We start from the raw sequence: 72,089 nt of genomic DNA, 5'->3' as shown, positions 1-72,089 counted from the left end.
TGTTGGATGAAGCGGCCCAAACCAACCTTACATGACCACATTCATGAGACCGGTTCCACCGACAGACATGCAACTAGTTTTGCATAAAGGTGGCTGGTGGGTGTCTGTTTTCCTACTTTAGTGGAATCGAATTTGACTGCGGCCGGCCCTTGTTGAAGGTTAAAACAACAAACTTGATAAATCACCGTTGTGGTTTTGATACGTAGGTAAGAACGGTTCTTGCTAGAAGCCTGTAGCAGCCACGTAAAACTTGCAACAACAAAGTAGAGGACATCTAACTTGTTTTTGTAGGGCATATTGTGATGTGATATGGTCAAGACATGATGTGACATACGTTATTGTATGAGATGATCATGTTTTGTAAAAGTTATCGGCAACCAGAAGGAGCCTTATGGTTGTCTCTTTATTTTATGAAATGCAAACACCATGTAATTGCTTTACTTTATCACTATACGATAGCGATAGTTGTAGAAGCAATAGTTGGCGAGATGACCATGACGCAACGATGGAGATCAAGGTGTCGAGGCGGTGACAATGGAGATCATGAAGATGCTTTGGAGATGGATATCAAAAGTAGAAGATCATGATGGCCATATAATGTCACATATTTTGATTGCATGTGATATTTATCTTTTATGCAGCTTATTTTGCTTAGTATGGTGGTAGCATTATAAGATGATCCCTTAACTAAAATTTCAAGGTATAAGTGTTCTCCCTGAGTATGCACCATTGCAACAGTTCGTCATGTTAAGACACCACGTGATGATCGGGTGTGATAGACTCTACGTTCACATTAAACGGGTGCAAGATAGTTTTGCACATGCGGAATACTCGGGTTAAACTTGACGAGCCTAGCATGTACAGATATGGCCTCGGAACACTAGAGACCGAAAGGTCGAACGTGAATCATATAGTAGATATGATCAACATAGAGATGTTCACCATTGATGACTACTCCATCTCACGTGATGATCAGACATGGTTTAGTTGATTTGGATCATGTATCATTTAAATGACTTGAGGGATTTCTATGTAAGTGGGAGTTCTTAAGTAATTTGATTAATTGAACTTAATTTATCATGAACTTAGTCCTAATAGTATTTGCAAATTATGTTGTAGATCAATAGCTCGCGATGTAGCTCACCATTTATTTTTTGATATGTTCCTAGAGAAAACTAAGTTGAAAGATGGTAGTAGCAATGATGCGGACTAGGTCCGTGATCTGAGGATTATCCTCATTGTTGCACAGAAGAATTATGTCCTTGATGCACCGCTAGGTGACAGACCTATTGCAAGAGCAGATGCAGACGTTATGAACGTTTTGCTAGCTCGATATGATGACTACTTAATAGTTTAGTGCGCCATGATTTACGGCTTAGAACCAGGACTTCTAAAACCGTTTTAAACACCATAGAGCATATGAGATGTTCCAAGAGCTGAAATCAGCATTTCAGACTCATGCACGTGTCGAGAGGTATAAGACCTCTGGCAAGTACTTTGCCTACAAGATGGAGGTGAATAGCTCAACTAGTAAGCATGTGCTCAGAATGTCTGGGTACTACAACCGCTTGAATCAAGTGGGAGTTAATCTTCCAGATAAGATAGTGATTGACAAAGTTCTCTAGTCACTATCACCAAGCTACTAGAACTTCGTGATGAACTATAATATGCAAGGGATGACTGATACGTCCATTTTGCATCATGTTTTCCTACTGTTATTTATGGCATTTTATGCATAATAATGATTTTTGGAGTAATTCTAATGCCTTTTCTCCCATAATATGCAAGGTACACACAAATAGGGAGAATTCTGGCAGCTGAAAATCTGGGCCTGGAAAAGCTACGTCAGGCCACCTATTCTGCACAACTCCAAACAAGCTGAAACTTTACTGAGATTTTTTATTTAATATTTGAGGAATATTGTAGCCAATAAGTACTAGAGGGGCCCCACTAGGTGGGCACAAGCCACCTGGGCGTGCTAGGGAGCCCAGGCGCGCCCTTGTGGGTTGTGCTCACCCAGGACCACCTCTGGTGCCCATCTTCTGGTATATAAGTCATTCTGACCTAGAAAAAAAAATAAGGAGAGGACTTTTGGGATGGAGCGCCACCATCTCGAGGTGGAACTTGGGCAGGGACACTTTTGCCCTCCGGCGGAGCGATTCTGCCAGGGGGACTTCCCTCCCGGAGGGGGAAATCATCGTCATCATCATCACCAACAACTCTCCCATCTTGGGGAGGGCAATCTCCATCAACATCTTCAACAACACCATCTCCTCTCAAACACTAGTTCATCTCTTGTGTTCAATCTTTGCCTAGAACTATAGATTGGTGCTTGCGGGTGACTAGTAGTGTTGATTACATCTTGTAGTTGATTACTATATGGTCTATTTGGTGGAAGATTATATGTTCAGATCCAATATGCTATTTAAGACCCCTCTGATCTTGAGCATGATTATCATTTGTGAGCAGTTACTTTTGTTCTTGAGGTCACGGGAGAAATCATGTTGCAAGTAATCGTGTGAACTTGATATGTGTTTGATATTTTGATAGTATGTATGTTGTGATTCCCTTAGTGGTGTCATGTGAACGTGGACTACATGACACTTCACCATATTTGGGCCTAAGGGAATCCATATTGGAGTAGTTATTAGATGATGGGTTGCAAGAGTGATAGAAGCTTAAACCCTAGTTTATGCGCTATTCTGTAAGGGACCGATTGGATCCAAAAGTTTAATGGTATGGTTAGAATTTATTCTTAATACTTTCCTCGTAGTTGCGGATGCTTGTGAGGGGGTTAATCATAAGTAGGAGGTTTGTTAAAGTAAGAACAACACCTAAGCACCAATCCACCCACATATCAAATTATCAAAGTAGCAAACACAAATCGAATCAACATGGTGAAAGTGACTAGATGAAATTCCCGTGTACCCTCAAGAACGCTTTGCTTACCATAAGAGACTGTTTTGGCCTGTCCTTTGCCTCAAAAGGATTGGGATACCTTGCTGCACTTTTGCTACTACTATCATTACTTGCCCGTCACAAATTATCTGGCTATCAAACTACTCTGTTACTTACAATTTCAGCACTTGCAGACATTACCTTGCTGAAAGCTACTTGTCATTCTTACTTATCGAAAAGGGCTACAATTGATCCCCTATACTTGTGGGTCATCAATGACGAAAATGATTCTCGAGCTCTTTGCGATGCTGAAATCAGCGAAGGTTGAAATCAAGAAAGAGCATCAAGTGTTGATGGTTAACAAGACCACTAGTTTCAAGAAAAAGGGCAAGGGAAAGAAAGGGAACTTCAAGAAGAATGGCAAGCAAGTTTCCACTCCCGTGAAGAAGCCCAAAGCTGGATGTCAGACTGAAACTTAGTGCTTCTACTGCAAAGGGAAGGGTCACCGGAAGCGGAACTGCCCCAAATACTTGGCGGATAAGAAGGATGGCAAAGTGAACAAAGGTATATTTGATATACATGTTATTGATGTGTAATTTACTAGTGTTCATAGTAACCCCTGGGTATTTGATACCGGTTCAGTTGCTAAGATTAGTAACTAGAAATAGGAGTTGCAGAATAAACAAAGAGTAGTTAAGGGCGAGGTGAGGATGTGTGTTGGAAGTGATTCCAAGGTTGATACGATCACCATCACACACTCCCTCTACCTTCAGGATTAGTGTCGAACCTAAATAAATAAATGTTATTTGGTGTTTGCATTGAGCATGAATATGATTAGATCATGTTTATTGCAATACCGTTATTCATTTAAGTCAGAGAATAATTGTTGTTCTGTTTAAATGAATAAAACCTTGTATGGTCATACACCCAATGTGGATGGTTTATTGAATCTCGATCATAGTGATATACATATTCATAATATTGATGCCAAAAGATGCAAAGTTAATAATGATAGTGCAAAATATTTGTGGCACTACCGTTTAGGTCATATTGGTGTAAAGCGCATGAAGAAACTCCATGTGGATGGGGTTTTGGAATCACTTGATTATGAATCATTTGATACTTGCAAACCATGCCTCATGGGCAAGATGACTAAAACTCCATTCTCTGGAACAATGGAGGGGGATAATAACTTATTGGAAATAATACATATAGATGTATGCGGTCCGATGACTGTTGAGGTACGCGGTGGGTATCATTATCTTCTGACCTTCACAGATGATTTGAGTAGGTATGGTTATATCTACTTAATGAAACACAAGTATGAAACATTTGAAAAGTTCAAGGAATTTTAGAGTGAAGTGGAGAATCATCGTAACATGAAAATAAAGTGTTGGGGAAAACAGACAGGGGTATATATTTTCCCCTAACTCGTGCACGGACAGGACCATGCCATGCCAGAGTACAGGAGATCAAGATCTTTGAAGGACTAACATGCAGATCAAGAGGACCAAAGTCAAGCTGGAGAAGCAAGATACTACCAAGAGAAAAGCCTCCCTTGCCGGGCAGACGAGCTCGGCAAGGGCAGGGTCGCCCCCAGAAGAAAACGTCCAAGATGTCCCGGCAGGGCATGCCCGGACTCACAGAAGCAAAAACCACCTCACCCAACCACTCCATCACGACCCACGTCGCCAATCTGTGCGGTGTTAAGCCGCAAAGTGATTAAGTGGAAGACACTCGCCACATGGCAGCCTCTTTCTATGATAAATGCCTACGAACGAGACTCGTCCTGCGACGTGTCAAGTGAGCGGGCGTGATGCTGGCAAAACAGCCCGACAAGGCTTGCCGGGTGTTGGGGATATAACTACTGAGTGTAAACTGCCCAGGAGGGGCCGGTTCACGCTCAACTATATTGAAGCCCATGAAGACAAAGAAGATGGCGCTTTACTGATGAAGCTAGAGGCCCAGAGCCCATAGGCGGATTAGGGCCCATAATGGTAAACCGCCATAGTTGTATAACTTGTATTGTAAGTTATGGAAAAGGGAGAGACTGAGCCGGACACTTGTATGAGCCAGCCTCGGGACTCTGTAGACCGGACGGGCGTCAACCTGTGTATATATAGGGACGACCCGGCGGCGGTTCAGGGACAAGAAACAACAACTCGAGACCCAGGCAAAGCGTATCCGCTCCCTAGTCATCGAAACCCAAGCAATTCCATCACAACTAGACGTAGGCCTTTACCTTCATCGTAAGGGGCCGAACTAGTATAAAACTCTTATGTCCCTTGTCCGGTTTAACCCCTTCAAGCTAATCCCGTTGCGATGGCTCCACGACTAAGTCCTTCCGTTAGGACATCTGACGTGATATTTCCACGACAGTTGGCGCCCACTGTGGGGCTATTGCACGATGGTTTCGAGTTCTTGAAGGGCAGCTTTGAAGGACTCAAAGGGTATGCGGTTGGCCGGATGACCAAGAGTCGTCGCGGCAAGCTCTACATCGACGATGCAGGATAGGGCCCCGAGGCCGGATCAATCGAGTACGGGTAGTGGGTCCGCTTTGGCGGAATTCATGTTTTCATCGGCAAGATGGGCGAACCGGGCCCTGAGTCGGACATCTCCACCGACCCCGTCGAAACGGCTCAGCGTGCGAGTCCTGCCTGGGTTCATCCTGCCATGAAGCATGCGTTCGTATGATTCATCCATGGTGCGATATCTGAACCGGTGTCCCATGGTGAGATGGCCATCTAGTCAGATGGCGAGTCGTCCACTGGTGAAACCGAGTCGCTGTACCAACTGCAGGACGACCGGATTGGGGGTAATTCTGATGGCAACAGTATTCCAGACCCCTTTGAACCACCAAATCGGGTTGCAGTCTTCATGGCCAGAACACATCCCACCTTGCAGTCTTCATCCACAGCAGCAATGACGTCCGGGTCAGCAGCTGCGGCAGGAGGCCCTGCACGCCGACCGGCTCAAGTTCTTTCCGGTTTGTAGATGCCTGGGCAACCTTGTTAACCACGACAGTCACTCCAGAGACACGTGATCGACATAATGCAGAGGTTACCAAGTTAAAGGACTAGATAACACAGGCCAAAGAGGACCCACAGCTGAAGAAGCCAGGATGGCTGAAGAACGGGCCGCTTTAGATGCCCAATCACAACAGATCTAGGCGCAGAATTACCGGCTTATGTTGGATCAGAATGCGTGAAACGAAGTGCTGCAAAGGAAGTATCGGTCTCGTCTGCCACCGGTCTATGAAGGACTGAATCTCTTCAATACGCCGGGAGCCGGGCCAAGTAATCCAGCAGCGGTAAACCTGACTGTGGCACCTGGGGCAGCTCCGGATCAACCACGGATAACGGACCCACCTCGATGAATGGACAACCCGCCGCAATATGTGTCAACACCCCCGGGTCATTTTTCTAGCCCTTTGGATAACATGATTGCTGCGGCATCTCGCCTGGCAGCTATTCCAATGGAGGGTGATTCACTGGCGGCGTTTGAGACGCGACGGGCCAGGGATCTTCTTCAAACCGCTGTTGTACAGTAGCATGCTTATTCCTATAGCCGAGACAGAATCCATTCAACCCCCCCGTCCAAGCAAAAGCTATAGCAGGCACATGGACGAACCGGAGGTGTCAAGTAGTGCGTGGTGCCGTAATGCCCCTCAAGGGCCCAATTCGGCGCACGGTGGGGCAATTGCTCAGGACGTGGTGGATAATGGCAGAGCATGAAGGGAGGCTGCATTAGCAACGCAATACGCGGGTCATCATCAACCCGCCCCGGTTCAGCCAGCGGCGTCAGTGGAGCGAGGTACCGGGCTTGCCTTCAGTTCCTGGGGAGTGCCGTGTCTCATTCCGGCTCTCCGTAATGTGCGACTGCCCAAGGATTTCAAGGGTCCGCGTAAGGTGCCTAATTATACCGCCGATCAACCTCCCGAGGCGTGGGTTGAAAGTTATGAGATGGCAATGGAGATGCTAGATGTGGATGAAGCGGCATGTGCAAAATACTTCACTATGATGTTGGAAGGAACAGCCCGCACTTGGTTAAAGAACCTGCCCGCTAACTCCATTGGATCATGGGACCAATTGAAGGCCCGGTTTATAGCGAACTTCAAAGATACCTGCAAACAACCTATGTCCATCGTGGATCTAGATGCTTCTGTTCAGGGAGAAAACGAGTCAACAACTCATTGGGTGTGTCGTGTTTCAGAAGTCTTGCATTCATCGGACCGCATTAATGCTCGCTCGGCGATCATAACATTGGAGCATAATTGCCGGTTTAAGTCACTGAAGATGAAGTTGGGACGGCTCAAGTGCCACTGCAATGATAGGGGAACACTTATGGCAGCCTTAGTTAAGTATGCCGATTTTGACAATACCAAGGATCCCGATTCTGATGAGGAGAAACCAGAGAAGGGAAAGAAGAACGACGGTGCAAAGGGACAACAACACAACCAAGGGATCCATGGGAATAATGGTAAGCGCAAAGCAGATAATTCGGATTTTGTGGCTAACACCAATATGCAGCGTCGTAAGGGTAAACCGCCGCAGCGCGGTGGAGGTATGAATCTAGAGCGTCTGTTAAACCAGCCCTGCCCAAAGCACGGGACTAAGGAGGTTCCAGCAACACATCTCTGGAAGGATTGTTTCATTATGAAGGAGTTCATAAACTCTGATCTCTTCCGGTATGATCAGGGTCCGTCGGGCGGTTTAGGTCCAAGTTTTCATGGTGGCGGCGGTTCAAACTCTGGATTTCAGAATAATCAGGGCAACCAGAACAACCAAGGTGGTAACAACCAACAGAATAATCAGGGGAATCAGTAGCAATCAGGTTTTCAGAGTCACCCAAAGCAGTTGAATGGCGGGCAGTATCATGTTTTCACCACTAGGTTGTGTAAGCGTGATCAGAAGCTTCACAAGAGGGCAGTTAATGCTATTGAACCGGCAGTACCCCATTACTTACGTTGGTCCGAGCAGCCCATTGTGTGGAGCAGAGAGGATCATCCACCCCGGGTTGACAATCCAGGTCATCTGGCTTTAGTGGTGGCGCCTCAGTTGGGAGGTTATAAATTCACAAAGGTGCTCATGGATGGAGGGAGCAGCATCAACATCCTGTATTATGAAACCTTCCGCCGCATGGGGTTGACGGATAAGAATCTTAAACCGTTGAACACTGTTTTCCACGGTGTAGTACCAGGTAAATCGGCATATCCTGTTGGCAAGATAGCTTTGGAGGTTGTGTTTGGTGATGAACATGATTCCAGGTCTGAGATATTGACCTTTGAAGTGGTAAAGATCTAGAGCCCATATCATGCCCTGTTTGGACGGCCGGTTTACGCAAAGTTCATGCGAGGCCCTATTATATTTACTTGCAGCTCAAAATGCCATGTCATAAGGGGACCATCACGGTGCACGGAAGTCGCAAGATTGCTTTGGAATGTGAAGAGGGTGATGCGGCTTATGCTGAGTCGGTTTGTGCAACAGAGGAGTTGAAGTTCTACAAAGACAATGTTGATCCGGCAGACATGACCCCACTGAAGAAACCTACCACTAAGCATGACCCAACCCTGAAGTTCAAACTGGCTGATGAGACTAAACTTGTTGATTTCGTTCCTGGCGATTCATCCAAACAATTTAGTATCAGCACTACTCTGGATCTGAAATAGGAAAGCGCACTGATCGAGTTCATCCGTGAGAACCGGGACATTTTTGCATGGAATCCTTCTGACATGCCAGGTGTACCGAGAGAACTCGCTGAGCACACTCTCAATGTTGATCCCAAGTTTAAACCGGTCAAGCAGTTTCTTCGCCGCTTCAACGAGGAAAGACGCAAGGCCATTGGAGAGGAGGTAGCCCGGCTGTTGGCTGCTGGATTCATCGTCGAAGTGTTTCACCCTGAGTGGTTGGCTAATCCGGTGCTAGTTCTTAAGAAAAATGGCACTTGGCACATGTGTGTGGACTACACAGACTTAAACAAAGCTTGTCCAGCAGATCCTTTTGCTCTCCCACATATTGATCAGATCATTGATGCGACGGCGGGTTGCGAGCGTTTGAGTTTTTTGGATGCTTATTCTGGTTATCATCAGATCAAAATGGCAGTTAAGTACCAGGAGAAGACAACTTTCATCACTCCCTTTGGAGCCTTCTGCTATGTTTCTATGCCCTTTGGGCTCAAGAGTGCCCAGGCGAATTATCAGCATTGTGTGCAGAATTGTCTTCATACTCAGATTGGGCGCAATGTTCATGCCTATTTGGATGACATTGTAGTAAAATCAAGGAAGAAGGAGACATTGATAGACGATCTCAAGGAGACCTTTGATAACCTTCGGGTTTATAAGATGATGCTCAATCCGGACAAGTGTGTTTTTGGTGTTCCGGTAGGCAAGCTCTTAGGATTTCTGGTGTCAAACAGAGGCATTGAGGCTAATCCGGAAAAGATCAAAGCGATCACATCCTTGGCTAAACCGGCGTGTATCAATGATGTCCAGCGCCTAGCGGGTCGAATTGCAGCCTTAAGCCGGTTTATCAGCCGCTTGGGAGAGAAGGCGATCCCTCTGTATCAGATGTTGAAGAAGATATACACTTTTGTCTGGAGTGACGCAGCTAATGCGGCATTTGAGGGTTTGAAGAGACAGTTGGTTGAACCGCCGGTTCTTGCTGCTCCGGTTGATAAGGAGCCGCTGTTATTGTACGTGGCTGCTAATGCTCGGGCTGTCAGCGTAGCCATTGTGGTGGAACGCAAGGAGGCTGGGAAGGAATATCTGGTTCAAAGGCCGGTGTATTACATCAGTGAGGTGCTAATCGAGTCAAAGCAAAGATATCCGCATTGGCAAAAGCTAGTGTATGGGGTTTTCATGGCAAGTCGGAAGCTTAAACAGTACTTTCAGGGCCATCCCATCACAGTGGTCAGTTCTGCTCCTTTGGAGGATATAATCCAGAACAGGGAGGCAACTGGCCGGGTTGCTAAGTGGGCTATTGAGTTTGGACCACACGGTTTGAAATATATGCCTCGCACAGCCATCAAGTATCAGGCTCTTGTGGATTTCATCAATGATTGGACAGGGTTGCAGGCACCAGAAGACAAACCGGACATCACATACTAGACTATCCACTTTGATGGGTCCAAACAGTTAGAGGGCTCGGGGGCTGGAGTTGTCCTTACTTCCCGTCGAGGTGATAAAATTTGTTATGTTCTCCGCTTAATGTTTCCTTGTACTAACGATGCAGCTGAGTACGAGGCCTTACTTCACGGTCTCCATGTGGCCAAGGAAATGAACTTAAGCCGGGTTCGATGCTTTGGAGATTCTGATTTGGTGGCTCAGCAAGTTTCTAGCACTTGGGACTCTAAGGACCCCCTCATGGCGGCTTACATGCGAGAGGTGGATGTTGTGGCTGGTCACTTCAAAGGTTATCAGGTTGAACACATTGATTGGCGTAAAAACGAAGCAACAGATGCTTTAAGCCGGCTGGGGTCTCAACGTAAACCGGTACCGCCCAATACCTTTCTGGATATCCTGCATAACCCATCTGTAAAGTTACCCATAGAGGAGGATTTGGCTCTTCCTAATCCGGAGGCACAGTTGGTTGCCACTTTACATATAATTCCGGATTAGACGGTTCCTTACTTGGCGTATATGAACCGAGGCGAGTTACCAGACGATGAAATCCTGGCCAGACAGATAGTCCGGTGATCAAAGTCCATGGTTATTCACAATGGCAAGTTACACCACTACAATGTTTCAGGCGTATTCCAACGTTGTGTTTCTCCTGAGGAGGGCCAAGAAATCTTGCGTGAAATCCATGAAGGCGATTGTGGTCACCATGCCGGTTCAAAATCCCTGGTTAGTAAGGCTTTTCATCATGGTTTTTACTGGTTGATGGCTCATGCCGATGCTGAGAACCTGGTGAAGCGGTGCGATGCTTGTCAGAAGTTTTCACGCCGAGCTCATGTTCCGGCTCAAGAGCTACAGATGATTCCAATCACTTCGCCGTTTGCTACTTGGGGGCTTGATATGGTGGGTCCTTTTAAGCGGTCCAAGGATAAGAAGACTCACCTGTTGGTGGAGGTTGACAAATTTACTAAGTGGGTTGAAGCGGAGCCAGTAAGCAAATGTGACGCAACCACGGCGGTTCAATTCATCAAAAAGGTGATCTTCCGTTTTGGTTTTCCACACAACATCATCACAGATAATGGCACGCACCTTTCCAAAGGTGAGATGGAGGAATTTTGTCAATGAGAGCACATCCGGCTTGATGTAGCATCCGTGGCCCACCCTCAGTCTAATGGTCAAGCCGAGAGAGCTAATCAAGAAATCTTGAAGGGTATCAAGCCCCGGCTTATGGTTCCTTTGAAACGAACGCCCGATTGTTGGGTGGATGAATTACCATCTGTGTTATGGAGCATAAACACCACCCCAAACCGATCTACAGGTTATACACCTTTCTTCATGGTTTACGGGGCAGAGGAAGTCCTCCCAAGTGATATTCATCATGACTCGCCCCAGGTTGCCAATTATGTTGAAGCGGACAATGAGCAAGCACGCCAGGAGGCATTGGACCTGTTAGAGGAGAAGCGGGACATGGCTTTGGCTCGTTCGGCGGTTTATCAGTAAGACCTGTGGCGTTATCACAGCCACCGGGTTAAAACAAGAACCTTCAAGAAGGCGACTTAGTGCTCCGGCTCATCCTGGATCAAACCGATATGCACAAGTTATCCCCACCTTGGGAAGGGCCTTTTGTGGTCAGCAAGAATCTGCACAACGGATCATACTACCTCATTGACGTTCGAGAGCACAAAGACTCACGCAATTCTGAGGAGGAGACCCGACGGCCGTGGAACATAGCTCTCCTTCGACCTTACTACACCTGAGCTATAGGCTCCTCTTATGTACATATTTCAATAATGTATATATTATGATCAATATAATAAACCGACATCCTTGCTATAAGCAGGGCCTCTGCCGTTTTTTCCAATATCTTCTTGATTACATGGGGGCTTCAGCTGACAAAGCGGAGTTCTGCCTGTTAAAACGGCTATCATGCCACAATACAACTTGGGAGCTTCACACCCAAGGGGCCAAAGAGGTTCTGGATGCTATGCACAACTCAAACATTTAGGCACCCATTGAGCACAGCTCACAAAGTTACTTGGGGGCTCTTTGTGCACTACAACAAAGAGTTTGAAAGGACCCTTGTAATATGCTATCAAGCACGGCATGGAAGCTTGGTGTATTCACCTAAAACCCCGGGTTAACCTGCCTTCATCAAGTAAGCCACTCCTATCCAAGTAATCCTGGCATGACCCGCCGAACGTTTGACAAGTCAATCTCATACAGACCCTGAACTTGTCAAAGTTAAAATGACGATTGGTTAGTTGGAGGTCCATCTTAAAAGGCTTTGCAAAATGGTTTAAATCAGCAGCCTGGCAGCCCATGAAAAGCCTCGAATTTGGGCCTGGCAGCCCTTGAAAAGCTTCGACTACGTGGTTTTATTTGCTTTTGTCAAGTTTTTTATCCTTTGACAACATTTTAAGTTGAACTGGTGTTTATTAACCCGGCATGACTATCAGTCATCCTAATAAACTGGTGTTTGTTAACCCGGCTTGGTTTTCAGCTATAAGTTGTCAGACCATATTCATTATTAAACTGGTGTTCCATAACCCGGTCTGGCTTTGACTACATGTCGCCAGTATGATCATCCAATGTTCATCGTAATCCGGTATGACTTATTACACACCAGCACTGCATGGTGGGAGTTATCAAACTCAAAGAGTTGGGTTTTCACCCTTACTACAATCAAGTTGGTAAACCAACAACATAATTTCATATCACAGGTATGACCTATTTTTGATATTCTTACAACCTTGGTTATCTACCAGGTTTTGTATTGGGCATTATGACCCGTCCGGTGGTAAACCGCCAGGACAGATCTTTTTTATGCAGACACAAGGATTGCATGAAATTATCAACATATATAAGCAAGCACAACAAATATCATGGCGGATCAAACAAAGTCATGTATCAGTGCACGATGGCAGCAGATCAAAGTATTTCAACTGGCCTATTACAAGGCGCTTTGAGGCCCAAAATAATGATTGTTCTTTACACAAAACACAGTCTGTGAAAATTAACCCGGTTGCCGGATTAAGACTCATCGCCAGGTTGACGTGAGGTTGATGGATCTTCTAGCGTCGGTTTAACCTCCTCCTCCCCACCCAGTGGCTGGAAGTCAACGGTGGCCCAGTCAATCCGGGTTAAAGCCTGAAAGACAGCCTCTTCACTTATAAGATTGGACGGTTCAACGTCAGGGGCATAAGTGTGCTTACGGATTAGCGGGATAAGATTCTGCACTTCTTTCACAGCAGTGTCAACCCGTTGATTGTTTGCATCATAGAAGGACCGATGAACAGACAAGTTAACCTCTTCAGCCAACTGGCTTGCCAGCGGATGCATCTCCTTTGTGAGGCTTTGAGGGCTTCATTATCAAATGCTGACCTGTTTTCTTGTTCACCCAGATAGCCCTTGGCGATATCAACTGGATCCAGGTCAGCTATCCACGATTTGGCCCGAGTCAGTGCTAACAAAGCGCCAGCCCTGGTAGCAGATCACTTCATTTCTTCTATCTGCGCTGGTGCAATCGACAATTTGGCCAGTGTATCCTTGATCAACGTTGGTGCTGGTTTGTTGTATGTGCCCGCACAGATAACTCGTTGTGCATCGGTATACAGTTGCTCTATCAATGTATATACTGCCTTTAGCTTCATCCGCATGTTCGAGCCCAGATGAGCAATACGGGTACCTGTAATGGTTTAAGAATTTGTTGTTAACCCGCCAATGTTGAAGATGGTTATTCAAGATCTTTACACAAAGTACTTACCAAATATCGTAGAGGTCATGGAATTTACTTGATGCTTTAACCCAGTTAGCTCTTCCGCCACCGGTTTAAGAGCTGCCTCGACGTCTTTAGCCCGCTTCAACAAAGCTGCCTTTTCAGTTTCCCAGTTGGCACGTTCATTCTTGAACCCTTCCTTCAGTTGTTCCATGGCTGTCAAAGCGCCTTTTAGTTCATCTTTGGCCTTGGAAGTCTCTGATTGCTGGGACTTGATATTCTCTTAAAGATCGACAATTTGGGATTCTTTGTTGTTTATCTCAACCTGCAACAGTCAGATGATGAAGATGTTAATATTTTTCTCAAAGTCCCCAACATATAACCAGTTATACACTTGGCACTTGGGGGCTAATGCGGATTGCTTCTTTCCTGCTGATTGTTTAAAAGTCCCAAGGCTCAATACAAGTATTAATCTTGGCACTTGGGGGCTAATGTGTATTTGATCCAATCTCGGAGGGGCTCTCACCCCTCCCGTGCCATGGAGACCATGGACCAGAGGGGAAACCCTTCTCCTATCTAGGGAGAAGGTAAAGGAATAATAAGAAGAAGGGGGGCTCTCCCCCCTTGCTTCCGGTGGCACTGGAACGCCGCTAGGGGCCATCATCATCACCGCGATCTACACCAACACCTCCGCCATCTTCACCAACATCTCCATCACCTTCCCCCTCCTATACTCAGCGGTCCACTCTCCCACAACCCGCTGTACCCTCTACTTGAACATGGTGCTTTATGCTTCATATTATTATCCAATTATGTGTTGCCATCCTATGATGTCTGAGTAGATTTTTGTTGTCCTACCAGTGATTGGTGAATTGCTATGATTGGTTTAATTTTCTTGTGGTTATGTTGCTGTCCTATTGTGCCCTCCCCGTCGTGCAAGCATGAGGGATTCCCACTGTTGATTGTTGCAATATGTTCATGATTCTCTTATAGTGGGTTGCTTGAGTGACAGAAGCATAAACCCAAGTAAGGGGGTTGTGGCGTATGGGAATAAAGAGGATTGATACTTTAATGCTATGGTTGGGTTTTACATTAATGATCTTTAGTAGTTGCGGATGCTTGCTAGTGTTCTAATCAGAAGTGCATATGATCTAAGAAGAGAAAGTATGTTAGCTTATGCCTCTCCCACATAAAACTTGCTATCAGTCTAGTAAAGTAGTCAATTGCTTAGGGACAATTTCACAACTCCTACCACCACTTTTCCACACTCGCTATATTTACTTTATTGCTTATTTATCTAAACAGCCCCTACTTTTTATTTAGGTGTTCTTTATTATCTTGCAAACCTATCCTATCACACCTACAAAGTCCTTCTAGTTTCATACTTGTTCTAGGTAAAGCGAACGTCAAGCGTGCATAGAGTTGTATCGGTGGTCGATAGAACTTGAGGGAATATTTGTTCTACCTTTAGCTCCTCGTTGGGTTCGACACTCTTACTTATCAAAAGAGGCTACAATTGATCCCCTATACTTGTGGGTTATCAAGACCTTTTTCTGGCGCCGTTGCTGGGGAGTCATAGTGTGGGGTGAATATTCTCCTGTGTGCTTGTTTGCTTTATCACTAGTAGATTTTATTTGCTGTTCTAAGTTGTTCTCTATCTTTAGTTATGGATATGGAACACGAAATACCAAAAAAATTAGGTGTACTTGTTACTCATGGAGATGGGGAACCTCCTAAAACCCTCGATGCTGGCTATGTGAAAAATATTATGTACTACTTTAATAATCCTGAGAAAACCCCATTCAATTATGTAATGGGAGACACGTTGTATCAACGTGAATACTTTAGGGATTATCGCTTGACTCAAAAGGGAAATTATTATGGGATCAAATTCATATGTTGCATTGGTATGCTCGGGAACTATGCTTGAGATATGATTATACTTGTTTCTCTAGGATGAAGGCTCCACACCTTCCCTTTTCATGCAAATTTAATGATGGTGAAACCTGGGCATCTTATGCTAATGGTATATATGATTTGTATGATGTGGAACAAATAGAAGAATTCGTTGCTTTTATGGGTGCTTATGAAATTGAATCTTTGTTTAAAGCGTGTGAAAATCTTGATGATGCTGTTTACACACCTGAAAATTTTGCTATACTTAAATATTGCTATGAGAATTATGAATACAATTCCTATATTGATGCCTTTATTGAGAAATTCTCCGCTGTCCAAGAAGAGACTAATATTTTGCAGGAGTCTATGGAAGAAGGAATTGATGAAACTATGAGCTCGTTGGATGAAAAAGATGATGAGGAGAGCGAAGAACAAAAGGAGGAAGAGCGGATTAGCTACCCGTGCCCACCTTCTAATGAGAGTAACTCTTCAACTCATACATTGTTTAATTTCCCTTCATGCTTACCGAAGGATGATTGCTATGATGATTGTTATGATACCGTTGATTCTCTTGAAATATCCCTTTTTGATGATGCTTGCTATGCTTGTGGCCAAGATGCCAATATGAATTATGCTTATGGAGATGAACTTGCTATAGTTCCTTATGTTAAACATGAAATTGTTGCTATTGCACCCACGCATGATAGTCCTATTATCTTTTTGAATTCTCCAAACTACACTATATCGGAGAAGTTTGTGCTTATTAAGGATTATATTGATGGGTTGCCTTTTACCATTGCACATGATAATTTTGATAGATATAATATGCATGTGCTTGCTGCTCCTACTTGCAATTATTATGAGAGAGTAACTATATCTCCACCTCTCTATGTTTCCAATATGATAGAATTGCAAGGAACTGCTTATACTATGCATTGGCCTTTACTATGTGGGCATGAATTGTTCTTTTATGACATGACGATGCATAGGAAGAGAGTTAGACTTCTTTGTTGCTTGATATATGTTACTTTGTGCTCACTACTAAATTACAAATCATTGTTAATTAAAATTGGCTTTGATATACCTTGGGATCCGGGTGGATTCATTACTTGAGCACTATATGCCTAGCTGAATGGCTTTAAAGAAAGTGTTGCCAGGGAGACAACCCGGAAGTTTTGGAGAGTCATTTATTTCTGTTATGTGCTTTCATATAGTCATAAAACAAAAAAATAAAGAGCGGAACCCAAAACTTTTCAAAAAGTAAAGCGAAAGTGAGAAAGACGAGCATTGTTAAAGTGGGAGCTAGCCTTGAACTTTGTTTCATGCTCACGGAAACTTTGTGAATCTTAATTACAGAATTTTTTTATCAAAAATAATTATTACCTTGTACAATTCCATTGTATTATAAAAATAATGTGCCAAGGTTTGCCTTTTGGATGTTTACAATGCCTGTTGGTTTGTGCGGTGCAGGACAGAAACTTTGGCTGTAGTGCATGATTTTACATTTTTTACTGGAATGTCAAACGGTTAGGACTATTTTTGCACTGCCTTGATATAAAATTTTTGTACTTTTCCTAATTTTTGTATAATTTTTGGGATACCATAAGTATGGTGAATGTTTAGATTGCTACAGACTGTTCTGTTTTTGACAAATTCTGTTTTTGATGCATAGTTTGCTTGTTTTGATGAAACTATCAATTTCTATCAGTGGATTAAGCCAGGTAAAAGTTATATTACAGTTGACACAATGCAAAAACAAAATATTAATTGGTTTGCAACAGTACTTAGAGTAGTGATTTGCTTTATTATACTAACGGATCTTACTGAGTTTTCTGTTGAAGTTTTGTGTGGATGAAGTGTTTGATCGAGGAAGTCTCGATATGAGGAAAAGGAAGAGAGGAAAGAGCTCAATCTTGGGGATTCCCAAGGCACCCCAAGTAAATATTAAAGGAGACTCAAGCGTCTAAGCTTAGGTATGCCCCGGGAGGCATCCCCTCTTTCTTCAACAAGTATCGGTATGTTTTCGGATTCGTTTCGTTCATACGATATGTGCAAGTCTTGGAGCATCTTTTGCATTTAGTTTCACTTTTATTTTATGCACCACTCTGGTATGAGAGAGTCCTTGGTTAATTTATAGAATGCTCATTGCACTTCACTTATATCTTTTGAGTGTGGCTTTATGGAATGCTACATGTGCTTCACTTATATCATTTGAAGTTTGGATTGCCTGTTTCTCTTCACATAGAAAACCGCCATTTGTAGAATGCTCTTTTGCTTCACTTATATTTGTTAGAGCATGGGCATATCTTTTGTAGAAAGAATTAAACTCTCTTGCTCCACTTATATATATTTAGAGAGATGATAGGAATTGGTCATTCACATGGTTAGTCATAAAATCCTACATAAACTTGTAGATCGCTGTATATGATATGTTTGATTCCTTGCAATAGTTTTGCGATATAGAGATGATAATATGTGGGAGGTTCTAGTAGATGGTTGTGTTTAGTAAGGATATTGGTGTTAAGGTTTGTGATTCCCGAAGCATGCACGTATGGTCTCCTAACTATGTAACCAAATTGGCACGTATTGTATTTTGATTGTTTATCTTTGTGTGAAGGTCGGGCGCGCATGATGGTTAACTCCTACCAACCTCCCCCCTAGGAGCATGCGTAGTAGTACTTTGCTTCGAGGGCTAATAAACTTTTGCAATAAGTATATGAGTTCTTTTTGACTAATGTGAGTCCATGGATTATACGCACTCTTACCCTTCCATCATTGGTAGCCTCTTCGGTACTGTGCATTGCCCTTTCTCACCTCGAGAATTGGTGCAAACTTTGCCGGTGCATCCAAACCCTGTGATACGATACGCTCTATCACACATAAACCTCCTTATATCTTCCTCAAAACAGCCACCATACCTACCTAGTATGGCATTTCCATAGCCATTCCGAGATATACTGCCATGCAACTTCCATCATCATCATATACATGACTTGAGCATTCATTGTCATATTGCTTTGCATGATCGTAAGATAGCTAGCATGATGTTTTCAAGGTCTGTCCGTTTTTTTGATGTCATTTCTACGCTAGATCATTGCACACCCCGACACACAGCCGGAGGCATTCATATAGAGTCATATATTTAGCTCTAGTATCGAGTTGCAATATTGAGTTTTAAGTAAATAAAAGTGTGATGATCATCATTATTAGAGCATTGCCCCAGTGAGGAAAGGATGATGGAGACTATGATTCCCCCACAAGCCGGGATGAGACTCTGGACTTTATGAAAAATAAAAGAGGCCAAAGTGAAGGAAATATGCCCTAGAAGCAATAATAAAGTTATTATTTATTTCCTTATTTCATGATAAATGTTTATTATTCATGCTAGAATTGTATTAACCGGAAACATAATACATGTGTGAATACATAGACAAACATAGTGTCACTAGTATGCCTCTACTTGACTAGCTCGTTAATCAAAGATGGTGAAGTTTCCTAACCATAGACATGAGTTGTCATTTGATTAACGGGATAACGTCATTAGGAGAATGATGTGATTGACTTGACCCTTTTCGTTAGCTTAGCACTTGATCGTTTAGTATGTTGCTATTGCTTTCTTCATGACTTATACATGTTCCTGTAACTATGAGATTATGCAACTCCCGTTTACCATAGGAACACTTTGTGTGCTACCAAACATCACAACGCAACTGGGTGATTATAAAGGTGCTCTACAGGTGTCTCCGAAGGTACTTGTTGGGTTGGCGTATTTCGAGATTATGATTTGTCACTCAGATTGTCGGAGAGGTATCTCTGGGCCCACTCGGTAATGCACATCACTATAAGCCTTGCAAGCATTGTAACTAATGAGTTAGTTACATGATGATGTATTATGGAACGAGTAAAGAGACTTGCCGGAAACGAGATAGAACTAGGTATTGAGATACCGACGATCGAATCTCGGGCAAGTAACATACCGATGACAAAGCGAACAAACATATGTTGTTATGCGGTTTGACCGATAAAGATCTTCGTAGAATATGTGGGAGCCAATATGAGCATCCAGATTCCGCTATTGGCTATTGACCGGAGACGTCTCTCGGTCATGTCTACATAGTTCTCGAACCCGTATGGTCCGCACACTTAAAGTTAGATGACGGTTATATTATGAGTTTATGTGTGTTGATGTACCGAAGTTAGTTCGGAGTCCCGGATGTGATCACGGACATGACGAGGAGTCCCGAAATGGTCGAGACATGAAGATTGATATATTGGACGACTATATTCGGACACCAGAATGGTTCCGGGGGTTATCGGATATATACCGGAGTACCGGGGGTTACCGGAACCCCCCGGAGGTTAATGGGCCTCATGGGCCCAAGTGGAGGAAGCGGAGAGGCGCCCATGGGGCAGCCGTGCGCCTCTCCCCCCAAGTCCGAATTGGACATGGAGGGGGGGGGGGGCGGCGCCCCCCCTTTTCTTTCCCCCTCTCTCTCCTTCCCTCTCCTCTCCTACTCCAATAAGGAAGGGGGAGTCCTACTCCCGGTGGGAGTAGGACTCCTTATGGGGCACGCCAAGGGTGGCCGCCCCCTCCCCCTCCTCCACTCCTTTATATACGGGGAGGGCGGCACCCCCTTGAGACATAAAAATTGATCCCTTGGATCTCTTAGCTGTGTGCGGTGCCCCCCTCCATGGTAATCCACCTCGATAATATTGTAGCGTTGTTAGGCGAAGCCCTGCGTCGGTAGAACATCATCATCGTCACCATGCCGTCGTGCTGACGGAACTCTCCCTCAAAGCTCGGCTGGATCGGAGTTCGAGGGACGTCATCGAGTTGAACGTGTGAAGAACTCGGAGGTGCCGTGCGTTCGGTACTTGATCGGTTGGATCGTGAAGACGTACGACTACATCAACCACGTTGTGCTAATGCTTCCACTTTCGGTGTACGAGGATATGTGGACACACTCTCCCCTCTCATTGCTATGCATCACCATGATCTTGCGTGTGCGTAGGAAAATATTTGAAATTACTACGTTCCCCAACAGTGGTATCAGAGCCTCGTTTTATGCGTAGATGTTATATGCACGAGTAGAACACAAGTGAGTTCTGGGCGATACAAGTCATACTGCTTACCAGCATGTCATACTTTGGTTCGGCGGTATTGTTGGATGAAGCGGCCCGAACCGAGATTACGCGTACGCTTACACGAAACTGGTTCTACCGACGTGCTTTGCACATAGGTGGCTGGCGGGTGTCAGTGTATCCAACTTTAGTTGAACCGAGTGTGGCTATGCCCGGTCCTTGAGAAGGTTAAAACAACACTAACTTGACGAACTATCATTGTGGTTTTGATGCGTAGGTAAGAACAGTTCTTGCTCAGCCCGTAGCATCCACGTAAAACTTGCAACAACAAAGTAGAGGACGTCTAACTTGTTTTTGCAGGGCATGTTGTGATGTGATATGGTCAAGACATGATGCTAAATTTTATTGTATGAGATGATCAAGTTTTGTAACTGAGTTATCGGCAACTGGCAGGAGCCATATGGTTGTCGCTTTATTGTATGCAATGCAATCGCCCTGTAATTGCTTTACTTTATCACTAAGTGGTAGCGATAGTCGTAGAAGCAATAGTTGGCGAGACGACAACGATGCTATGATGGAGATCAAGGTGTCGCGCCGGTGACGATGGTGATCATGACGGTGCTTCGGAGATGGAGATCACAAGCACAAGATGATGATGGCCATATCATATCACTTATATTGATTGCATGTGATGTTTATCTTTTATGCATCTTATCTTGCTTTGATTGACGGTGGCATTATAAGATGATCTCTCACTAAATTTCAAGATAAAGTGTTCTCCCTGAGTATGCACCGTTGCCAAAGTTCGTCGTGCCCAGACACCATGTGATGATCGGGTGTGATAAGCTCTACGTCCATCTACAACGGGTGCAAGCCAGTTATGCACGTGCAAAATACTCAGGTTAAACCTTACGAGCCTAGCATATGCAGATATGGCCTCGGAACACTGAGACCGAAAGGTCGAGCGTGAATCATATAGTAGATATGATCAACATAGTGATGTTCACCATTGAAAACTACTCCATTTTATGTGATGATCGGTTATGGTTTAGTTGATTTGGATCACGTGATCACTTAGATGATTAGAGGGATGTCTATCTAAGTGGGAGTTCTTAAGTAATATGATTAATTGAACTTAAATTTATCATGAACTTAGTCCTGGTAGTATTTTGCAAATTATGTTGTAGATCAATAGCTCGCATTGTTGCTTTCATATGTTAATTTTGATATGTTCCTAGAGAAAACTGTGTTGAAAGATGTTAGTAGCAATAATGCGGATTGGATCCGTGATCTGAGGATTGTCCTCATTGCTGCACAAAAGAATTATGTCCTTGATGCACCGCTAGGTGACAGACCTATTGCAGGAGCAGATGCAGACGTTATGAACATTTGCCTAGCTCAATATGATGACTATTTGATAGTTTAGTGCACCATGCTTAACGGCTTAGAATCGAGACTCCAAAGACATTTTGAACGTCATGGGCCATATGATATGTTCCAGGAGTTGAAGTTAATATTTCAAGCAAATACCCGAGTTGAGAGATATGAAGTCTCCAACAAGTTCTATAGCTAAAAGATGGAGGATAATTGCTCAACTAGTGAGCATGTGCTTAGATTGTCTGGGTACTACAATCGCTTGAATCAAGTGGGAGTTAATGTTCCAGATAAGATAGTGATTGACAGAGTTCTCTAGTCACCATCAACAAGTTAGTAGAACTTCGTGACGAACTATAGTATGCAAAGGATGATGAAAACCATTCCCGAGCTCTTCGCGATGTTGAAATCAACGAAGGTAGAAATCAAGAAAGAGCATCAAGTGTTGATGATTGACAAGACCACTAGTTTCAAGAAAAGGGCAAAGGGAAAGAAAGGGAACTTCAAGTAGAATGACAAGCAAGTTGTCACTCCCGCGAAGAAGCCCAAAGCTGGACCAAAGCCTGAAACTGAGTGCTTACACTACAAAGGAAATGGTCACTAGAAACGGAAATGCCCTGAATATTTGGTGGATAAGAAGGATGGCAAAGTGAACAAGGGTATATTTGATATACAAGTTATTTATGTGTGCCTTGCTTGTGTTTATAGTAGCCCCTGAGTATTTGATACTTGTTCGGTTGCTAATATTAGTAACTCGAAATAGGAGTTACAAAATAAACATAGACTAGTTGAGGGGGAAGTGCTGATGAGTGTTGGAAGTAGTTCCAAAATTGATATGATCATCATCACACACTCCCTATACTTTTGGGATTAGTGTTAAACCTAAATAAATGTTATTTGGCATTTACGTTGAGCGTGAATATGATCTGATCATGTTTATTGCAATACAGTTATTTATTTAAAGTCAGAGAATAATTGTTGTTCTATTTACATGAATAAAACCTTCAATGGTCATACACCCAATGAAAATAGTTTGTTGGATCTCGATCGTAGTGATACACATATTCATAATATTGATGCCAAAATATGCAAAGTTAATAATGATAGTGCAACTTATTTGTGGCACTGCCGTTTGTGTCATATCGGTGTAAAGCGCATGAAGAAACTCCATTAAGATGGACTTTTGGAATCACTAGGTTATGAATCATTTGATGCTTACGAACCATGCCTTTTGGGCAAGATGACTAAAACTCCGTTCTCCAGAACAATGGAACGAGCTACTGACTTGATTAAAATAATACATACCAATGTATGCGGTCCAATGAGTGTTGATGCTCGTGGCAAGTATCGTTATTTTCTGACCTTCATAGATGATTCGAGCAGATATGGGTATATCTACTTAATGAAACACAAGTTTGAAACATCTGAAAAGTTCAAAGAATTTCAGAGTGAAGTGGAGAATCATCGTAACAAGAAAATAAAGTTTCTACGATCTGATTGTGGAGGAGAATATTCGATTTACGGGTTTGGCCTTCATATAAAACAATGTGGAATAGTTTCACAGCTCACGCCACATGGAACACCACAGCGTAATGGTGTGTCCGAATGTCATAACGCACTTTATTGGATATGGTGCGATCAATGATGTCTCTTACCGATATACCAATATCGTTTCGGGGTTATGCATTAGAGATAGCTGCATTCACGTTAAATAGGGAACAATCTAAATCCATTGAGACGACACCGTATGAACTATGGTTTAGCAATAAACCTAAGATGTCATTTCTTAAAGTTTGGAGTTGCGATGCTTATGTAAAAAAGTTTCAACCTGATAAGCTCGAACCCAAATCGGAGAAATGTATCTTCATAGGATACCCAAAGGAAACTGTTGGGTACACCTTCTATCACATATCCGAAGGCAAGACATTCGTTGCCAAGAATGGATCCTTTCTAGAGAAGGAGTTTCTCTCGAAAGAAGTGAGTGGGAGGAAAGTAGAACTTGATGAGGTAACTGTACCTGCTCCTTTATTGGAAAATAGTTCATCACAGAAACCGGTTCCTCTGACGACTACACCAATAAGTGAGGAAGCTAATGATGTTGATCATGAAACTTGAGATCAAGTTACTACCGAACCTCGTAGGTCAACCAGAGTAAGATCCGCACCAGAGTGGTACCGTAATCCTATTCTGGAGGTCATGTTACTTGACCATGGCGAACCTACGGACTATGAGGAAGCGATGATGAGCCCAGATTCTGCGAAATGGCTGGAGGCCATTGTCGGTGTCAAGACTGGCGGATCTCGGGTAGGGGGTCCTGATCTGTGCGTCTAAGGCTAATGGTAACAGGAGGCAAGGGACACAATGTTTACCCAGGTTCGGGCCCTCTCGATGGAGGTAAAACCCTACTTCCTGCTTGATTGATATTGATGATATGGGTGTTACAAGAGTTGATCTACCACGAGATCATAGAGGCTAAACCCTAGAAGCTAGCCTATGATGATTATGATTCTGTCTCTAAGGACTAAACTCTCCAGTTTATATAGACACTGGAGAGGGCTAGGGTTTACATGGAGTAGGTTACAAAGAAGGAAATATAATATCCAGATCGCCAAGCTTGTCTTCCACGCAAAGGAGGGTCCCATCCGGACACGGGACGGAGTCTTGAGTCTTGCATCTTCACGGTCCAACAGTCCGACCAAAGTATATAGTTCGGTTGTCCGGATACCCCCTAATCTAGGACTCCCTCAGTAGCCCCTGAACCAGGCTTCAATGACGATGAGTCCGACGCGCAGTTTGTCTTCGGCATTGCAAGGCGGGTTCCATCTCTGAATACTCCAAAGTAATTATCGAACACTTAAACCGTGTCCGGATCTGCAGGATGATCTTCACATACCATCATAGAGAGAATGATATTTCACAAATGTAATCTGTTGACAACTTTAGACAACGTGACACAACACTAGGTCGGGTCATTATTCGAACCGTTTTCCCACAACCAGCCATAGCGCATATTGCGAGGCGGTTTCCTCGGCACGTCTTGTCAAAGTAGAGATCATGTCCCCTTATCACGGGATTCCCATCAATACGGGTATGGGTAACCCAACCGCACCATCAATCGCGGCGCTTGGGAAATTAGCGACCCTCAACGGGAAAATGGGGAGGCGCTCCGTCTTCGACGCCTCTATAAAGGGATAAGGATTTCCCCATTTTTACCCACGCCCTCTTACTCTTTTGCTAATCCATTCTTGCCTCCTTGAGCTCCAGCGCCCTAGTCCATGCCTTCTCCGCACAGCCAAACATGTCCGGAGCAGGAGGTAAGTGGGTGGCCTCCACCGCGAAGGAGGTGCATATTGCGAAGCTCCGGACGGCCGGATACTTGGCCGCAGACATTGCGCACCGGCTACCGGACGCAGGGCAGATCATTCCAACTCAGGAACCCCACGAGAGGGTCGTGTTTCTCGCCCACTTCGTCCGTGGACTGGGATTTCCACTTCATCCCTTTGTCCGCAGGCTCATGTTCTACTACAGGCTAGATTTCCATGATCTAGCCCCAAATTTCGTCCTTAACATCTCGGTGTTTATCATCGTGTGCGAGGCCTTCCTCCGCATCAAGCCTCACTTAGGCTTGTGGCTACAAACCTTCTGCGTGAAGCTGAAAATCGTGAGCAGCCAGCAAGCGGAGTGCGGAGGTGCCATGGTGGGTAAGATGCCCAACGTCACCTGGCTTGACAACTCCTTCGCGGAGACCGTGAAAGGGTGGCAATCGGGGTGGTTCTACATCACCGAGCCGCGGGACACCAACTGGGCGGCGGCCCCCGAATTCCGATCCGGAATTCCCATGCGGCTCACCTCCTGGGAAAAGAAGGGCCTGGCCTGGGGCGAGCCTGTGGAGCTAACCGGACTTCAGAACTGTATCAAGAATATGATTGACAAGAACATCAAGCTCGTCAACGTAGTCCAGGTCATGCTCGTCCGCCGAATTCTTCCGTGCCAAAGACGGGCTTTTAATCTGTGGGAGTTCATCTCGGCCGAACACTGGACACTTCAAGAGCTCTACGACATGACACTCGAGGATGCATGGAAGGTCCTATTCAAGGGCTCCGAAACACCTCCTCCCACGTCCGAGGACTACGGACTCCACGCCATGCGGTCCCCCCGTCCGGTGAGTTTTCTAACCATCACCAGGTGTAGTTTTCCCAGCATACTCATGGGAGGATATTAAGTTATTGTGTGTAGTTAATCAGGAGTACATGGAGATGGCGAAGCGGATCGACTGTCCGGCTCCGCTGCCAGAAGGTCTGGTGACCGCTCTCCTGACGGAGATGCTGGTCCCGGCGCCCTATAAGGTGCCGCGGAAGAAGGCTAAAAAGAAGGCCCCAGAGACCAGGAAGGGTCTCCGGCGCAAGGCCGTATAGGACGCCTCGTCCGAAGACAATGAGGCACACTCCTCCCATGAAGGGGAGGATGAGAAGGAAAAGGAAAGGGCCGCCCCATCTGGTGAGGCCGAAGGATCTAAGAGGGCAGCCCAGGGGACCAGGAAAGGTCCCCGGCGCACGACCGTCATAGGCTCGTTGTCCGAGGACGACGAGGCAGATTCGTCCCGCGGAGGCGTGGAGGATCGTGAAGAAATGCCACCTCCCTGCACTGGGGAGGAGAAGAAAAGGAAAGCCGCCCCAGAGGGGGAGGCTAGTACACCAAAGAAGGGAAAGATGTCCCTTCCGGATTATTCCACCACGGCTGCCTACAACGAGGAGTTGTGGCTGCCCAGGGGAAAGCCCCTAGTAAGATAGTAAGTATCCGTGTTGTTTTTTAGTGTGACTTTGCTTCATAGTTTGTTATAATGCCGAACACGCATATGCAGTCCGGCCAGGGCCCATCCCGAGGTATCCTCTTCAGATGGGTCTTTGAGCGATTCGGTGATGAATTTGCTTCCAACGACCACTTCCCCTCGGCCTACAGATGACACCGAGGTGTTATCCCAAAGGCTCCCTGAGCCAGGGGAGGCGACTCTGGAGACACCCCAAGGGGAAAACCCTAGACGCCGGGCACACGGGGTGCGAGATCCCCGCAGATTGTGCCGACGGGAGCCGCAGCAAGTCGGGTTCCCAGCCGGACACTGTACCGGAACCTCCAAAAGCTCTGGATTCGGGCAGGCAGCCCCTCGCTAAGGAGGGCGGGCCATCTGTGCCACTGACTTCCGTTACGCCGGAGACGCCGGATGGTCTGCTAGAAGCGTTTCGTAGCGCTTCCATAGATGAAGAGCACCGTACTTTTATGAGTGCGGTGATTCAGAAGGTTCGGTCCGCCAAAAGCGGATTGACCGAAGCCTGCACCAGCCTCTTGATAGGCTTTGAGGTAAGTAATCGAAAGTGTGCGAAATTATCACCCGATAGACAGTAGCCCCTAACACTCTGTTTGGTGTTCGGAAAGAAAAGCCAAACAGAGGGTCAATTTTAATTCGCAGGAGTCTAATATTAGTTGTCTATGTGAATAAACAGGCGGTGCTGCTTGCCGCTGCTGCCCGCACTGCGGAAGTTTCTGGACTCAAGCGGGACCTGGAGCAGGCCCAGGGAGAGCTCAGCCTCACAAAGAGGCAGCTCGAAGAGAACAAAGGTGAGTGATACCCCGTTCACATATCATAAAGAATAAAAATTAGCGACGCTAAAAAACATCGTGATTTTGCAATAGGGGCCATGACCGAAGTGGCGTCCCTGAAGAAAGTGCTATCCGAGGCCGAAAACAAGGCGGCCGCGGAGCGCATTGTGTGTGAAAAGCAAAATGCTAGGGTGGGCGAGGTACAACAAGAGCTCCAGGAGCTCGGCAAGAAGTTCAAGTCCTTGGAGCGTGACTTCAAGACGAAGGAGTCTGAGCTTGCAAAGGCCCTTTTGAGCAGGAAAGACGCCAAGGCCGAAGCCGAAAAGGCCCAACAGGAAATCCAGGCTGCCAAGAAGATAGCGGCGGGTAAGACATTTCTTATGCAAAGCAAGCATGTGGAGGAGGCGTTTCTTTTACTTACCAGAATTCAGAGCTCCCCAGGGGCATTCACAGATCTACCACACAGCATATCGGATGCCATGGAGTTCTACCATGCCGAAGAGGGGCGATCAACAGGAAAGCTGTTCTGGTCCTAGTATGCGGGAGCCGAACACTCGACGCCTCTGAGTGACCAATTAAAGCAACTGGTTGAACTCCACAGGGCGGCCAAAGTGGCTATGAAGAATTTCATAGTCCAGATGTGGCCTGGTGAGCCCTTGCCTGCCAGCTACTTTGGCCTGATAAAGTGGATGGTGAATGCCTGTCCGCGCCTGGAAGTGATCAAGCGATTTGTTTGCATTGAGGGTACCCGCCGAGCCTTTGCTCGTGCGAATGTGCATTGGGGCAAGCTGGATGCGGAGAAGCTGGTGAAGGATGGACCACCGGAGGGCAAGGCGCATCGCTGTCCCGAAAAATATTATGATGGCGTTATGAAAGGTGGTCGCCTCATGGCCGATGAATTTACCAAGGACACGATATTTGAGTGAATGTACTCCTATCGTATTTGTAATATAAAGACGGAGTTATTTGCGCTATATAGTGCTTTTTGATTTAAAATTTTACCTTCTGTGCGGCTGTTTATAAAATTCTGAAAGTAGGCCAGTCGTCGGCTTCCGCCCCCATATAACTAGTATCCGGGTGTTCCTGGAAAATACCCAGACACTCTTTATCCAAATTTTTGGTCCCTGAAGGAGGTGTTTGGCGCAGCGAACAAGGCAATTGGACTATGCGGCTTTATAACTTTCACTTAGCCATAGAAGTCTAGAATTTTAAATTTTGGCGAAGCCCCTAAAATTCGGAAAGCCGAATTGGGGCGCTATATACGCCTAAATCGGACGAGGCTGATTCCTCACCTAAAGCGGAAAAATCTTTAAGGATTTTAAGACCTCTCAAACAACGACCAGCTCTCGCCACATCATGCGGGTCAGTTTTCGACTTTCTCTACCGAGGTGCTCATCCGAAAGAACCGGGACACAATCGCAGTAGTTCTCCCTACGCTACCTTAGCCAATATAACGGAACGTAAGGTACCAAAACAAGGGAGCCGGGCTAACCCAATTATTGACCCAAGACATGATTTGGAGCTGATGCATATAATGCTATAAGTTCGGGGTGCCGCACAGTCAAAAGTGTTCGGTCTTACCTTGCCGTATTAAGGGGCGACATAAGAAGCCCCTGGCAAACTGAGCGTACCAAGGTGTACGTATGCAAAGGAAATGAACATTTATATGAAAAATGTGCAGATAGGAATAATAAGCTGATGCTATGTATAATCTCCCATTGATAAATAATATGTCTAAGTGTATGTTTACAATGAATGCGTTAAGCAGAGGTAATTAGGACTATTTGATATGTCCTATCCAAGGGCGGGCAGCTTGTAGATATATAAAACAGGTATAACGATCGTGAATAGATTCCACCTGGGTATTTCCTTTGTGCGCAACGCCTTTTGCCTCCTTGGATTTCTCTCCTGTGAAGGCCGACAATCCAGCTCTTAAGAAGAAGCTGCCCGAAAGAAAGGTCCTGAAAGATAGAGAGGGTTATAAAAGTATGTTGCAGCTGAACCGCACTATTGCGCCTCCGCCTATGCCTATGGTATTTTGCATGCGTAATTGTGTACCCGCGGCACAAGTGCTGCCTTAATGGGGCTGGGGCGGAGGCCGGACTGCTAGTCGCGCTCTTGGTGTGCCTGGCGATCCTGTTGCGGGGTACTCCAGACTCGCTTGCGGCGTTCGGGGTTATTGTCGCCGGATTAGTGGTTTTTCGGAGAAGGCTGCATTGTAGTTCTGCCGCGAGGGCTGCAGTATGCTCCTCTGTACGGAGAGAGCGTTCCATGTTTCCGTTGACTGTTATGACCCCGCGAGGTCCTGGCATCTTGAGCTTAAGGTATGCATAGTGTGGTACCGCATTGAATCGAGCGAATGCGGTTCGTCCAAGTAGTGCATGATAGCCGCTACGAAAAGGGGCGATGTCGAAGATTAACTCCTCGCTTCGGAAGTTATCCGGAGATCCGAAGACCACCTCCAGTGTTATGGAGCCCATGCAACGGGCCTCTACCCCTAGAATTACACGTTTAAAGGTGGTTTTGGCGGGCTTGATCCTTGAAGGGTCAATGCCCATTTTGCGCACTGTATCCTGATAAAGCAGGTTCAGGCTACTGCCGCCATCCATAAGGACGCGTGTGAGGTGAAATCCGTCAATGATTGGGTCTAGAACCAATGCGGCCGAACCACCATGACGGATGCTGGTAGGGTGGTCCCTGCGATCAAAGGTGATCGGACAGGCTAACCATGGGTTGAAATTTGGGGCGACTGGCTCCATCGCATAGACGTCCCTTAGTGCTCGCTTTCGTTCCCGTTTGGGAATGTGGGTAGCGTAGATCATGTTGACCATTTTCACCTGGGAGGAAATTTCTTCTGTCCCCCCATCACTCGTCATCGTCACTGTGCGGCCCCTTGTCCATGTTCTCGGCATTTATCTTGCGGGCCTGCTTGAACACCTAACAGTCTCTATTAGTGTGGTTTGCTGGCTTATCCTGGGTGCCGTGAATTTGGCATGAGCGATCAAGTATGCAGTCCAAACTGGCCGGTCCCTGATTGTTTCTTTTGAACGCCTTTTTTCGCTGAACGGATTTTGAACCACTGAATCCGGCGTTGACTGCCGTGTCTTCAGAGTTGTCACCATTGTTCCGACGCTTATGTCTGTTGCGCCGGGGCTTGCCGTTATTGTCGTGGACGTCTGAAGTGCCGGAGTTTATTGGCGTGGTGCTACTGCGAGCCAACCATCTATCCACGCCTGCGCAAAAAGCGTGTCATGAGTGTCGTGAGGGCCGCCATGGATTTTGATTTTTCCTGGCCGAGGTGCCGGGCGAGCCACTCGTCACGGATATTATGCTTAAAGGCTGCCAGGGCTTCGGCGTCCGGACAATCGACAATTTGGTTCTTTTTGGTTAGGAACCGAGTCCAGAATTTTCTGGCTGACTCTCCGGGCTGTTGGGTAATGTGGCTTAAGTCATCAGCATCCGGTGGTCACACGTATGTGCCCTGGAAGTTGTCGAGGAAAGCGTCCTCCAGGTTTTCCCAACTGCCAACGGAGTTTGCCGGCAGGCTATTTAGCAAGTGCCGGGCTGGTCCTTTGAGCTTAAGGGGAAGATATTTTATGGCGTGTAGATCGTCACCGCGGGCCATGTGAATGTGGAGAAGGAAATCTTCGATCCATACTGTGGGATCCGTTGTGCCATCGTATGATTCAATGTTTACGGGTTTAAACCCTTCTGGGAATTCATGATCCATTACTTCATCAGTGAAGCAGAGGGGGTGTGCGGTGCCTCTGTGTCGGGCTATGTCGCGACGCAGTCCGACTAAGTCTGGTCGGTTGTGTTCGGCCCGACCAGATTTATTGTTAGTGTATCCGGCATGACGGTCATCATCATGTGCTATGGCGCGCCCCCATGATCCGTAGATCGATCTTGGTTGTCCTGCGTTGTTTTCCAATATGTCTCGCAGGTCCTGTGTGTTGCCCTGGGCCGTAGTGAACTGGCGTGGGGGGGGGGGGTGCAGGCTAGTATTTGGGCTGATATGCCATTTTATCCCAGCCACGAGGTGGCCGGTCAGCCGTGTGGCGCTCGATTACATATTCCTCGGCTGCCAGGACTTCTGTCCATCTGTTTGTGAGCAGGTCTTGATCAGCTTGGAGCTGCTGCTGCTTCTTTTTCAGGCTCCTTGCAGTGGCCATAAGCCGGCGCTTGAAGCGCTCCTGCTCCACGGGGTCCTCAGGCACGCCGAACTCATCGTTGCGGAGGCTAATCTCGTCTTCGGAGGGGGGCATGTAGTTGTCCTCCTCCGGATATCCGTCTGTCGCCTGTTCGTCTAGGCTGACCTGCCCGTCTTCCTGTTCGTCCTGCTCGAAGGCAGGCTGGTCAGGGTTGTATTCATCTTCAGCACCATCCGGATTGTTTTTGTCTCCCGTGCCGGTATTGCTGTGGCGGGGCTGGGAACGACGCTGACGACGCCCATGCTTTTCTTTCTTCCTTGAGGGGTTATCCTCCTTGAGGGATTCTCTGGGCTGTTGAGTAATGTGGCTCAAGTCATCGGCATCCGGAGGTCGCACATATGTGCCCTGTAAGTTGTCAAGGAATGCGTCTTCCATATTTTCCCAACTGCCAATGGAATTTGCGGGCAGGCTGTTTAGCCAGTGCCGGGCAGGTCCTTTGAGCTTAAGGGGAAGATACTTGATGGCATGTAGATCGTCTCCACGGGCCATGTGAATGTGGAGAAGGAAATCCTCGATCCATACCGCGGGGTCTGTGGTGCCATCGTATGATTCTATGTTTACGGGTTTAAACCCTTGTGGGAATTCATGATCCATCATTTCATCAGTGAAGCATAGGGGGTGTGCGGCGCCTCTATGTCGGGCTATGTCACAGCGCAGTCCGGCTGCGTCTGACTGGTTGTATTCGGCCCGGCCGGATTTGCTGTTAGTGTATCCGGTATGACGGTCATCGTCATGTGCTTCAGCACGCCCCCATGATCCGTAGATCGATCTTAGTTGTCCCGCGGCATTATCCAGTTTATCGCGCAGGTCCTGAGTATTACCCCGGGCCGTAGCAAACCGGCGCGGGGGTATAGGCTGGTATTTCGGCTGATATGTCGTTTTGTCCCGACCTCGAAGCGGTCGGTCAGCCGTGGGGCACTTGAGTCCGTATTCCTCGGCTGCCAGGACTTCTGTCCATTTGTCTGTGAGCAAATCTTGATCAGCTTGGAGCTGCTGCTGCTTCTTCTTCAGTCTTCTCGCAGTGGCAATAAGCCGGCGCTTGAAGCGCTCCTGCTCTGTGGGGTCTTCGGGTACGCCGAACTCGTTGTCGCCAAGGCTAATCTCGTGTTCAGAGAGGGGCATGTAGTTGTCCTCCTCCGGATACCCATCCGTCGCCTGTTCATCTGGGCTGTCATGCCCGTCTTCCTGTTCGGCCTGCTCGAAGGCGGGCTGTTCGGGGTTGTATTCATCGTCGGCACCGTCCGGATTATTATTGTCTCCGGTGCCGGTATTGCCTTGGCGGGGCTTGGAGCGGCGCTGGCAACGCCCATACTTTGCCTTCTTCTTGGAGGGGTTTTCCTCCGTTGCCTCATCGCCGTTGGTTTCTTTCGAAGTGTCCACCATATATATATATCATATGAAGAGGTGGCTGTCCACCGCCCCGTGGGTGGTGGTTCTTGCTCTTCTCCTACATCGTCGTCCACACCATCGATGTCTTCGGATTCGAAGTCAAGCACGTCGGTAAAATTATCGACCGTGGCTATGAAGTGGGTGGTGGGTGGGCAATGAATTCCCTCGTCGCCAGCTTCCCACTCGAGCCGGACATAGTTCGGCCAAGAGTCTCCTGACAAAGGGAGAGACTTTAACGAGTTTAGCATGTCACCAAAGCGCGAGTGCTGGAAAATATCCGCAACGGTGAACTCCTTTACCGGAGCCCAACCCGATTCGTCGGGCTCGGGGACACGCGGTCTGGGACCTACAACCGGACACAATTCCAGGGATCCGAAAACACATGCTTCCTTGGGGATGAAGTCCGTGTTTTGCTCTACCGCCGATGAGTGTGCGGCTTCCGGGGCGGGGTCCATCCATCCGTCCTTGGATGACGCAATCAGCCCCGGATTTAGGTCCGGGGCTTCTGCAGGCGCGATATCTCGAGCACTGTTCGACAGTAGGTCTAAGCCGTGCTCATCGTGAGTGTCCGGCGCTCCTGGCATAGGCCCGAATCCGTTGAAGATCAAGTCTCCGCGGATATCGGCCGTGTAGTTTAGGTTTCCGAACCTGACCTGATGGCCAGGGGCGTAGCTGTCGATCTGCTCCAGATGGCCAAGCGAATTGGCCCACAGTGCAAAGCCACTGAGCACGAAGATCTGTCCGGGGAGAAAAGTCTCACCCTAGACCATGTTGTTGTTGATGATTGAAGGAGCCATCGAGCCTTACAACGACGACACAGAGGAACTCTCAATGAAGCACCAATGTCGGTGTCAAAACCGGCGGATCTCGGGTAGGGGGTCCCGATCTGTGCGTCTAAGGCTAATGGTAACAGGAGGCAAGGGACACAATGTTTACCCAGGTTCGGGCCCTCTCGATGGAGGTAAAACCCTACTTCGTGCTTGATTGATATTGATGTTATGGGTGTTACAAGAGTTGATCTACCATGAGGTCATAGAGGCTAAACCCTAGAAGCTAGCCTATGATGATTATGATTCTGTCTCTTAAGGACTAAACTCTCCGGTTTATATAGACACCGGAGAGGGCTAGGGTTTACATGGAGTCGGTGACAAAGAAGGAAATATAATATCCGGATCGCCAAGCTTGTCTTCCATGCAAAGGAGAGTCCCATCCAGACACGGGACGAAGTCTTGAGTCTTGCATCTTCACGGTCCAACAGTCCGGCCAAAGTATATAGTCCAGCTGTCCGGATACCCCCTAAACCAGGACTCCCTCAGCCATGAAATCTGAGATAGGATCCATGTATGAGAACAAAGTGTGGACTTTGGTGGACTTGCCCGATGATCGGCAAGCCATAGAAATTAAATGGAACTTGAAGAGGAAGACGGACGTTGATAGTTGTGTTACTATCTACAAAGCTAGACTTGTTGTGAAAGGTTTTCGACAAGTTCAAGGGGTTGACTATGATGAGACTTTCTCACCCGTAGCGATGCTTAAGTCTGTCCGAATCATGTTAGCAATTGCCACATTTTATGAAATTTGGCAAATGGGTGTGAAAACTGCATTCCTGAATGGATTTCTTGAAGAAGAGTTGTATATGATGCAACCAAAAGGTTTTGTCGATCCGAAAAGTGCAAACAAAGTGTGCCAGCTCCAACGATCCATCTATGGACTGGTGCAAGCATCTCGGAGTTGGAATATACTCTTTGATGAGTTGATCAAAGCATATAGTTTTATACAGACTTGCGGTGAAGCCTGTATTTACAGGAAAGTGAGTGGGAGCACTATAGCCTTTCTGATAAGTATATGTGAATGACATATTGTTGATTAGAAATAATGTAGAATTTTCTGGAAAGCATAAAGGAGTGTTTGAAAGGAGTTCTTCAAAAGAAAGACCTCAGTAAAGCTACTTACACATTGAGCATCAAGATCTATAGAGATAGATCAAGACACTTGATAAGATTTTTCAAAGAGTACATACCTTGATAAGATTTTGAAGTATTTCAAAATGGAATAGTCAAAGAAGGAGTTCTTACCTGTGTTGCAAGGTGTGAAGTTGAGTAAGACTCAAAACCCGACCATGGTGGAAAATAGAAAGAGAATGAGAAGTCATTCCCTATGCCTCAGTCATAGGTTCTTATGCTAAGTTGTGTACCACACCTATTGTATACTATGCCCTGGTTTGGCAAGGGAGTACAATGGTGATCTAGGAGTAGATCACTGGACATTGGTCAAAATTATCCTTAGTGGAATAAGGATATGTTTCTCGATTATGGAGGTGACAAGAGGTTCATCGTAAAGGGATACGTCGATGAAAATTTGACACTGATCCAGATGACTCTAAGTCTCAATCTGGATACATATTGAAAGTGGGAGGAATTAGCTAGAGTAGCTCCGTACAGAGCATTGAAGACATAGAATATTTTTGCAAAATACATACGGCTCTGAATGTTATAGACCCGTTGACTAAACTTCTCTCACAAGCAAAACATGATCACACCTTAGTACTCTTTGGGTGTTAATCACATAATAATGTGAACTAGATTATTGACTCTAGTAAAACCTTTGGGTGTTGGTCACATGACGATGTGAACTATGGGTGTTAATCATATATAGATATGAATATTGGTGTTAAATCACATGGCGATGTGAACTAGATTATTGACTCTAGTGCAAGTGGGAGACCGAAGGAAATATTCCCTAGAGGCAATAATAAAGTTATTATTTATTTCCTTATTTCATGATAAATGTTTATTATTCATGCTAGAATTGTATTAACCGGAAACATAATACATGTGTGAATACATAGACAAACATAGTTTCACTAGTATGCCTCTACTTGACTAGCTCGTTAATCGAAGATGGTCAAGTTTCCTAACCATAGACATGAGTTGTCATTTGATTAACGGGATCACATCATTAGGAGAATGATGTGATTGACTTGACCCATTCCGTTAGTTTAGCACTTGATCGTTTAGTATGTTGCTATTGCTTTCTTCATGACTTATACGTGTTCCTAGAACTATGAGATTATGCAACTCATGTTTACCGTAGGAACACTTTGTGTGCTACCAAACGTCACAACATAACTGGGTGATTATAAAGGTGCTCTACAGGTGTCCCTGAAGGTACTTGTTGGGTTGGCGTATTTCGAGATTAGGATTTGTCACTCCAATTGTTGGAGAGGTATCTCTAGGCCCACTCGGTAATGCACATCACTATAAGCCTTGCAAGCATTGCAACTAATGAGTTAGTTACAAGATGATGTATTACAGAATGAGTAAAGGGACTGGCTGGTAACGAGATAGAACTAGGTATTAAGATACCGACGATCGAATCTCGGGCAAGTAACATACCGATGACAAAGGGAACAAACATATGTTGTTATGCGGTTTGACCGATAAAGATCTTCGTAGAATATGTGGGAGCCAATATGAGCATCCAGGTTCCGCTATTGGTTATTGACCGGAGACGTGTCTCGGTCATGTCTACATAGTTCTCGAACCCGTTGGGTCCGCACGCTTAAATTTAGATGATGGTTATATTACGAGTTTATGTGTTTTGATGTACCGAAGGTAGTTCGGAGTCCCAGATGTGATCACAGACATGACGAGGAGTCTCGAAATGGTCGAGACATGAAGATTGATATATTGGACGACTATATTCGGACACCAGAATGGTTCCGGGGGTTATTGGATATATACCGGAGTACCGGGGGTTACCGTAACCCCTCGGAGGTTAATGGGCCTCATGGGCCCATGTGGAGGAAGAGGAGAGGCAGCCAAGGGGCAGCCGCGCCCCGCCCCCCAAGTCCGAATTGGACAAGGAGGGGGGGGCGACGCCCCCCTTTCCTTTCCCCCCTCTCTCCTTCCCTCTCCTCTATTACTCCAATAAGGAATGGGGGGAGTCCTACTCCCAGTGGGAGTAGGACTCCTCATGGGGCGCGCCAAGGGTGGCCGGCCCCCTCCCCCTCCTCCACTCTTTATATACGGGGACGGAGGCACCCCCTTGAGACACAACAATTGATCCCTTGGATCTCTTAGCCGTGTGTGGTGCCCCGCTCCACGATAATCCACCTTGATAATATCGTAGCGGTTCTTAGGCGAAGCCCTGCATCGGTAGAACATCATCATCGTCACCATGCCGTCGTGCTGACGGAACTCTCCCTCAAAGCTCGGCTGAATCGGAGTTCAAGGGACGTCATCGAGTTGAACGTGTGCAGAACTCGGAGGTGTCGTGTGTTCGGTACTTGATCGGTTGGATCATGAAGACGTACGACTACATCAACTGCGTTGTGCTAACGCTTCCGCTTTCGGTCTACAATGGTACGTGGACACACTCTCCCCTCTTGTTGCTATGCATCACCATGATCTTGCGTGTGCGTAGGAATTGTTTTAAATTACTACGTTCCCCAACACAAAGAAGCCCAAATAAAAAAGAGAGGCCAAAGAAGCCCACAAAAATAATAAAAATAAAAAAATGAGAGAAAAAGAGAGAAGGGGCAATGTTACTATCCTTTTACCACACTTGTGCTTCAGAGTAGCACCATGCTCTTCATATAGAGAGTCTCCTATGTTATCACTTTCATATACTAGTGGGAATTTTCATTATAGAACTTGGCTTGTATATTCCAACGATGGGCTTCCTCAAATGCCCTAGGTCTTCATGAGCACGCAAGTTGGATGCACACCCTCTTAGTTTCGGTTTGAGCTTTCGTACACTTATAGATCTTAGTGCATCCGTTGCATGGCAATCCCTACTCATCGCATTGACATCAATTGATGGGCATCTCCATAGCCCGTTGATGAGCCGCGTCGATGTGAGACTTTCTCCTTTTTTGTCTTCTCCATGCAACCTCCCCCATCATACTCTATTCCACCTATAGTGCTATATCCATGGCTTGCGCTCATGTATTGTGTGAAGGTTGAAAAAGCTGAAGCGCGTTAAAAAGTTTGAACCAATTGCTTGGCTGACACCGGGATGGGCATGAGAGGTACCTTGTGTTAAGAAAAGGAAGCATAAAAGACTATGATTTTGTAGGGATAATGTTCTGAAGCATTAACATTTTGAAAGACATGATTGTTTGTCGGGATGCCCAAAGTATTATTGTTTTTATGTCAAATGATAGACTATTGCCTTGAATCACTCATGTCTTAATATTCATGCCATGATTAGATATATGATCAAGATTATGCTAGGTAGCATTCCACATCAAAAATTATCTTTTTTATCATATACCTACTCGAGGACGAGCAGGAATTAAGCTTGGGGATGCTGATATGTCTCCATCGTATCTATAATTTTTGATTGTTCCATGCCAATATTCTACAACTTTCATATATTTTTGGCAACTTCTTATATTATTTTTGGGACTAACATATTGATCCAGTGCCCAGTGCCAGTTCCTGTTTGTTGCATGTTTTTTGTTTCGTAGAAAACCCATATCAAACGGAGTCCAAACAGGATAAAAACGGACAGAGAATATTTTTGGAATATTTATGATTTTTGGGAAGAAAAATCAACGCAAGACGGTGCCCGAGGGGGCCACGAGGCAGGGGGCGCACCCCTGACCTTCGTGGGCACCCCATAAGGCGGTTACCGCTCTTTGGCCGCAAGAAAGCTAATTTTCAGAGAAAAATCTTGGCAAAGGTTTCAATCCAATCGAAGTTATGGATCTCCGGATATATAAGAAATGGTGAAAGGGCAGAATCTGGGAACGCAGAAACAGAGAGAGACAGAGAGACAGATCCAATCTCGGAGGGGCTCTCGACCCTCCCATGCCATGGAGACCATGGACCAGAGGGGAAACCCTTCTCCCATCTAGGGAGAAGGTCAAGGAAGAATAAGAAGAAGGGGGGGGGGGGCTCTCCCACTTGCTTTCGGTGGCGCCGAAATGCTGCCAGGGGCCATCGTCATCATCGCGATCTACACCAACACCTCCACCATCTTCACCAACATCTCCATCACCTTCCCCCCTTCTATATTCAGCGGTACACGCTCCCGCAACCGTTGTACCCTCTACTTGAACATGGTGCTTTATGCTTCATATTATTATCCAATTATGTGTTGCCATCCTATGATGTCTGAGTAGATTTTCGTTGTCCTACCGGTGATTGGTGAATTTCTATGATTGGTTTAGTTTGCTTGTGGTTATGTTGTTGTCCTATTGTGCCCTCCGTGTCGCGCAAGCGTGAGGGATTCCCGCTGTTTTTGTAGGATGTTGCAATATGTTCATGATTCTCTTATAGTGGGTTGCTTGAGTGACAGAAGCATAAACCCGAGTAAGGGGGTTGTGGCGTATGGGAATAAAGAGGACTTGATACTTTAATGCTATGGTTGTATTTTACCTTAATGATCTTTAGTAGTTGCGGATGCTTGCTAGAGTTCCAGTCATAAGTGCATATGATCCAAGAAGAGGAAGTATGTTAGCTTATGCCTCTCCCACATAAAACTTGCTATCGGTCTAGTAAAGTAGTCAATTGCTTAGGGACAATTTCACAACTCCTACCACCACTTTTCCACACTCGCTATATTTACTTTATTGCTTCTTTATCTAAACATCCCCTACTTTTTATTTATGTGTTCTTTATTATCTTGCAAACCTATCCTATCACACCTACAAAGTCCTTGTAGTTTCATACTTGTTCTAGGTAAAGCGAATGTCAAGCGTGCGTAGAGTTGTATCGGTGGTTGATAGAACTTGAGAGAATATTCGTTCTACCTTTATCTCCTCGTTGGGTTCGACACTCTTACTTATCGAAAGAGGCTACAATTGATCCCCTATACTTGTGGGTTATCAGTGGCAACACCACATCAGGGGATCGATGTGCCCCTTTAATATTAGTGAATGATAAGCCCGAAGCCCAGTAGCCCCGAGCCTTAATGTGGGCACGGGTGGCCGAGTTAAGGATCGATATCCAAAGTAAAATCACAAATTATGTGTAATGGTTCTATGTATCCAAGTAATCTACATCATTAATGCTCGGATCCGCATTATACAAAACTATGTTGACCAACCATCAGCTTCAACCTCCTCGGCCAGCAGCCGAGGTGTGTTTGTCCTACTTTATAAAGCCTTTATGAGGGCAAATATTTACGGCAAACAAGGCAATCCAGCCATCCAGTTTTATAAACAAAGGTACACGGAAAGATATGTTATATTACTTTTAACGTAAGAAACATCTTCCAAAGAAAATAGTCCTGCTATCGGTTCCTTTCTTTGGGTTGTCATGGCAACCATGATCATGAAACCTCACCTCCGATCAATGCAGGAGAAAAATATTGAGGATTTAGTTCGGGGAAAGTTCCCGAACTCTAAGGTCTGAATGGACCAAAATTTTCACTTCTGTCGTTGGCAACCAATTATATCCTTTAAGATTGCTAGCTTTTCGGCTTCACCCAGTCTGAGGTACTAACCCGGATGAACCGGTAGTAACAATCACAGAGGTGCTCCCTTTACCGCCTAGCCGAAAAATCAGGAACGGAGGGGTCAGCACAGGAGCCAGGCAACCCAGCTTGGCCAAAATCGTAAGTCAAATTGATGCATATTTATGGCTTTATGATGATGATTGCGGAAGGCAGCCCTCGTATATTAAATACAAACACCGATGATATGTTTATTTTGACTCTGTTGCGACCGTTTATCAGTTGAAAGTGGCACATCATCGGCTTTCATCCCCTTGTAGATGCTACGCAGGGTGTTGCCGCAATAACAAAACAACCCTTAGCCGATGTCTCGGTGCCCGAAGGCGGTTGTGTTAGCGGAAATGATGCAATCAGATATGCGGGCTTTATAACTTTCACTTAGTCATAGGAGCTTAAAGTTGGGAGGCCAGTTACTAGCCCTCAGTTAGTGTTCGGCCACAGTCGAGGTCAAGCCGTAAACACTTTGGCCAATGTTATGAACGGACTATCATTTAACATGGGGTGACCCCTATCGATCTTTATAGTTTAATACAGTCATCGGATCGCTGACCAGTTTACGCTTATTGTGACAGTCAGTTTTCGGCTCTCTCCACTGAGGCGCTTAACCATGCTAGCTGGAAGCTCAACCGCAGTGGTTCTCCCTTTGCACACCTAGCCGAACAAAGCGGCATGTAGGCGACAAGCACAGGAGCCGGGCAAACCCAACTATTGACCGAAGACACAATTCAAAACCAATGCATATATAGCAATATCCGAGAATGTTTTTGCCGAATCTCGAAAGGTGTCCGGAGTTGCACTGCGAGACTTACGCTTGAAACACACAAATTGTTTAAAAGTGCCATAGGCTTGGAAGACCAAAAACTTTAGTAAAAACTGGTCGTCCGAACTAGATCAAGTGTTCGGTGCCAAATCAAAAATTGGTCTTAGAGAAAAAAATGTGCTTCTGTCGTGCTTTAACATGACACATCCTATCTCAAGACTTCAAGCGGGTCATCCTATGGCTTGAACCTCCTATCCCGAAGACGGAGTACTTCTCATTAGGACAGTTTAGGAAACTAAACTCTAGCGGCTTTGAGAGAGAAATTAGGCTCCTCAGCTATTGACCACACACTCGTGTCGAAAAAAGGAGTGATAGAAAAAGAAGTTACAATGACTAAGAAGAAAACACTTATTATAAAATGGCTCATGTAAATTTAAGAGCCCCCAAGTGACTTGGGTAAAAGAATTTTATGTATAATGATTGTATGTACCGAAGTACTTATATCATATCTATGTTCACCCGAACTTTAAACGCGTCTTAACCGACCGTCGGCTTCTCCCTCTTCGGCCAAGGGCTGAAAAGTGTTATGTACTCCACCTGTCAAGAATATCGATGGTGTTTCCGATAACCAGGCCATCAGGCCATAAGGCTATAACAGACAAAGCTAGCGCGCTCAGGGAACTTATGCTATATTACTGACGAAGTGTAAGACACATCTTCGAAGAAAATAGTACCCCCACCGATACCTTTCTTCGGTTGCTCATTGTTACTATGAGACTTGTGCAATAGATTTTTTGTACTCTTGAGTTCCGTTGTGTGCCGACCATATTTGAAACAATAAGAGTGCTAGCTTTCGGCTTCACCCTGTCTGAGGTCCGAGCTCGGATGACCCGATCGTGACAATCGCAGAGGTGCTCCCTTTGTCGGCGTTCTGGGAACGGGGGTACCTAGACTTGCCTGCCTGCGGCCTACGGCGTGGCTCAAGGAGTGGCCCAGTATGACCCATCTTCATCAACACATGCTCAAGACCCTCGCGAGGGGCCAAGCCTCGCGGGGCGGATGACAGGAAGCTTCCTCGGGAACAACCTCGTCAGGCTGGCTCGTGAGGAGGTGGAGAGATCAAGGCAGGGTACCTCACGAGGTGCCCATGACGCAAGCCATGACGACCGAAACTAGGCGGGCGCTAGGCGGGCACCGGCCTGCGCAGAGTCCTTGTTTCCTCTTTGGTGCAAAGGGGGCAAGCGCAGGCAAGAGTATCAAGCAAAGGCAACCATTTCGGTGCAACAAGACCAAGACCAGCAGAACGGTAGGATGGAGGTCATCGTGGAGCCCAAGCCAGTGTCACCGTTAGAGTCTTTGGCAGGCGAGGACCGAATTTAGCCAGGATAAGTGTACTAGATGTTCCCCTTCAAAATGGCCAATTGTTTGCGCCCTTCCTGCTCAATATTTGGGAAGAGGACCAAGGCCTCGCTCTATAAATAGGGCTAGCCACCACAGAAGAAAGAGATCCGGATTCAATCCTTCCCAAGAGGCATCACCTGCACAAGAACTCCTCCCCTCCCGAGGCAGTTCTTCCCTTGTACTCCCCCCATTCCTAAATATAAGGTGTATTATGTTTTCAAAAAGTCAAACATCTCTAACTTTGACCAAATTTTTAAACAAAAATATCAATGTATAGAATACCAAATCATTGTCACTACACTCTCCATGAAATATATTTTTATATTTTACATATTCAATATTGTAAATCTTTATAGATTTTGCTATAAAGTTGGTCAAACATAGACAATGTTTGACTTTTTGAAAAACTAATACACCTTATATTAAGGAATGGAGGGAGTATTGTTCATCATCAGCCCCTGAGGCAATCCACCACACCACAAACTAGAGTAGGGTATTACACCACAATGGTGGCCCGAACTAGTATAAACCTCGTGTCCCTTGTGTTGTTCTTCATGTAGTTTAGATCCTTGCGAGGCGACGAGAGATGAGTAGGTAGGAGGTGTGATATCCGCGCGCACCCCAGAGTTCGAACCTTGAGGGTCTTCCGGAACCCGAAATCCGACATTTGGCGCGCCAGGTAGGGGTGCGCCGGAATCCGCCTTCCGCCGCCCTGTGTTTCATCGTCCGTCGCATCCATGTCAGACGCTCGTCGAGCCCGCGCCGAGCGCCGGGCCGATCTCGCCACTCGCTTCACCCAGACGGCCCCGCGGATGCCCCCGCCGTTCCCCGTTGCCTGCCGTCAACACCGCCACCGGCCCGGCGGGGAACGAGCAGCAGGCGTCGTCCCTGCATCCTTCGGTGCGGCGAGAAGGCCGCACCGCCACCCCGTCGCTGACTCCAGCCGGTTCCTCGTCCCACGCCCATCGCGCTCTGGCAGACGCGCATGCCGCGCTGCTCCTGGCGCGGGAGCTCCTGCACTAAAGTCCCGTCGACGACCTCTACGACGAGTGGCTCGCCTGCATCACCGAGCTCGTCAGCGCCGCTGGGGGCTCCCCTGCGCCATCCCTCTCGCTGCACCGCGCCCTGCCCTGCGTGGGCAACGAAGCTCCGGGGGCGCCTCAGCCGCCTCCCCCTCAAGAAGGCGCCTTTTGGCCCCAAGGCGCGTGGCCCCTGGACGGGAACCGCTCCGTCCGGCGCCAACACAGCAAGAGAAGAGCTGCCAAGAAGCTACCCGTGTGCTCCCCGCACCGGCCCGTCACGACCGCGTGGCCCCTGGACGGGACCCAAGAAGCTACCCCTGTGCTCCCCGCACCGGCCCGTCACGACCGCGCTCCTTCTCCAGCGCGCCAAGACCCCGCGCTACTCCTGGCGGCAGCGCATGGACACTTCCAAGATCAAGCTCTCCGTCACCAAAGGCCTCCTGTGGCCACTGCAGGCTGCCGTGCCTTCACCACCGAGCTGTGCAGCATGGCCTGGCCGGGCATGTTCAAGCCAGATCTGCCCCTGCGCTACGATGGCACGGCTGACCCTGCGGAGTTCCTCCAGCTCTATGAGCTGGGCATTTAAGCCGCCAACAGGGACAAGAAGGTCATGGCGAACTGGTTTCCCATGGCGCCCAAGGACGGTGCCCGCACCTGGCTCCAGAACCTGGGTCCTGGCACGATTTCCTCCTGGGACGTGATGCGCACCCGCTTCATTGCCAACTTCCAAGGCACCCGTGACCGGCCCCCGGCTATGAGCGACTTGCGCCGCATCAAGCAGCAGCCAGGAGAGATCCTGCAAAAGTTCATCCAGTGTTTCAACAATGCTCGCCTTAAGATCCCCAGGGTGTCTGAGGAGGCCATCATCTCAGCCTTCTCCAACGACGTGTGTGACATCAAGATGAAAGAGGAGCTTGCGATCCATGAAGACCTGTGCACCTCCCTAGAGCTGTTCAATTTGGCGACCAAGTGCGCCAGGGTTGAGTAAGGACGCCTTTCCCTCCTTGAGCTGCCGGCTGCCGACCCAGAAGAGAAGAAGCCCAAGGTCAAGGATGTGAAGCGCAAGGGGCTGCCGTGCTTGCAGCAGAACCGGACACCAAGCAAGACAGGGATCAGCCTGAGTCATCCAAGGGCAGCCAGTACTGCGTGTACCACAACCTCCACACCCACAACACCAATGAATGCCAAGAGCTCAGGGCCGTGCAGGACGTGCGTGTCGGCCGACGCCCCGAGCGCAGCGACCGGGGCTATGGCCGAGATGGAGGAAGAGGTGGAGGACAATGGGAAGACCGTGGCCCTCGCCAAGGGTGGTGTGACCGACCTCGCGAGGACCGCTGGCAGGACGAGCCTCGCGAGGGAGGTTGGAGGGATCAGCCTCACGAGGATCGCCCACAAGGCAACGCGGGCCTCCCTCCTCTGCCACCACAGCCGAGGAGGAAAGAAGACCATCATCAGGACGAGGGGGCTGGAGGCTTCCAGGAGCCGCGCGCAATCGCTTGCATCTCGGGCGACGCTTATGCCCTGGCCTCTCAGCGCATCTTCAAGCAGTTTCCTCGCAAAGTGAATGCAGTCCTCCCCAAGCTCGAGGCCACACGCCCTCTCAGGTGGTCAGCATGCGCCATCACGTTCAGCTCAGCGGATCATCTCAAGTGCGCGGCCACAGCCGGAGTCCTCCCGATGCTTTGTTCCCCAATCATCAGCAATGTGCAAGTCACCAGGACCCTCATCAATGGCGGAGCAGGGCTCAATGTCCTGTCCGTCGAGACAATCAACAATCTCCAAGTGCCATACAATCAGCTTCAGCCAACCAAGCCTTTCTCAGGAGTCACTGATGGTTCCACTGTCCCGATAGGGCAGGTTCGCCTTCCTGTCACCTTTGGGAAGCGCGACAACTACCACACTGAGCTCATTGACTTTGACGTCACGCACATCCGCCTACCGTACAATGCCATCCTCAGGTACCCAGCTCTAGCCAAGTTCATGGCCGTGACTCATCACGGCTAGAATGGCCTCAAGATGCCAGGAAGCGGTGGAGTCATCACGGTGCCTTGTGAAGAGAGGGATGCTGTGTGTTCTCTGGAGCGTGCTTTTCAAGCCGTGTCAATCGAAGACCCAGATCACAGGAGCGGAAGGCTTCCCGAGGCAGTCCCTAAGAAGAAGAATACATCACCTGATCCGAGCCCTCGGGAGGCAGGCCCCTCAGGATCCGCGCCCGTTCAGGGGGCACCTCCTTCTGTCGCATAGGAAGGCGCACCCGACACCCTCCTTGAGCAAGGCTCGGGGGCTCTCTCCTGGAGGGCCAACGAATTTGCTAAGATCACGAGGGAGGCGCTCGGGCACCACTTGGAGGCGTGTTTCAAAGCACGTTTCCCTTAGGAAGGAGCAAGGCAAGGAGGGCCAAACCCTTAGGAGTTCGTCAGCAAGATCATTCAGGAGCTGCAGGAGTCAAGAGTCATGAGTGGCAGCCGCTGCTTACCCGCCGTAGCTCCCCATCCGGGCGAGGATGGTGGGCTGCGCGTCTACATCGACATACATGGACTCAACCGAGCCGCCTCTCAGGAGCGCCTCTGGCCCTCACACGTGGGACGCTGCGAAGGTCCACCCCACAACTATGCTCGCATGCCTTACGGCTTGCCGAATGCAGCTGCTGTGCGTCAGTGCCTCATGAGGAGCATCCTGGAGGCTCAAGTGGCCAGGCATTCCACAGTCCTGGCAGAGATGGAGATGGTCCGCGAGGAGCCGCCAGCGCCTCCGGAGCCTCCCGAGGCTCCTGGGCCTGGGGCTCATAAAGATCGGCTTCCGCAGCGCACACCGTCCGCTACTTCAGCATCACTTCATCTTCAACATCTTCAGGTGACATCCTTCGAGTTTCATTTTCAGCCTGGAGCACCCCCAGGGCTGCATCATTCCCAGGCCGCGTGGGTCCGTCCCTGCGGCATGTATCCCTTTTGTTCATGTTTTTCGCTTACTTTGTTGGGGGAGCCCCTCGGGCTGCATTATTCCCAAGTCGCTCGGGCCCGACCCAACGGTGTTTGCCTTTTCTGTGTCTATCTAAATGGATTTGCTCCTTCGTGATTAACGTGATTGACTTAATCGCCCGCTCTATTGACACCAACTGATGGAGCTTCCCCTTAATGGCACGACGCTTGCGCATGGGTCCGTCCCTGCAACATCGACAAACCTGAGTGGCTGAGCTCTGGCCGCGGCAACTCCGCAAGGCGCCACCTCACCAAGCCCTTAGTGCCCTCGTTACCCTTCCAGAGCAACCAGCACCTGGCTGGCAATTGTAACAGCAAACTCTCGTTTTTCTTGTGATGAGCTCGCAGGATCTCTTTAAGGAGCAGTGTCGAGCGAGGCCTTCACAGCGTCTCCTTCACTCTCGTCCGCACGAACCGCTTGCACGTTAAAGGGGGGGGGGTACCTGAGCATCGCGACTCATGGACTCTTACTGGCTCTCCAACCCTCAACTCCTGGCCTTGTCCACGGCATCGCGATCTGGCATACCAGCGATGGCTGAGCTCACTTGAGGGCCGGGACCTGAGGACGCAGAGCACGAAGGGGAGTAAAGGAGAGAGGGAAGAGGCACGCGGGGACCTTGCCAAGCAACTCCTCAGCTGCCGATGCGCGGGCCTGGCGCCGCGCCAAGGAGTGGCTTCTCACTCCCGAGATAAGTCATCCTCCGAAAATACTAGCTATGGCAGCACCGACTTCGCACCTAATGCAGTCCCGTTTTGGCAATGTTGTGCTCCTTTCTCACCGAACGATGGCTGCTTGAGCGCTAAAGGGGACCTCCTGAGCATCGCGACTCAGGGGCTCTTACTGGACCCCGGGCCACTCACCTCTTGGCCTTGACCATGGCATCGTGACCTGGCATACCAGTGATGACTGAAGCTTGCCTTGGGACCGGGACCTGTTGGCGCAAAGCATCAAGTCCTCGCGAGGTTCGAAAGGAAGAACTAAGCTAAGACGGGACGAGCATCTCACACCGCTTCACGATAAGGATCATATTAACAAAAGGAACTATAGGCACCTTACAAACCCCCACGGGGTGTGTTCTTGGCTCCTCGCAGGAACAAAAGATGCGAAACCTAAGCAGGTCTAACTACAGGGACCCTGACGGCAGACGCCATCATCAACAGTGGGCCGCGCAAGGCCGGCGCCAGCCTCATCCAGATCAGCCGCGTCGACTGCCGGGCGTGTCGGCCTTGCTCCAGGCACGGCGTGAGCTCGGAGGCTCGTAGCTATCATCGCTCGTCGCCAGAGTCAGGAGGAGCTCGGAAGAGTCGCTGGACCCTCTGAAGCGCCCACTGCCATCAGGGGTGCTGTTGGAAGAGCAGGCGGCAGGCCTGGTCCTCGCCGCTCTAGAACTTCGGCCGCTGCCTCTGGGACAACACTCTAGCCAGTGCCCATCTTTGTCGAAGACCTTGAAGAGCATCAAGGAGGCACCATCGTAGTCCAGATGGATCACGAGGCCCCCCTCTGATCGGCAGACCCGGGCAATCTCGCCCCAGCCCCGGGTCATGAAGACCTTGCCCGGAGCGATGACCTCGACATCCGCTTAGGTCGCAGGAGTACGGTAGTCGGCGTGCTGCAGCCAGAGATTGAGAGGCCCCCTTGGTGGAATCTCAAAGGCGAAGGAGGGAGGAAGGCAAATCCAAGATCGAGGAGGCATGGCGGTGTGAAGCACAAGCTCGCAAGAGGAGCCCTCGGCGTGAACTCCGGGAGGAACGATGCGCACCGCCGTAATCCGCCGGCGGCGACGGCGCCTCTGGCGGTGCCGTTCGGCGCCTGCGCCTTCAGGACCATCGATCCGAGCGTACAAGGGAAATGGGAATCCAAGCGGCGGCCGCTCAAACCATGGCCTCGACACCTCCTGCCAAGCACCCCCTTCTCTGCGGCAAGAGACGAGCCGCTTCTTCAGCGGAAGCGGGACATGACCCTCTCGGGGTCCTTCCCCTTCTCTTCGATAGAAAACCGACGGATTGGTACCATTGGCGTATGGTGGAGCAAGGGAAAGGAATAAGAAGGGGAGTAGTAGGAAAAGATGGACTGGAAGGGCTCGTGCCGTTCCGTACATATAGCCGGGGGAGGCCAACCGCCGGCCTCCACGATCACAGGTAATCATGAGCCATTTTGCATGCAGGGACTTGTCAATTCGTGTAGTTGCCGAGGCGTCGTGGGGAAGCAGGGATGCCCACGTCCAATCAACCGCCACGTGGCGCCCAAGGCCGCAGGCTGTTGGGGCCCATGGCGCTTCGCACTTGCCCCTTCGCTTCTCTGCTAAGCCAAGTCCAGGCGCGCCTTGGGCTCGGGGGCTACTGTCGGCATTTTGGGAACGGGGGTACCCAGACTTGCCTGCCTGTGGCCTACGGTGTGGGGGTACCCAGACTTGCCTACCTGCAGCCTACGGCGTGGCTCAAGGAGTGGCCCAGTATGGCCGATCTTCATCAACACATGCTCAAGACCCTCGCGAGGGGCCAAGCCTCGCGGGGCGGACGACAGGAAGCTTCCTCGGGCACAGCCTCGTCAGGCTGGCTCGCGAGGAGGCGGAGAGATCAAGGCAGGGTACCTCACGAGGTGCCCATGACTCAAGCCATGACGACCGAAGCCCGGCGGGCGCCAGGCGGGCGCCGGCCTGCGCAAAGTCCTTGTTTCCTCTTCGGTGCAAAGGGGGCAAGCGCAGGCAAGAGTATCAAGCAAAGGCAACCATTTCGGTGCAACGAGACCAAGACCAGCAGAACGACAGGATGGAGGTCATCGTGGAGCCCAAGCCGGCGTCACCGTCAGAGTCTTTGGCAGGCGAGGACCGACTTTAGCCAGGATAAGTGTACTAGATGTTCCCCTTCAAAATGGCCAATTGTTGGCGCCCTTCCCGCTCAATATTTGGGAAGAGGACCAAGGCCTCGCTGTATAAATAGGGCTAGCCACCATAGAAGAAAGGGATCCGGATTCAATCCTTCCCAAGAGGCATCACCTCCACAAGAACTCCTCCCCTCGTGAGGCAGTTCTTCCCTTGTATTGTTCATCATCAGCCCCTGAGGCAATCCACCACACCACAAACTAGAGTAGGGTATTTCACCACAATGATGGCCCGAACTAGTATAAACCTCGTGTCCCTTGTGTTGTTCTTCGTGTAGTTTAGATCCTTGCGAGGCGACGAGACATGAGTAGGTAGGAGGTGTGATCTCCACGCGCACCCCAGAGTTCGAACCTTGAGGGTCTGCCGGAACCCGAAATCCGACACCCTTTACTCCCTAGCCGAACAATCGGGAACGTAGGGGTAAACACAGGAGCAAGGCAACCCAGCTTCCGGAACACTTAAGTCAACATGGTGCATATTGTGGCGTAATATATGAACAAGGAACGAAGCCATACAAGTGTAATCATATGCAAGAGGAAAGGCTTCATAAAGGAAGCCCCTAGTTAACATGAGAAATGAAGTGTTTTGAACAAACAACGCTTGTGAGCAAGGTCGAACCAAACACAAATTAAAAACTAAAAACTTTGAGCATGAAAGCGACTTAGCTGGTCAGTCTGTTCGGCATTGATGACACGGTCCGAGCTTGATGCGGGACAATGTTCTAGCCCCCAAGCCAGTCCCGAGGAGGCGGAGCGAAGATCCCGACAGTCCAAAGTGGCGACATAGTACGGCCAGTGTGGCAAGGTGGAACCCCCAGTCCGACCGAGGCGACGGAGCAGGTCGGCGGGTGATGCCAGAGTCTCCGACCGAGCAGGTTGATGAGGCGGCGACACAGGGTTGCCAACATAGGGCAACGCGCCAAGGCGATGAAACAATTAGGTTGCGGATGTCGGCACGCCGAGGTGACAGTACGACCCAGTCTAAGTCAATTGCCTGGACAGATAAAATAGTGGAAGCCAGAGATAATAATATATTTTTTATATAAAAAATCCTCTACTTAATGAATTTAATAAAGTAAATAATTAAAGAAATATGGCCTGAACGCCAAGGTCGTTCCGACAGAGTTGCCGCGGAGATGTTGGCACAAGGATGCGCATTGAGGCGACGCCACAACTTGATAGATGCAGGCAGGACGATGACATCGGCCCACAGAGTTGACCGTGTGACACCGTCAAAGTTGATGACCTGCACACATAAAATAGTGCAAGCAAGGAATAATAATTGAAAAAAATGATGCATAAGTAGTTTATGCAAAGTGAATAAATTAAGAAACATGGCCTAAGGTCCGAGGTTGGTCTGCCGACACGATGACACAATGTGATGACCCCGTGACCTAGTTTGAATTCATCTGATAGGACGGGCCGCGAACATGGTGTCCTCCAAACTATGGAGGAAGCCGGGTGGCCGGAAACTGGACGGACCACCACGCTGATGTGATCAACGGACCAAATTGTAATCGACGGAGAAATCTACACAGAAAAATTCATGCAAACCAGCAAAAAAATATTCTATGTATATTGAATACATATAGTACAGGTAATTAGAAAAATAAAACCTGATGTTCTTCATTCAGACGACAAGGCATAAGAATCCGAGGTAAAAAGGCAGGGCTAGTACTGCCTTGCACGAAGACCGATCAATCCTCACGCTATGATCAAATAGTATTTTTGCATAGAGTCCTCAACGTACAACTCCTAGTGGATTTGTACTAGTAGTCTCTGTGCATGTTGAGCTCCCCAAGGCATTGTCCTTTTGTTGATTAGCCGACCAGCCATGGATTAATTAAACTTCACTGTCTATGCGCGATCTGAGCCGGGCCGTTCTGGGCTCGTCATGGTCTTGGGGGCGTGGGAAGTTGTGTGGGTGGAGCCAACACTCAGCCGAACTGCTTGAGACGCGTATTGCTGCGGCCTGTATGCTGCCGCCATGTTGTTCTCGGTTATGCTAATTTTTTGCTTGTCCGTAGCTAGTGCAAAAAGGTTCTCAATCCAACCTCATATTAAAAATTGATCACGGACGAACCTGCTAAATAAAACAATGATCCAAGAACAATAATTTTCAAAAAATTTGATCTATGTGGAACAGATCTAGTGGAAAAATTATTTGTGCGAAGTAAATTATTAAAATAGATGTGGCCTGGCATGAGGCTGTTGTAGACACAGGGCGACTGCGCGATGAGGTGACAAAATCCGAATTCACAGATGCAACACGTGCGAGGCAGCGACAACATATTATATCGCCTTGAAACAGTGGCCGCAATGTAGACCGGGTTGCAGACCCGAGTCTTCTAGCATGTAAATCTAAAAAGAATTATTAAGCACAATCATCCATTGGGGGCCACCTAGGATTTGACGGTCTGCACACGTGTTAGTATATAGCAAAGCCAAAGCAAACTAGCTGTAGCACGTGAGCAGATGAAGGAAAAATAATTAATGACAAGTTTAGCTTGATTAAATAATAAGGAGAAAAGGAGGATGAGATCTCCCTGTGCAGCCGCCGATGTGAGCTCCTAGCCAGCCCACCCTAGAAAAATCTGCATGGGCAGTACACCCGCACGCAAGGTAGTTCGGATCCGACATACCATTAGACGGCGGATACAACCGCTGCTGTTGAGATTTTTATGATCCTATCTGACTGCAAACAAATAGCATACACAACAACGATTTTGCAGGAAAGCAAAATTATATAGAATAGATCCAACTAAAAAAATATCACCTGATCATTCCATCGATCTGCGACGATCACCCAGCAGGCTCTCAATGAAAGCACCAATGTCGGTTCAATATCCGACGTATCTCGTAGTAGGGGTCCCAAGCTAGGCATCTTGGAGCGATGGTAACATGGACACGGAGTTTTACCCAGCTTCGGGCTCTCTTGAAGAGATAATACCCTACATGCTGCTTTTGATTGTTTTCATATGGGCATAGTACAGAGTACATGTATCTACCACGAGATTGTAGTAATGAATACGAGATTGTCTATTGACTAGCCTAGCCTCGGTTTATATAAGACACCAGAGGCCTAGGGTTTTAGGAGAGTTCTTGTCTTTGGCGCCAAGTCTTATAGAGTGTTCCTTGTATGCGGCAGGGGCTGTCCGAACTGGCCCATGAATGAGCCGCCATGGGGGTCCTCGGCCCAATCCGGCTAGTTGGGAGACGACATGGTGAGTACCCCCTAGTACAGGACACCATCTGCCGTGGTTTCCCATGACATCTTTGGCGCACCAGGTAGGGGATCACTTGCGTGAACCTGAAGGCGTGGGCAGTGCACCCTATCTATGGTAACCCGCTCGAAGCTTTTGGCGTCTATGACGCCTACGTTGATATGAAGACCAAGTGGAACCGTCTCCACGCCCGCATTGTTTCATCGCCACATCTCGCCGTAGCCGCTGATAGTGATGTGCTCCTCTCGACGGCCCATGCGGCATGCCCGCTGTTCAGGCGCCATTCAAAGAAAGGGGGCGAGGTGCGTGTGCACAAGGTCCCTCTTTTCCATCCCTTCCCTTTGTCCGCGGTCGAGCCACCTCGGCCCTGGTGTCCTCAATGTCAATGATTACCGCGCGATACTCGGTCTAGTATTTGCCCTATTTCGTGAAATCCCGAGTAAAACGCTGGTATGAATCCGTTGGTTGATGCCCCGGCAAGCATGCTCCGACAAGGCCGTCTGCGTTGGCATGATCCACACGACAACCGCCGCATGGCTGTTTTGAAGGGGAAGAGGGAAAGGAAAGGGTGGCGGGGGGAGGGGAAGAAGAGCCCGGCACCATACCCCAATACCTGCCAGGCGTACGTGGCGTGTATCGGTCTCTGCCAGGAACTAGAGAGCTAGCCGTTTGGCTTCCGCTCCTCCGGACGTTGCGAGTACGCCAAGCGCGCATGGCCTAGCGCAGATAAAATGGGCTAAGGACAAAAAGCTAAGTCTACGTCGTCGTTTCTTGTTGATGCATTTAGGTTTTTGTGGTTGTCTACCCCTTTGGCTTTAGTAAGCGTTCGTACTGTGAAAACCTTTATGTGATGGAACCTTGGCTAGTTTCTTTGATCACACCATCATCCTATCCCGAGCCATGCTCGCAGGACGAGAGGCTGCGTCGAGAGCTGCCTAGGAAAAACCCGCCTGGACGCGTCCACGCCAAGATGAGTGTTAAGGGCCAGACCCTTACGACAATCGCGGCAATATGATATCGGCAGGCATCCAAAACAAACATAGGGATTGATCGTGCAAACGCAAACATATAAAGCTCAAAGGGATAAACGCGTATTTAAGATTCAACAGAGAATATCAGTTCCCGCAAACGCAAGAGATATAGTGCCTAAACACAAAGCATACATCATGTTTTATTACAGGATAACACAGGAGCAACAGCGGCCCGTTACTTGACCTGGTGGCCGGGCGAATCCGTTTGAACGAGGAGGACCCTAGCGGCCTAAGAAGCGGCCTTCTCCTTGGCATATGTGACGTCGGCACCCGCTGGCAGCTTCTTGAACCCATCATCAAGGTCGAAGTTTGGATGGCGGCAGGCGATATTGCTCAAGATCATGAAGAGGGTGTCGTGGGCAAGCTTCCGGTACTCGGTCGCGAAATGCTCGGCCCTCCCCTCTTCATGCGCCTTTAGCTTCTTGATCAACTCATTAAAGAAGACTCCTATCTTGGCGATTGGGACCTCGTGCTTGCTGACTGAGAAAGTTGGGCCATCCATACCCATCAACACAGTTTGGGAAGCAAGGCGCTTGGCGACATCGATCAGGCTCTTGATCCAGAGGTTGACTTGCTCGGACTGATTCTTCAGCTTATCCTCCACATCTTGTCGGAGGCACTTGGAAGTATCCAGATCCTTGGACAGCAGCTGTTGGCGGGATTTGATGGACTCTGCCGTGCTCTCCAAGGAGCCGATCTTGGCCTTCATGTCGGTGATGGTGTTGTTGGCGGTCTCGGGACTCTGGGTCTTGGAGGAGAGCTGCGACTGCACGTCGGTCAAGAGAACCTCCGCCTTCCGTGATTCTTCTTTGAGAGCCTTCACCTCCTTGACTAGCAGGCTTAACCGCCTGCTAGTCGAGATCAATCTTGGCAGTAGATGCGGCAGCCAGGTCGTCAGTGAGTTTCTTCAGTTGAGCGGCAGAATTGGCAGCAATGGCGTCCAAGGCAGCTCCGTGCTTGTCCTCTAGTTCCTTGGTGCATTGGTGCACAAGAGCCTCCAGATTGTCATCCTTGGCACGAAGAGTGGATTCAAGCTTCTCCCCTCGGAGGAAAATTTCTTGCTCTCTGGCGTCCAGGGATGGCTTGCGGTCCGCCAGGCATGCCTCGCGGGCCACGACGTCTTCCCTTGTCATCAGGAGCGCCTCTTGCTGCCTCATGACCGCCTTGAACTGCTTATCATGCCACTCGCGTAGCTCCAGACATTTGTCCTTCAGCTTCTTGTCCACCCTACTGGCGGACTCGTGCCGCTCCTTGAGCGCCTGCCACTTCTGGTTGTGTCGAGCCTGCATCTCCTTCACGCCCTTTGCCATGGACTCCAAGAAGGACAAGTCCATTGCGATGGTGCCTGAGTCATCAGCCTATCCAGCTCCCTGGTATAGTGGTGCCAGGAGGCGTTGAAGCTGTTCATCGAGCTCTGCGCTCGTCGTCAAGGACGGGCCCGTGGCTCTAGTTCCAGGCAACGACAACACCATGGCCAGCGTGTTCGAGGAGGGTGGCAGAGTCTCCATAATGATCCCAGAGGAGGGAAGTGGATCCATGGTTTGGAGGGGAACTTTCACCTCAGCCACCACCTCCTCTTCCGGAGCGTCCTCTGAAGAATGCTCCACCACCGCCAAGGAATCCTGGGCATTCCTGGCAGCAAGGTCCTGTCCCTCTGAGGCAGCAATCTCAACGGCCTCGTCCGCAGCAGCCCTTTCCTATGCCAGCCACCACCTCCAGTAGTTCTGGCTCTTTGGCTTGGGGTCTGCGGATGAGAAGACCGGTGGACAACAAAGAGACAGAAGTTTAAGGTAATGGGAAAATCCGGAGAAATAATTAGGACAAGAAAGGAAAAAGGGCATAAGTGGAGTACCTGGAGAGGTCTGCCGGGCAGGAACCTCAGTTTCCCCGGCAGCATTTGTTGCCGAGCCATGTACTTCACCCCCTGCCGCGGCAGCCGCGGCGGCTCTCTGCACGGTTTCATCCACGGAGGGCTCTGTTGGGGATTCTTCAGCTCGGTCGACCGAGGAGATATGCCCCTCCAGAAGGGGCTCGCCCTGCGTCATCTCACCACCACCTACGGTGGAAAGAACCGAGCCCCCACTTCTAGGCTGAGGGCTGGGCTAGGGGCTCGACATGGGATCCCCCGTGTCGCTCTCCGCCGAGACCAGGCTCTCAGTGGTCTTCGGCGACCCGACACGCCAGAGCCTCTTCCGGGGACGGTGGATGAGGGTTTCCGTGTCCTCCTCCACTTTCCTGTTGTCAACAACAGAACAAGAGGTTAGTCAACAAGGGTAATCAAGTATATCGAAGCTGTTTCCGAAGTCAAAAAATCTTCCTTACTCTTCTTCAATGAGCGTGGAGTTCAAGTTGAACTCCAACGGGGGCGAGGTATCCCTTCCCCTCTTCAGAGGCAGAGTTGCAGAACTCTTCGATAGCTTCAGTGACTGGCATGGCATCGGGGGCTCCAAGGGAGGCGAGCTCTATGAAGAACTCGAGCCAGAGTGGGGGCTGGAATAAGCTTCCATGTCCATCGATTGCTCGGCAATGGGAGTCTTGATCCGAGCGAGGCGAGGGGATTGGCGGCACGCCACCTCAACCTTGGTGACCTTGGTGGTGGTCTTCTTTACCCTCTTGGCAGCGGGCACATGATTGGAGGCCGCCGCCCCCCGGTTAGCAGCGCGCCTATGGGGGCACTGGTCCAAAACTGGCTCAGGGGCTTGAGACCAGCCGCAAACCACTGCTCCTCGAGCTCTTCCACCTTGCCAATCTCGTGCTCCTGAAGCTTCGTTGCCGATGTGGCTAAGGCATCAAGCTCGGCAAGGTTGCCCCCGGCAACCCCTTCTATGGCTTGCACCTCGCTGCCACCGTGGGAAAAACTCTCATCCTCAGCTTTCCCCTTGCCCTTCCCTGCCTTCGCGGCTCTTGCCATCTCTGCAAGGCAGGCAGCCTTGTCCTCCTCGACCCTCCTTAAGATATACTCCACCTCCACAGAGGAGGTGCGTTTGTACATCCTAGTATCAACCTTGGTGGCCTTCTCCACCAAGGTGCTCAACCACTGGAGCTCTTCATCAAGGGTGGGCAGACACCAATCACCTGCCACCCCTTGAGCGTTGCAATCCAGCATCCATTTCAGTATCTGATCCCGAGCGGAATTGATGTTCAGAGGGATAACATTTGTTGGGAGCTTGAACAGTTCGAAGCGGCCAAATAATTGGTCGCATAGCCAGGCGTGGCCATAAACTGACAAGTTGTTGGCCAATCCTTTGAGCAACCTCATCCTGCCCCCACACCGCCATACAACCAGGCGGGTCTGTCCCTCTCTCGCAGTGGCAAAATGTGACGGAGGAGAAAGTCCGCCCCCACATGCCCAATGGTTAGCCCGAAAGCCTTCAAACGGGTAATCCTGTTGATTGCCGGGTGTAACATATCTTCAGTGAGGCCATGAGCACTCCATTCCTTGCCATGCTCAACACATTCCGTCTGTGCGTTGCAGAAATCAGGGGCTTCCTCATCCTGAATCCAACGCCAATCCTCTCTCCACTCATGCCACCTCTTGTGCTGCCTCCCAGAGATATAATTCCAGAGCTTCCTCGCCACCCATGGCATCCAGCAGATGTTCCCGGTGCGGTGACCTTTGTTCTCCACCCGTGGAACAAAATAATGCTGAAACAGATCCACATTGGGGGGGGGGGTGAATCCGACGAAATTCACACAAGTGCGCAAAAATGGCCATGGTCGCCATTGCATTTAGCGTGAAGTCAAGGAGGTGGAATCCATAGATGGTCATGATCGCCTCAAAGAATTCGGAGAAGGGGGGAAAGAGGCCGCAGATCAAGTAAGCAGATAAGAATCGATACGAATCTGGCGGATCTTCCTTCCCCTCCACCAAAACTTTGGGTGCTCCGTGCCCTTTCAGTGCAGGCCTCCCCCAGAAATACCCATACCTCGCTTGAAGAGCTGAGCCGCTCAGGTTCTACGGAACGAAGATGACGTCTCCCCTCTGCTTCTTGTGCAGCTCCACTTCCCTCTTGCCCCCCTCGGCGACTACTTCCTTCATCACGACTGTCTGCTTTCCTTCCTTTGTGGGTTTTCCCCATTTCCGCGGTGGCGATGCAGACAGAGAAAGGGTTCGGTGAGAAGGGCGGTGGTGGATGGGAGAGAGGGAGGAGGAACCGTCGTTTGGCTTGCAGAGGAAGATGATGGGAGCATGGGGCAAGTGACAGGCGAACCGTGCCTCTCCGCATTTCCCTGTTTTTGAGCGGGGGAGTGCGGAATAGGGGCGCGACACTTTAGAAAGTTACCATTTTACCTTACCCACGACCCCACGACACGCAGTAATTACGAAAAGTTGATGTTGGATTGACCAGTCACCATGGCGAACCGGCACGTGTGTCGGTGTACAAAAGTAGGGGACTAGCTTTTGACCCCTTTACTTGTACACAGACAGTCAGAGCCACCTGCCACGACCACGCATGAGCAAGGCAGGAGAGGGAAGCCGGAGAAAAGCCAAAGCCACAGAAACAAGCAAAGCAAACAACAAAGGACCAAGGCCACAAAGGTCGCACGGGCAATGCAGGTTGCCCTAGCAAGGACCCTTGCCGAGGGCGGCCTCAACAGCCCCAGCAAGACCCTTGTCGGGGCAGCTCGTCCTCACCCGCCGAGCGAGCCACCTTCGAGCCCACCAACGCTGAGCAGTCATGTTGGGACAAGGTTCGGGAGGCACCTCCATGGTGGCATGCAGATCTTTGTGAAGACAAAGAGCAATCAAGACCAAAGGAGGATAGGAAGGCAACCATCCTCACCGAAGGAACCCACAGTGCCCCCCTGGCAAGATCCTTGTCGGGGAAGCCAGCGCACCATGGAAAGACCCTCGCCGGGCCACCGGGCAAGACCATCGCCAAGCGCCCCAGCAAGACCACTGCCAGGCCCGCACCAGTCAAGTTCCTACCGCCGTTCACCCGCAGCCGCCGACCCAACCAGTTGGGCAGGTGCCTGCATGGCAGCATGCAGACCTACGTGGAGGCTCCACCACCGTGCCACCTCAGCTGCCTGCCTACCTACATGGCGTTGCATGCGTTTCTGGCTGGAGCGCGTGTCGAAGCCAGGAGAGGCGGCGACGGACGGGACGGGCCTCGCCTCCGTTCCCCAATAAAGTGAAGGACACCTAAGCCCACATTTAATACATCTTGTCCTGTAATACTAGCGATAACCTCGCAACGTTGTAGCACTTTCCACCTCGTGTGTGCCACTGTGGCAGTCCCTTTCGCCTATAAAAGGAGGCCCATGGCATACTGAGAGGGGATTCGGCTCTTTTGAACCTGCAGCACCCGGAGCTAGTTCAAGAGCTCAAGAACCCTAATACAACCACCAAAGCAGGATCGTAGGGTTTTACGCACCTTTGCGGCCCGAACCTGGGTAAATCCCCTTTGTGCCATCCTCTAGACCCACTCTTCTCACGATCCCGTGCCTCGCATCCGTAGAAGGGATTCCAGTGATCCCATAGGTGTCGTTTTCCACCGACATCTTTGGTGCACCAGGTAGGGGGCGCAAATTGTGAGAATTTGGCCTAGGGGTAGGCCTAGTAGTTCATCATCGCCACGGCATCTGCGGAGAAAGCGGCCAAGAGGGCGGCGCTGCCCGTTGACGCGAAGGATGCCGAGGCAACAGCGAAAGAGCTAAGTCATGCCAAACTTTAAAGTTTTCATCCTTAAATATAAGGTTGTTGTCCTTGATGGTTCTGCCTATGTATGAGAAACCTGTACGCGAAGGGGCCCTCCTGCGATTGGCAACGCCCTTGTTCTGTTTCGAGCCCGCTCAACTGTTCGAGCGGCCGCGTCGAGAGCGGCGGGGTAGCCTTCCACCACCAGCTATGTTCTTGTTTCTGACTCGAGTCAAGCTCGACAGATCGAGCGCCCGCGCTGGGGGCGGTAAGGTGCTTCGTCGACAGCAAGCACACCCGGCAGGCTAATGAGGATCCGTCCTCAAGACGCCGCCCCGGGTTTACGCACCGGCAAGCTCGCCCAGCTGACGTGGGGCACACATACAAAGGAAAATCATACAGGAAAATAACATTCATAGTTTTAAGGGCACTACAGAGTCATATTACATAAGTTGCCGCTGCGGTTCTAACTAAAGATAGCATTTGTCTTGGTCATGAACCTGCAGCAGCGATAAGAAACAAGGTGCTCAGTCCTGGCGCTGGCCCTCCAACCTCTTGATTTTGTTGATGCGGCTAAGGATGGGCTGGATATGCTCGTTGAGCACTGCGATGTCAGCATCCTCCGGCAAGCTCTTCAGCACCGCTTCAGAGTCAAGGTCAGGATGCCAATGCGCTATCTTGACGAGCACCCTGGTGATGGCCCCCTGGCAAAGAATCCGGGATTCTTTAGCAAGGGAGTCCGCCCGGTTGGAGTGGAGCAGCTTCAAGGCGCCAACGACCCTCTGAAAGTATATGGTCAGGCTGGCGTAGGGGCTTAGGTTCACTTCCGAGGCGTACTCCATGCCCGGCACCCCCATGATGGCTAGGTGGTCGGCGGCCGAGTTCGCGACGGTGGCAAGGCGCTCAAGCCAGCGTTTCTCGCCCGCCTTGTGATCCTCGAGGTTGGCGGTCTCGTTCCTCAGTAGCTGCTTCTCTGTCTCCAGCTCCCTCATCAGGAGTCCCTCCCGGGTCAAGGCCCCCGGCAGCACCTCCTCGAGCTCTCCTAGATTCCGCTTGAGATCTTTGACGGAGGCATTGGCCTCGGAGAGCTCTCCAGACTTGCCAATGATCTCGCCCTACGCCTCTGTCAAGGTACCGTTGAGCGTGTCCTTCTCTTGGGACATCTTTAGAGTTTGATCCTCCAGCTCCTTCACCTTGCCGGCATGAGCCTGGGCCAGAGCGCTGAGTGCTTCCTTATGCCTACGCTCCAGCTCTTGGGTCCGCTGCAGGACGAGCTTGTCCACTTCCTCATCTTTGCCACGGAGAGTGGCGGCCAGTTTCTCCTCGCGCGGGGCAAGGTCCTCCTCCTGGGACCTCAGGACGTCCTCGTGCTGGGACCGAGCGGCAGCGGCCTCGTCGGCCAGTTTCTTCGCCGTTTCCTGGGCCTTCTTGATGTCGGCCAGCCTCATGGAGAGCTCCAGATCGCGCCTGGCCAGCTCGCCCTGAGAGGCCTTCAGCTTGTCCTGGGCCTGGTGCCACCAACCTTGTGCCTCAGCGACTTGCTCCTCAAAATCTGCCTCCACTTTCACCAGCACCACCGTCTTGGACTTGGCCTTGTCCAGGTGAGCGCGGTGGAGAGCCTGGAGTCACCAAAAGTTGGCACCCATGGTCCGGAGCAGCCGCTCCTCCTGGGAGCCATCGCCGTCGATGCTCGGCTCATCAACAATGTCAAAACCGGCAGCGGCGAGCACCTCGTTGTCGAGCAATTCCCCCTCGATGGGGGCCCTGGAGCTTGACGCACCTGGAAGGTGGACGAAGAGGTCGTTGCTCACCTTCAGGTACTTGTCGGAGCCAGAGGCAGCGGCGGAGGAGGGTTGGTCGTTGACCACCGCTTCCTCAGCAGTGGCCTTGCTGGTCCCCTCGGCGGGCCCCTTGCCGGGCTCCTCGGCATGCTCCTTGTCGGGGCCTTCAGTGGTCCCCTTGGCGGCGTCTTCGGCGGCACCCCTGGTGCTCTCCTCGGCAGCAATCTTCTCCGCCTCCGCCGCGGCCTCCACGGCGACGTCCTCAATAGTGGTGTCTACGTCCTCCGAAGAAAGGCTTGGGTACCAAGAAAGATACGGGGTGGAGCCAAGATCGAAGCCGGTGAGGAAAAGAGGGAAAGAAGAATGTAAACAAAGAAAAAGACAGGTAGCCTACTTGTGCCGAGCCGCGAGGCGGAAGCCCTTTCTCCGCCAAGATCCGGCGCCGAAGGAAGGCCACCAACGCCTGCGTTCTCCTCTTCCTCCTCGGTGTGCATGGCCTTGGGGCTTGGTGCCCTTGCCGGAGATGCCCCTCAGGGTGGTGTGGTTGACGGAGGAGGCACGATAGGAGAAGCCCTTCGTGGCTCCCTTTGCTGCTGCTCCCCTCCTGCATCCACGACATGGTTAGCACTGAAGCGTCACGCATAATGCGCGCTGATGGAGGGCGGGTGATGAACTGACGCTGGGGGCTGGGCCGGGGGCTTCTCAACACCACCAGTGGCGCGCCGGAGGTGCCTGCCGGGGGCTGGCTACTCAGCGACGTCCGGGCCCTCTTCATCCTCTGGGCCATTGTCTCCACATCCCTGCAAAATGAAGACAAGTGAGTGACACCGTCGGGGGATGTGCAAGGAATGAGGGAGGAAAGCAGAGGCTTACTCGTCATTTACTTCGTCCTCCTCCTCCTCCTCCTCCGGTGCCTTCCTTTTCCTTGCCGGGCTGGGTGACCCAGAGTATCTGTCCGGCTAAGGGCCCTGAAGTCGAAGGCAATCCCCGCGCCAACATCTGCCGGTGGCGGGGAGAGCGGTGGCGTCTGGGCACGCCTGGACGACGAGGAAGAAGGTGTCTTCCTCCTCGCTGCCTCGGCCTCCGCCGTTTTCTTCGTCACCGCAACCCTCATTTGGCGCGTCGCCGCTCCCTACACCAGCTGCAGCTGCGCGGCCCGGCCAGGGCGAACCGACTCGCCAAAAGCAGCCCGCCGCAGGACTCGCCCCCTCCCGGTGGTCGGAGGGACGGAGGCCGCAATATCCTCCTCTTCCTTCGAAGCCCCGTCGACGACGTCCTCGACAAGGGGGCCCCGACACCGGCGCCACTGGCCCCCCAGTGGTCACCGCCCACCAGGAGAGCTCCTCCTCCTCCGCTTCTGCCACATCACTGTCCACCGTGCCATCGGCGCTGCCGGCCTCCGCGGCAAGCATTGTCGACTCCTCGGCAAGCCTTGCCTCCCGCAATATGCGGGCGATATAGTCCAACTCCACCTCGACTGCCCGCGCACCATTTTGGGCCTGGCCCAACAACGTGCTATGCTTATGTGTGACCCAGGCCCGGGGGCTCCTGTCGGTGTACAAAAGTAGGGGCCTAGCTTTTGACCCCTTTACTTGTACACGGACAGTCAGAGCCACCTGCCACGACCACGCATGAGCAAGGCAGGAGAGGGAAGCCGGAGAAAGGCAAAAGCCACAGAAACAAGCAAAGCAAACAACAAAGGACCAAGGCCACAAAGGTCGCACGGGCAATGCACGTTGCCCTGGCGAGGACCCTTGCCGAGGGTGGCCTCAGCAGCCCCAGCAAGACCCTTGCTGGGGAAGCTCGTCCTCACCCGCCGAGCGAGCCACCTTCGAGCCCACCAACGCTAAGCAGTCATGTTGGGACAGGGTTCGGGAGGCAGCTCCGTGGTGGCATGCAGATCTTTGTGAAGACAAAGAGCAATCAAGATCAAAGGAGGATAGGAAGGCAACCATCCTCACCGAAGGAACCCACATCGCCCCCCCGGCAAGATCCTTGTCAGGGAAGCCAGCGCGCCGCGGCAACACCCTCGCTGGGCCACCCGGTAAGACCATCGCCAAGCGCCCCGGCAAGACCACTGCCAGGCCCGCACCAGCCAAGTTCCTACCGCCGTTCACGCGCAGTCGCCGACCCAACCAGTTGGGCAGGCGCCTGCATGGTAGCATGCAGACCTACGTGGAGGCTCCACCACAGCGCCACCTCAGCTGCCTGCCTGCCTACATGGCGCTGCACGCATTGCTGGCTGGAGCGCGTGTCGAAGCCAGGAGAGGCGGCGACGAACGGGACGGGCCTTGCCCCCGTTCCCCAATAAAGTGAAGGACACCTAAGCCCGCATTTAATGCATCTTGTCCTGTAATACTAGCGATAACCTCGCAACGCTGTAGCACTTTCCACCTCATGTGTGCCACTATGGCAGCCCCTTTCGCCTATAAAAGGAGGCCCATGGCATACGGAGAGGGGATTCGGCTCTTTTGAACCTCGCAGCACCCGGAGCTAGTTAAGAGATCAAGAACCCTAATACAACCACCAAAGCAGGATCGTAGGGTTTTACGCACCTTTGCGGCCCGAACCTGGGTAAATCCCCTTTGTGCCATCCTCTAGTCCCGCTCTTCTCACGATACCGTGCCCCACAACCGTAGAAGGGATTCCAGTGATCCCATAGGTGTCGTTTTCCACCAACAACGTGCAGCCCTCCCCTGCCACGTGTACGTGCATTGTTTGGGGCCTAACCCAACGTACCACGCCAACACGTGTGGCTCAGGCCCGGGGGCTTATGATGTGGAAAACAGACAGGGGTATATATTTTCCCCTAACTCGTGCACGGACAGGACCAGGCCATGCTAGATTACAGGAGATCAAGATCTTTGAAGGACCAACATGCAGATCAGGACCAAGGTCAAGCCAGAGAAGAAATATACCACTAGGAGAAAAGCCTCCTTTGTCGGGTAGACGAGCTCGGCGAGGGCGGGGTCACCCCGGAAGAAAATGTCCAAGACATCCCGTGTAATGCCCCAAGACCGATGCTTCAGAAGACTTCTAGCTATTCCGAGTTTCGCCGTGTGTTTCTTTTGCGCTTGCTCTTTTATTTTTGCATTGCATCATGTCATCATGCCATCATGTCATTTAATTTTTAAAACTCATCTAAATAAATTGTATGGATCTTCGATCCATTTAAATCAAGGGAAGGGTGACTTCTCTTTATAACATATCTTCCAATATTAGGGAGCTATATTTAAATGTTCCATTGATTTGGAAATCACCATAAGACACTTGCAAAATATCCCATGCCGTTGTTATCTCAATTCTTGTTCTCCAACCTTGCCCGTAATTTCTTTCATCATTTTCCGGAGCTCCACCAAAAATCCAAACATTTTTGGACCTTCCCAACCCTCACTTCATATTCAAATCATTTGAATTTAAATCAAATGAATTTGAATTTAAATCTTGCAATCTTGGCCATTCCTATTTTCTTGGATCAAACTCATTTCCGTGAGTCCGGGAAAATTATCCCCATGCGCAAATTCTTTCCCGAACCCTCTCTCCTTTTTCTTCTCTAATGATTTTCTGCTAAGGAAAATAATAGAAGGGATAGAGTGCGACCCAACATGCCATCTAGGCCCATCCGCAGCCCAGGCCAGCCCATCTAACCTCTAAGGCCCACCTAACCCTCCTAAACCCTAGCGCGAACCCCCTGCCCGATCCCCTCAGCATCTCTCCCTTGATCCCTCCTCCTCTTTCCCTCGCGTGGCCACCAGCAACACGCATCGCACCAGGGAGAGAAGATCCCCCCTCGCTGCCCTCGCCCCCCCTCGCTCCCTCGTCCTCCTACTCCGCCGCCACACACACACACGCTCACAGCCAGCACCGCTGGAGCTCCTTCCCTGCGCCCGGTCTGCTACAAGCTGCGCCGCCGGCCAAGTCCCTCGACCCACCGACCAGAGCCGCCTCCTCTGCTCCCCGTTGACCCGCGCCCATCCGCCTCGGAGCCGGCCTCCACCACCTCCTCCCGAATCTGCTCCGCCTCGCCTCTACTGGACCGGAGCAGCACCGGACCAGTAGGACCGTGCCCTTCCTCTCCATGGCCTCACCTCTGCTTCGAGAAGACAAACAGCAGCGACCGCCGCGTGCTTCCTTTGCATCGACACGACCGTGCCAAGTCCGCCGCCGTCCTCTGCATCGGACACTGCCCTCCATGGAGCCCAAGTCGCGCCGTCGAGCTCGCCAAGCCCTGTTGCCAGGGACCTCGTCGTGGCTGCCCACGAGGCTCCTGCCGCCGGCGCCTCTTCCTAGTCGGATCCGCCGCCGGCTCGGCCTCCTTCGAGCACGCGAGCCCGCGTTGACCCCGTCGGTGTGGATCCCATTCGCCAGCAGCCGCATGCCACTTGTCGCTCGAGTCCCAGCGGCCTCGTTCGCCTCCTCGCTACTGCCTTCGAGCGCCATCGATGCATCTTCATGGGGAACCTGCCAAGTACACTGGTTGCCCCCAAGCAGCACACCACAAGCGTCAAGTACCTCTACCGTCGACCCCGTGGGCATCAAGTTCCTCTATGAAACATGTACCACTACGCCCAAGTTCCACTACCGTCGCTGAAGACCGTCAAGTGTACAACTACTGCCGCCGTTGATTCGACAAGAAAACGTGAACAACTACTTCCACGACGTCCGTGAACCACTACTTCCACTACTGTCGCCACGTGAACAACTACTTCCCACGACGACCCGTGAACGACTACTTCCTGTACATCGTACCGAACTCGATCCGCCCCGAAAATGCTCGATTCGAAGGTATAACCCCTAGACGACCGCCCGTGAACGATTGCATGTGTGTTGTATGAAATGCTCGTGTGCGCCCCGTGTCCGAATTGTCATTGCAAGTTCCTCTTCGTTTGCCATGCCGTCGAACCATGGGAACCCGGTAACCGGGATCACCCCACCATCCTTGCATGACACGCTCACGCCCACTTCTTTTGCACCGGTATCCCCGTGAGCTACCGGAACCGATATGTTGCCGTGGCATCATTTTCGGATTCGTTGCCATGGCACCCGCTTTGTTCCGCCATGGTGACCAAATGCTTCATAACATCCTCATGTTAACATTTTCATAAAATTGTATAAAACTTGTATATGTCATCCGCATCATGATAACAACATTTAAAATGTTTAAAATTGTGTTTGCTTTAAATTGCTAAATGACATATGGGGATTTTCCGGAATTGTTGTTTGTTATTTCCGGCCTCATTTAAACTTGCCTAGATAGGTAGTTTAATTATGTTTCATCTCTTGCCATGGTTAACAACATTTAATATTGTTGGGTACATAAACGAGAGGGAACTAAATAATTGTTGTGGTGTTCCGTCAATATGCAACTCGTTGCATATTGAGCTCCACTTAAATTGTAGTGTTGTTTGCTTTACCTTGCCATGCCATGCCTCATTAAACCGGACATGCATCATATTTGGTTGTGCATCATGCCATGATTATGTGATGGTTGTTTACCATGTTGTTTGCTTCTTTCCGGTTTGCTTATCTCGTTAGCTTCGGTTTCATTCTGGAGTTGTGAGGATTCGTTCGACTACGTCCATTTGTCTTCTTCTTGGACTCGTTCTTCCTAGTGGGATTTCAGGCAAGATGACTATTACCCTCGATATCACTTCTATCTTTGCTTGCTAGTTGCTTCTTTCTATCTCTACGCTACGCTACCTATCACTTGTTTACCATGCCCCCCATTTTTCCATGTCAGCCTCTAACTTTTCACCCTTCCTAGCAAACCGTTGTTTGGCTATGTTACCGCTTTTGCTCAGCCCATCTTATAGCGTTGTTAGTTGCAGGTGAAGTTGAAGATTGCTCCATGATGGACAGGATTATGTTGGGATATCACAATATCTCTTATTTAATTAATGCATCTATATACTTGGTAAAGGGTGGAAGACTCGACCTTATGCCTGGTGTTTTGTTCCACTCTTGCCGCCCTAGTTTCCGCCATACCGGTGTTATGTTCCTGGATTTTGCGTTCCTTACGTGGTTGGGTGATTTATGGGACCCCCTTGACAGTTTGCTTTGAATAAAACTCCTCCAGCAAGGCCCAACCTTGGTTTTAACATTTGCCACCTAAGCCTTTTTCCCTTGGGTTCTGCAGACTCAAGGGTCATCTTTATTTTAACCCCCCCGGACCAGTGCTCCTTCGAGTGTTGGCCTGAACTGAGCTGCCTGCGGGGCCACCTCGGGGAAACTCGAAGTCTGGTTTTACTCGTAGCTAGTCTCATCCGGTGTTGCCCTGAGAACGAGATATGTGCAGCTCCTATCGGGATTTGTCGGCACATCGGGCAGCTTTGCTGGTCTTGTTTTACCATTGTCGAAATGTCTTGCGAACCGGGATTCTGGGGCTGATTGGGTCTTCCCGGGAGAAGGTATATCCTTCGTTGACCGTGAGAGCTTGTGATGGGCTAAGTTGGGACACCCCTGCAGGGTATATTATCTTTCGAAAGCCGTGCCCGCGGTTATGAGGCAGATGGGAATTTGTTAATGTCCGGTTGTAGAGAACTTGACACCAGATTCGAATTAAAACGCATCAACCGCGTGTGTAGCCGTGATGGTCTCTTTTCGGCGGAGTCCGGGAAGTGAACACGGTTTTGGTTTATGTTTAACGTAAGTAGGAGTTCAGGATCACTTCTTGATCATTGCTAGTTCACGACCGTTCCTTTTGCTCTCTTCTCGCTCTTATTTGCGTATGTTAGCCACCATATATGCTTAGTCGCTGCTACAACCTCACCACTTTACCACTTCCTACCCATAAGCTTAAATAGTCTTGATCTCGCGGGTTTTGAGATTGCTGAGTCCTCGTGACTCACCAGATACTATCACAACAGTTGTAGGTGCCGATGATACCAGTGCAGGTGATGCAACAGAGCTCAGATGGGAGCTCAACGAAGATCTTGGTCATTACTATGTTTTGTTTCTTGATGATCAGTAGTGGAGCCCAGTTGGGACGATCGGGGATCTAGCAGCTGGGTTATCTTCTTTTCTTTTGGCTTCGTCCGTAGTCGGACTTATGTGTGTACTCTGAATGATGTATGATTTATTTGTTCATTGTGTGAAGTGGCGATTGTAAGCGAACTCTTTATCCCATTCTTATTCATTACATGGGATTGTGTGAAGATGACCCTTCTTGCGACAAAACCACCATGCAGTTATGCCTCTAAGTCGTGCTTCGACACGTGGGAGATATAGCCGCATCATGGGTGTTACATCCCGACAGGGCCTGCCGGGACTCATGAAAGCAAAAACCACCTCACCCAACCACTCCACCATGACCCACATCGTCAATCTGTGCGGTGTCAAGCCGCAAAGTGATTAAGTGGTAGCCACTCGCCACATGGCAGCCTCTTTCTACAGGAAATGCCTACGAACGACACCTGTCCTGCGACGTGTCAAGCGAGTAGGTGTGAAGCTGGCAAAACAGCCCGACAAGGTTTGCCAGGCAAGCGACGATGTGACGTTGAGCGGTGCATTTAATGTGCCCTGTTAGCCTGCAGGGTTAGGCATGATAGCACTGTTTGCTATCTTATTAGTGGAAAATGACCACTGTGCCATTGTGGTGACCCCTTAACCTATAAAAGAAGGCCCATGGCGACTGTAGAAAGGGTTAGAAGGTTGGATACCCACACATTCATACACGCGTAACCACTGTCGTCCATAGGAAACCCTGCCGGGGAAGTGTATTGCGCTCCACCACCATTCTTCCGCCATCAATCCACCAAAGCAGGAGTAGGGTTTTATGCCTCACGACGGCCCGAACTTGGGTAAAATTGCCCGTGTGATTTCTGCCGTGCTGCCCCACGCTCTTATGCTCTTTGTGCGGCGTGACATCCTCCCTGCCGAACTAGCAGGGGACCTCTGGTCCCATAGGTGGTCGTGGTTTCCCACGACATAAAGTTTCTACAATCTGATCATGGAGGTGAATATTTGAGTTGGGAGTTTGGCCTTCATTTAAAACAATGTGGAATAGTTTCACAACTCACGCCACCTGGAACACCACAATGTAATGGTGTGTCCGAACATCGTAACCATACTTTATTAGATATGGTGCGATCTATGATGTCTCTTACGGATTTACCACTATCGTTTTTGGGTTATGCATTAGAGACAGCTGCATTCACGTTAAATAGGGCACCGTCTAAATCTGTTGAGACGACACCATATGAACTGTGGTTTGGCAAGAAACCTAAGCTATCGTTTCTTAAAGTTTGGGGTTGCGACACTTATGTCAAAAGGCTTCAGCCTGATAAGCTCGAACCCAAATAAGAGAAGTGCATCTTCATAAGATACCCTAAGAAAACAATTGGGTACACCTTCTACCACAAATCCGAAGGCAAGATCTTTTGTTGCCGAGAATGGAACCTTTCTAGAGAAGGAGTTTCTCTCGAAAGAAGTGAGTGGGAGGAAAGTAGAACTTGATGAGATAATTGTATGTTCTCTCGAATTGGAAAGTAGCACATCAGTGAAATCCGTTCCCATGATGCCTACACCAACTAGAGAGGAAGCTAATGATGATGATCATGAAACTTCAGATCAAGTTACTACTAGACCTCATAGGTCAAATAGAGCATGTTCCGCATAAGAATGGTACAATAATCATGTCCTGGAAGTCATGTTATTAGACCATGGCGAACCTACAAACTATGAACAAGCTATGATGAGCCTAGATCCCGACAGATGGCTTGAGGCCATGAAATCTAAGATAATCCATGTATGAGAACAAAGTGTGGACTTTGGTGGACTTGCCCATTGATCGGCAAGCCATTGAGAGTAAATGGATCTTCAAGAGGAAGACATACGCTGATGGTAGTGTTACTATCTACAAAAGCTCAACTTGTCGCAAAAGGTTTTCGACAAGTTCAAGGTGTTGACTACGATGAGATTTTCTCACTCGTAGCGATGCTTAAGTCTGTCCAAATCATGTTAGCAAATTGCCGCATTTTATGAAATCTGGCAAATGGATATCAAAACTGCATTCCTTAATGGATTCTTAAAGAAGAGTTGTATATGATGCAACCAAAAGGTTTTTTCGATCCTAAAGGTGCTAACAAAGTGTGCAAACTCCAGCGATCCATTTATGGACTGGTGCAAGCATCATGGAGTTGGAATATACGCTCTGATAAGGTGATCAAAGCATATGGTTTTATACAGACTTATGGTGAAGCCTGTATTTACAAGAAAGTGAGTGGGAGCTCTGTAGCATTTATGATATTATATGTGGATGACATATTATTGATTGGAAATGATGTAGAATTTCTAGATAGCATAAAAGGTGTTGGGAAACATTGCATGAAAAACAAAAAAATTCTACACACACGCAAGAACTATCCATGGAGATGCATCTTCATACCATTGAAGATTGCTAAGCGGAAGAGTTTATCAATGCGGTTGATGTAGTCGTACACCTTCACAATCCGTCCGATCAAGTACCGAATGTACAACACCTCCACATTCAGCACACGTTCTACTCGATAAGGTCCTTTCATTCTTGATCTAGCAAGACGGGCAAAGTAGTAGGTGAGTTCCGGCAGCACGACGGCGTGGTGAGGATGTTGGTGAAGAACAATTTCCGCAGGGCTTCGCCTAAGCACTATGGATACTATGACGGAGGATAAACTAGAGGGGACGGGGTTGTGGCACACGGCTTGGTGAATCTTGATATGTTCCGGATGCTAGCCTTGCCCCTCTATTTATATGTTGAACCCTGAGGTCGAAACTTGGAGAAACAGCCTCCTCAAAGTTGGTTTTGCCCGCAAGGAAGAGTCCTTCTCGGACTTCCAGGGCTAGACGCGAGAGTATTTGCCGTCTGGCCCAGACACCATGGGCCTCGGTGTCTGGCCTAGGGCCAGACGCCAGGGTCTCCAGCGTTTGGCCCCCTGCCCTCCACAAAACTCCTTTTGCACCGACCTAATGCCCCATGGGATTTACCCCTTGGCCTAACCATATCATCCTATATATCAATCTTTACCTCTGGACCATTCTAGAGCTCCTCGTCATGTCCTTGATCTCATCCGGGACTCCGAACAACATTCGGTCACCAACATACATAACTCATATAATACTATATCGTCAATGAACGTTAATAACCAATATGAGTTCAAGAACTATGTAGACATGACCGAGATACCTCTCTTGTCAATAACCAATAGCGGGACCTGGATGCCCATATTGGCTCCTACATATTCTACAAAGATCTTTATCGGTCAAACCTTATGACAACATATGTAATTCCCTTTGTCCATCGGTTTGTTACTTGCCTGAGATTCGATCGTCGGTATCTCTATACCTAGTTAAATCTCGTTACTGGCAAGTCTCTTTACTCGTTCCATAATACACTGCAAATAACTCCTTAGTCACTTTGCTGGCAAGGCTTCTTATGATGAGTATTACTGAGAGGGCCCAAAGATACCTCTCCGATACTTGGAGTGACAAATCCTAATCTTAATCTATGCCAACTCAAGAAACACCTTCGGAGATACCTGTAGAGCATCTTTATTGATCACTCAGTTATGTTGTGATGTTTAATAGCATGCAAGGCATTCCTCCGGTATTCGGGAGTTGCATAATCTCATAGTCGGAGGAATATGTATTTGACAT

The sequence above is a fragment of the Triticum aestivum genome, chromosome 4B (assembly GCF_018294505.1).
Source record: "Triticum aestivum cultivar Chinese Spring chromosome 4B, IWGSC CS RefSeq v2.1, whole genome shotgun sequence".
Taxonomy (NCBI): Eukaryota; Viridiplantae; Streptophyta; class Magnoliopsida; order Poales; family Poaceae; genus Triticum; species Triticum aestivum.
The sequence above is the reverse complement of the archived record's forward strand: the minus strand, read 5'-3'. Positions refer to the sequence as shown.